The sequence below is a fragment of the Homo sapiens genome, chromosome 5 (genome assembly GCF_000001405.40).
Source record: "Homo sapiens chromosome 5, GRCh38.p14 Primary Assembly".
Lineage (NCBI taxonomy): Eukaryota > Metazoa > Chordata > Mammalia > Primates > Hominidae > Homo > Homo sapiens.
Window position 1 is genome coordinate 13,219,973 of NC_000005.10, and position 72,089 is coordinate 13,292,061.

General features: G+C 36.7%; 1 pseudogene; it reads right to left on the reverse strand.

Annotated features, from left to right (window-relative positions):
• RPS23P5 (ribosomal protein S23 pseudogene 5) lies at positions 30,263-30,690 on the reverse strand (annotated as a pseudogene).

The following is a 72,089-nucleotide window of genomic DNA, read 5'->3' on the forward strand; positions in this document are numbered from 1 at the left end:
TAACAATCAGAACAAACTAAGACAAGGGTCCCTGAAGATGTAATTAAGTTAGGGATCTTCCAGTGAGATAATTTTGGATTATCTGAGTAAGTCTTAATTCCAATAAAATGTCCCAGACACAGAAGAGAAGATACCTAGAAGTCACAGTAATAATTCTCCCCTAGAGCCCGTGGAGGAAATGTGGCCCTATCAATACCTTCCTTTCAGAATTGTGGCCTCCAGAACTGTGAAATAATACATTTCTCCTCTGACCCAGTTTGTGATCATTTGTTATGGCAGTCACAGGAAACTAATACAGGTATTATCTTTTCTATAAAAGCTATTTTCAGTCTTACAAGCAACCTTTTGACAGGGTTTTCTGTTTTGATATCACTCGAAACTCTATCAAAGTTTGTGACTCCGATGCTAGCTTTGACCTTTTCAGTTTGAGCAAATATGGTGACATGACCAGGCTTCCCAATGTCTGTTTTCCTTGGATTGTCAGCACATAGAGTATTTTACTTCCCTACCGGCATTAAGCAAAGCATGGCCCTTTGGTTAGGTCTGGTCAATTAAACAGAAACAGATGGGGGACACCAATGTGTGATTCTTTATGTTTTGTTTTGTTCTTTTCATTGCTCCAGATGACCAAAAGTGCCTTAGTCTGCTTGGACTGCTATAACAAAATACCATAGACTGCATAGCTTAAACAGTAGATATTAACTTCTCAGAGGTCTGAAGTCTGAGAACAGGGTGCTAGCATAGTCTGGTTCTTGGAGGGGGCCCTTGGAGAAGGCTCTCTTCCTGATTACAGATGGCCATCATGTAGCATTGTGTGGCAACATAACACAGAGAGAGAGCTCTGATGTCTCTTCCTCTTCTTGACACACTAATCTCATCATGGGGCCTCTCACTCATGACCTCATCTAAACTTAATTTATTCCCAAAGTCTCCACCTCCAAATACCTTCACTTTTAGAGTTAGTGCTTCAACAAATGAATTTGGGGGGAACATATTCAGTTCATAACATTAAAATTCAAATGGTAAAATGAAGGTGCCACTAAATCAGAGCAGCAGACATCTTCCCTTCCAGACCAATACAAGGCTTGTATGAACAAGGAATATATTTCTTCTCTGTTAAACTATATTGATTTTGTGATACTTGTTACTATAGCATAACTTAAGTTCCTCTAAAACAGCATATAAAGCTGGAATTAAAAGGGTGCTCTTTGGTTAAGAATTCTGCTTATAATCTAGAATGGTAACTCCAGATAAATTTCTTGGGTTACAACTGTGTGAACCCACAGATTAAAATTTCTCTAAGTATTAAAGAACTGGGTGAACACGCATTGTTATATGATCTGGACCATGATATACACAAATCTTATAAAGAAGCACATATAATAACCAATGTTTGATTTATAACATAAAAAAAATAAGACATTTGCTGGAAATTGAGCACTCCTAAGGTCATCATGTGTAAGTTTCAAATATCCAAATCCCAGATTTCTAGTAAGGAAAGCAGAAACATAAATCTAGACATCCTCTTATATGAGGGGTGCTCTGGGGGTGTCAGGTTTGACATTATTTTAGCTAGTCACATGGCCCCACAGTACTTAACAGGGCACAGAACTGGCAGAGAAGTTAACGTTTTCCACAAAGAGTGAAGGAATTAGTCCAACTATTCACTGTTTATTATTAGTAGCAATAGTAAGCAAAACAAGTTATGTTCATGCGAACATGAATGCTCTTCCAACTCACTGTCAAGCTGAAAGTTTATACAATGCAATAAAAAGCCATTCCGTGGCTTTAAAAAATCAACAATAATAAAAATAAAGAAAAATTTTAAATAAAAGCAAAAAATACTGACACTATCTGGGACCTGGACATTTAATATCATTAACGTTTTTATCAATTGGAATAACTTTTGTTCAATGTATTGTATTTTAGGGAAAACCTAAAAGAAAATATTTTCATGTCCTAACCCCTGCACCTGTAAATATTAATATGTTACTTTACCTGCAAAAAATACTTTGCAGATGTGATGAAGGATGCTGCAATGAGGAAGCAGCAGTTAGAGAGGAGAGAAAATGCCATGCTGCTCGCTTTGAAGTTGGAGGAAAGAGGCCACAAGCCATGTAATGAAGGAGGCCTCTAGAAGCTGGAAAAGGCCAGAAACTCCCTTCCCGCCCCAGAGCAGACAGAAGAAACACAGGTCTGTCTGCACTTGCATTTTAGCCCAGTGGAATTGATTTTGGACTTCTGCCCTCTAGAACTGTAAGACAACATGTGTTATTTTAATCTCTGAAGTTTGTGGAGATTTGTTAGAGCAACAATAGAAAACTAATACAGATTTTAGCTTTTTTAAAAATTTTTTTTACTCATGTTGCTTTCAGTTTTAAAAAGTTCTAAAGATTGCCAGTCTTCAGTAATTTGGTATTTCAACTTGCTCTGTGTAATTAAAATGTTTTAGGAACTTTCATTTCAAAATTCCTCAATCAGAAGGTGGGGAAAGTTGACAGAATAGAGGCCTATACTGTTCGTCCTCCCACAGAACATGAACTTTAACAACTATGGGTACATAGAAAAGCAGCCTCAGAAGAACCAAAAATCAGATGAACAATCACAGTACCTGGTTTTAACTTCATACCACTGAGAGAGGCATTGAAGAGGGTCTGCACTACAGACAAAATGTATCTAATAGATATTTATAGAACCCTTCATCCAATGGCTGCAGAATACTCATTTTTCTTTTCAGGACATGAATCATTCTTGAGGATAGATTTTATGTCAGTTCACAAAACAATTCTCAAAACATTAAAAAAATGAAGTACTATCACAGATCAATAATAATAATAATTTTGAAAACTATACAAACACATAGAAATTAAGCAATATGCTCTTAAATGACCAGCTGGTCAATGAAGTAATTAAGAAAATAAAAAAATAAATATTCAAATAAATGATGATGGAAACGCAACATATCAAAAGCTATAGGTTACAGCAAAAGTAGCACTAAAATGGAGATTTACAGCTATAAGTGCCTACATCAAATAAGAAAAACTTTAAATAATCTAATGATATATCTTAAAAAACTAGAAAAGAGACAATTGAAACCAGAATTAGAAGAAATAATAAACATCAAAGCAGAAATAAATGAAATTAAAGTGAAGAAACCAATATTAAAAATCAGTAAAACAAAAAAGTTGTTTTTTTGAAAAGATAAACAAAATTGACAAATCTTTAGCCAGACTAATGAAGAAATAAAGGGAGAAGATAAAATCAGAGATGAATAAATAAATAAAATAAGTAAAATCAGAGATATAAAACCAGACATTGGAACTAATACCACAGAAATTCAAATGATCATTACTGGCTACTATGGACAACTATATGCCAATACACTGGAAAATACAGAGAAAGTAGATAAATTCTTAGACATATACAACCAACCAAGATTGAACATTGAAGAAATCCAAAACCTAAACAGACCAATAGTAAGTAAAATATTAAAGCTGTAATAAAAAGTCTTTCAGTAAAGAAAAGCCAGGGACCCAATAACTTCACTGCTGAATTCTACTAAGCATTTAAAGAAGAATGAATACCAATCCTACTCAAACTATTCTAAAAAATAGAGAAGGAGGGAATACTTGTAAACTCATTCTGTGAAGCCAGTATTGTCCTGATACCAAAACCAAACAAAGACACTCAAGAAAAGAAAACTACAGGGAATATCTCTGATGAATATAGATGCAAAAAGCCCCAAAAAGGTCTTTCATCATGACCAAATGGGATTTATCCCAGAAAAGCAAGGATGTTTCAACATATACAAACCAATCAATGGGATATATAATATCAACAGAATGAAGAACAAAAATCATATGCTGATTTCAATTGATGCTGAAAAAGAATTTGATAGAATTCAACATAGCTTCATGATAAAAATCCTCAAACAACTGGGTAAAGAATGAACATAGCTCAACATAATAAAAGCCATATATGACAGACCCATGGCTAGCATCATACTGCATGGGGAAAAACTGAAAACGTTTCCTCTAAAATCTGGAACATGACAAGGATGGGCATCTTTACCACTGTTATTCAACATAACACTAGGAGTCTTAGCTACAGCCATGAAACTAGACAAAGAAATAAAGATCATCCGAGTTGAAAAGAAACAAGTCAAATTATTTTGTTTTGCAGATGATATGATCTTATATTTGGAAAAACCTAAAGACTCCATCAAATTCTACTATAACTGATAAACAAATTCACTAAAGTTGCAGGATACAAAAACAACGTACAAAAATCCACAGCATTTCTATATGACAACAGTGAACAATCTGAAAAAAAAATTGACCCCGTTTACAATAACCTCACATAAAAATTAAATAGACAGGAATTAACTTAACCAAAGAAGTGAAAGATCTCTACATAAAGACTACAAAAACATTGATGAAAGAAATTGAAGAGTACACCAAAAATGCAACGATAGCCCATGTTCATGGATTGGGAGAATCAATATTGTTAAAATGTCCATACTACGAAAAGCAAACTACAGGTTCAATGCAATCCCTATCAAAATTTCAAGGACATGCTTCACAGAAATAGAGAAAACAATTCTAAAATTTATATGAAAACACAAAAGACCCAGAATAGCCAAAGCTATCCTGAGCAAAATAAACACTAGAGGAATCACATTATCTGACTTCAAATTATACTATAGAGCTATAGTAAGCAAAACAGCATGATACTTGTATAAAAACAGACATATAGACCAATGGAACAGAATAGAGATTCTAGAAACAAATTCACACATCTACATTGAACTCATTTTCAACAAAGTTTTCAAGAACATACACTGGGAAAAAGACTATCTCTTCAATAAATGCTTCTGGGAAAACTGAATAGCCATATGAAGAAGGTAACTAGATCACCATATCTTGTCATATACAAAAATTAAATCAAAATGAATTAAAGTCTTAAATTTAAGACCTGAAACTATGAAATTACTACAAGAAAACATTGAGTAAACTCTCCAGCACATTTTTCTGGGCAAACATTTATTGAGTAATACCCCACAAGCACAGGCAACCAAAGCAAAAATGGACAGATGGGATCACATCAAGTTAAAAAGCTTCTGCACACCAAAGGATACAATGACAAAGGTGAAGAGACAACCCACAGAATGGGAGAAAATATTTGCAAACTACCCATCTGACAAGGGATTAATAACCAGAATATATATGAGGTTCAAAGAACTCTATAGGAAAAAAAATCTAATTAATTTAATCTAATCTAATCTGATTAATCTAATCCAACTAAAAACGGCAAAAGATTTGAATAGACATTTTTCAAAGGAACACATACAAATGGTAAACAGGCATTTGAAATGTGCTCAACACCACTGATCATCAGAGGAATGCACCCCTGTTAAAATGGCTTTATGCAAAAGACAAGCAATAACAAACGTTGGTGAGGATGTGGAGAAAAGGGAGACCTTGTACAGTTGGTGGGAATGGAAATTAACACAACCACTATGTAGAATATTTGGAGGTTCCTCAAAAAACTATAAATAGAGCTACCATAGAATCCAGCAATCCCACTGCTGGGTACCCAAAAGAAAATAAATCAGTTTATCAAAATGCTATCAGCACTCCCATGTTTTTTACAGCACTGTTACCAATAGCCAAGTTTTGGAAGCAGCCTAAGTGTTCATCAATAGATGAATGGTTAATGAAAATGTGGTACTTATATACAATGGAGTAGTATTGAGCCATACAAAAATGAGATCCTATCATTTGCAACTACATAGATGTAACTGAAGGTCATTATGTTAAGTGAAATAAGTCAAGCACAAAAACACAAACATCCCATGTTCTCACTTATTTATGGGAACTAAAATTCAAAATAATTAAACTCACAGAGATAGAATAGAGGGTTAGTTACCAGAAGCTGAGAAGAGTAATAGTGAGTGGCTGGAGGCAAGCAGGGCTGGTTTATGTATACAAAATAATAGTTAGAAAAAATGAATAAGACCTAGTACTTTATAGCACAACAGAGTGACTATAGTCAATAATTTATTTGTACATTTTAAAATAACTAAAACAATATAATTGGATTGTTTGTAACACAAAAGGTGAATGGTTGAGAGAATGCATACCTCATTTTTCATGATGTGATTATTATGCATTGCATGCCTGTACCAACGTATCTTATGTATTCCATAAATATATACACGTACAACATACCCACAAAAATTATGAATTAAAAATTTAAAAAATGGCTGGGCGTGGTGGCTTACACCTATAATCTCAGCACTTTGGGAGGCCAAGGTGGGCAGATCACAAGCTCAGGAGTTGGAGACCAGCCTGGCCAACATAGTGAAACTCCATCTCTACTGAAAATACAAAAATTAGCCCGGTGTGATGGTGGGCACCTGTAATCCCAGCTACTCAGGAGGCTGAGGCAGGAGAATTGCTTGAACCTGGGAGGCAGAGGTCGCAGTGAGCCGAGATCGCGCCACTGCACTGCAGCCTGGGTGACAGAGCAAGACTCCGTCTCAGAAAAAAATAAAAATAAAAAAACAATTCTCAGTCGACAACTTGTAATGTTTTGGGGGAACAGCAGATCTAAGGCGTTCTAAATTCTACATATGTTATGGTATGAAAAAAAATGGATTTCTGCTAATCTCAGGGAATTCCTTCTTATGCATATGTGTAAACTTCCTGTAATTTTGCCATTCAAAGCAGAAAAACAGAGCTAAATAGAGAAATGCTAGGCTACATTTCCATAGAAGGAATAAAGATAGTTTAATATTGCAGAATATATTCCACTGACAACACATACTTTATTTTAAACAACTTTCCCCATCTTCACAAGAAATACACGAACTAAAAAGAAATAGGTCTTCTTGTGGGTTTTGACGTTTGCTTATTATTTTTAAGAACTTCTGTTTGAAAAGATGCCCCCTGACAGAGACAAACCTCAATTCCTACCAAGTGTGATATATCCAGCCACTTTTAAAAATATTTGAACACAATGCTTTTTAAAACAGGCTGTATCTTTCAGCCTAGAAGCTACAGCAGACGTTTTTGCTACTTTTGCTACTAAAGGCAGTGCTGGTGGAACTGCAGGTGGCACAGCCTGAAGCCAGATTAAGTGTCCTCCTGCTCCTTCTGCCCTTTTCTGCTATTGCTGCAGACTGGCAGACACTTCTGGCAAGGCCGTCATGATCATGGAGTTTTCATATTTTTCCCTACAACTGAGAGAAGTCAATGAGTAACAAGCAACCTGCTGATAGTCAAAAGACACTAAATGTCTCCAAGGCCAAAATATCACTTTTTTTATGGACACATGAAAACTCTCTCTGAATTAAGTTGATACGTTTTCTCAACGCTTCATATTTACTTTGTTTTTAAATCAACTGTAAGATCAGTAGGATGGAATTGGACAAAGGTAATGATCCGTTGTTTTCATAAATTTTAAAGAATTTTTTAATTCATAAAGATTACATTGATCCTTTCAATTTTTCAAAATATAATATGGTTTTCAAAAGTTTGTGATAATGTTAGCATGCCAAATATCACTCAAGATTCATGGGCATTATTCAGTCATATAAAAAATCCTTAAAAGCACCACTTTCATCATCTGACAGTTATACTGACCAAAAAACTGATCTCTACTGAAGCAATGAGAAGTACATTAATCACCCTGACATGTCTATTAACTAGTCCCCACGTACCAGACCCACCAAGATGCTGTCAGCAGCTATTCCACTGGTGGTAATTCTGGCAGGCTCTGAGATATTACAAAATGCTTGCATAAATATCACTTCACTCTCTTGGACTCCCAAGATTCAGGCATTCTGACTTTGGAAGAGCATGGAGGATGTTATTGCATCATTATTTTAAATTTCAAAGTTAACTTCATTATTTTCTAATGCTTAAAGCATAGACTCTGAAAAAAACCAAGTTAATCAAAGGATGATTTTGAAACTATTCAATAGTGGCTTTTCATTGAATAAAACAGCATCACATTGAAAGATAAAAATTCACATATATTGTATATTTCTCAATCACGTGTATATTATGTTTTAGAACTTTTTTCATTATAATTGAAAATACATATTATTGCTAAGACATCCATTTTTAATTTCTCAGGTATCATTAATTTTTAAATTGACCTCCTCAAACCATAATAGATTATGAACATAAATCTTAATGATTAGACAAGTTCTAAACATACCTCATATGACTTCATAAATAGGAAAAAAAATCTATATAACAGAAATTATAAAACACACGGGATGTTCCAGAAGTCATTAAAATGGAAGTGTATGGTTAATGCTAAATAATTTCTTATTTTCTTTCTAAGATGGCAGAGTTCTACCCAATTTATAAATATGCTTAGCTTACCAATAAACTTCCTCAGAAAACGGGTGACTGCAGTATATCCTAATAAAAGTATATAATAGACAGATGTTAGGATCTTCCTTAATCCAGTTGTTTATTAAAACTATAATGGAATTGAAATTTCAAGGAAAAGTTACCGCATATAAAAAGTCAATATTTAAGCTTTCAAAGCAAATTGTGTATATACAATATATATGCATATATATGCATATAAATATATAAATATGTATGTATATATAATTTGCTTTATTAAAACAAAACTATCTACATTTTTGAACTAGAGAAGTAACAAGCAAAAGCAAAAATCAGTCCAATAAAGACTAGAATATATTTTTCTACTTATATTGCAATAAAAATAATAAATGACAGAAAATGCTTAATCTCTGCTCAGTCATAATAAAAGTTGCCTTTATCTCGCACTACTTTCGTAGCTTACTTTTTAACAATGAACACATTCTGTAAGCTATGTTTATTAGAAAACTCTTGCTCAATACATTTCTCATGATAGTGAATGTAAAATAACTAGATACTGATAGCCTGAGAGACTTTTCGCCATGGAATATTACATTGTATTGAGGAAAGAGGGGCACAGCACTTTGCTAGAAGGGCTCAATCAAGTGTGTACTCTAGAAAACAGGGGCTTTACTTGTGAAGGCATTTAAAAATATATTTTCCATTGCCAAAATCCACAAAGAACACTGATTCTGTGGAGGGACACAGCTCCCAAAAAGAATAAAAATGTAGTTCACCAATGTTACTAAAACAAAAAGTGACTGTGTCAGATAGTTGTTCAGGAGTTAACGAGAAGTGAAAACAGTCTGTGATTAGTAATAAGAGTCCTGTTGCAAGAACCAGACATCACAAAATAGAAATCTTGAGATAAGACAGTTTCAGACCAAGAATTCTGCCTAGCCAAGATGATTAAGCATCATTACAAGCTATTTAGAGAGAAGAACAAGAAAGTGAATTTGTAAAACCTGTACATTATATATAGCATTGTTCCTCAATATTTTATCTACCTTCTGTGTGATAAATTAAACATGTTAGCCCTCCTGTAACAATGTCTAGATATTCTTATAACGGAAATTCTCATTTGTGTCTCCAAATCAGACAATATTCTGTCAAGCTTTACTTCCTTTTTTGTATGTATTATATGTATGTATTATAAATAATATTTTAAGCGTTCTAAATATAAAATTATGTAATATGCTTTTAGAAATTTTAAATGTTCCTCTTCACCACTGACTGTCCGACAGACTTTGAACACTTTAGGCAGATCCAAATGTTGTACCTTCAGCCTATAGCACAATACCTGGTCCTCAAAAATGTTTGATCATAGGAGAAAGCATGAAGAATAGGAAGAACAAGTACAGCAATGAAAAAATGTGTACCCTAATAATTGTATGGAGATTAGCTGAGAATCTACAGAAATTAAAGAAAAATTTCTATTTCAACACAGCCAATTGGCTATACATACATATCATCTTACTCTAAAAACCCTTCTAGAATAATAGCAAAAAATTACAGGGCCAGGTGTCGTGGCTCATGCCTGTAATCCCAGCACTTTGGGAGGCTGAGGCAGGTGGATTGCTTGAGCTCAGGAGTTTGAGATCTGCCTGGGCAATATGGCAAAACCCTGTCTCTACAAAAAACACGAAAATCAGCCAGGCATTGTGGTGCATGTCTGTGGTCCCAGCTACTCAGGTGGCTCAGGCAAGAGGATCACTGGAGCTGAGAAGTCGAGGTTGCAGTGAGCTGTGATCATGCCACTGCACTCCAGCCTGGATGATAGAGCAAGACCCTGTCTCAAAAAAAAAAAAATTACAAAACATGAATTGTCAAAAACAAAAGTAGTATCAAAAATATCAGTGAACAAAGGACTTCAGCAAATATTTGGAAGATGGCAGCTGATAAATTAGTAAAGTTTTCAGAGACAAAAACCTGAAATGCCTTCAGAGGCCAGCACTTAATGAAATGTAAGCTGATAAGGCTTTTGGAAATATTCAGATCCAAGGCAAGCATGAATGACCTTGGAGACTGAAAATAAGGAAATTGATAGAAAATTTTCATATAGAGATATTAGACTCCTTGGGTCCCTTCTAGAAATTTGTGCTCCAAATTTGAAAAAAAAATAATAGAGATTAGGTCATTTAAGAATGCAAAGAAAATGTATTTTCCATGCATGCCATTTTACAAATCAATTGAATAGAGGCAAACCAAGAAAAATTGAAAATTGATAATCTAAGCAAACAAGGGATTTAGCAAAGAAGAGATCCAGAAAAACAACCTTAGAGCATTCCAAAGGTGAAATCAGTCTGCATGTGACTAGGAAAGTAGATTGTTCCAAGGAGAAGATCACCAAGGGGAAAAAATGGCTTTGCTAGCTTATCTGCTATGTTTGAGTGTATGGCCTGGGGAAAGCATAAGTAGGCATGTATTAGGGTTCTCCAGAGCAACACAACCAACAGGACACATAGAGATTAATAGAACTGGCTAACACAGTTATGGAGGGACAGAAATCTCATGAGAGGACTTCCGCAAGTTGGAGAAACAGGAAAGCTTGTAGTGTGACTCGGTCTACATTCAAATGCCTCACAATCAGGGAAGCTAATGGTATAACTCACATCCCTTCTCAGCCCAGTCCGAGGCAGAGGGCCCAAGAACCTGGGGTACTGCTGTTGCAAACTTGGAGTCCAAAACTGAAAAACCTGGAGTTCCGACGTTCAAGAGCAGGAAAACAGTGGCTGAGTCCAGAAGCATGCACGAAGGCATGCAAGACAGATAGAAAGAGAGGACTGTCTTTATCTTTTAGTTCTGTCTTGACCTCAGCCCACTAAACAGTGCCCATCCAGATTTGGTGAGGGCAGATCTCCCTTACACATTCCACCAAGTCACGCAGCAGTCTTGCAGAAACGCCCTCACAGACACACCCAGACATAGTGCCTTACCAGCCATCTGAATATCTTAATTCAGTCAAGTTGAAATCTAAAATTAACCATCCAAAGGTACATGACAGATTCTACATTAAATAAATAAAGCTAGGTACATAGAAAATTATGTAAGTTCAAAAAATAAATTTTACTGTCAAAAGAAAAAGTTGAACAAGTAAATAAAATCACAGTATATACTTTTCCCTGCATTGAATAACATAGATAATTTAAATATGAATTATTATTTAAATAAAAATTTACTAAAATATTTGAAAAGATACCCAAAATATTATAAAGAGAATTTACTTCTAGATGAAGATAGTGGAATAGATTTTGGAAAGAACCATTTTAAGGTACTCACATATTTTCTGTATACATATGTGAGGGTCTCAAATAGGATAACATTGTTTTCTGTGCAACAAACATTGAGGTAACAGCTAAAAAGTCTCAACCTGACACTATCAAATATTTTTGTTTGAATAATATATGCATAATTCTTAACAAATAAGTACATATGCTTCTTATCTTTCAGTTTATAATGAATTCAGTACTTGAATAGTGATACATAGATCCTGTAGTGTGGAAACATCAAAAAACAACTTTCCTAAACGCTGGCTTACAAGGATGCTACATATCCAAGTTTGGTGCTAGGGGCAGGAGGAAAATGGTGGATTCTTGCTAGACAGGTGTCTACTTTCTGTGTAAAGATGGATAAGGTAAAAGGATTTACATTCTTCCCCCTGGTCCATATGTGTCATAGAAAAGTATTAAAATGTGTATACACAAATAACTATATCATGAGGCAGACCTACTTCCTGATCAATAGGTCCAATCACATACTAATATAATGAACTAGAATAATTTAGAGAATGGGAATGCAACCAAGGCCCTTTCAGGCCAGATAGTGACAGAAGGTCACAGAGTTGGAATAGCTATGAGATAGGTCAGTAAATGGCTATGGAAATTGGAAGCCTGCTGTTGGTGGTGGTATTTACTAAAGGGTACACAGGGGAAAAAACAGTTCTCCAGATCAATAATTGCACACTGGGTAGCAAATACTATGTTGACTTGCTCTAGTCAAGAAAACCCAATGAATGCTACATTAGCAATTGGAGTTGCTACATGATACAGGTGATAATCCATTGTCAATCTCCATAGTCTATCTCCTTTTTGCATAGATGAGGGGGGTAATTAGAATAGGATATGGTAGAAATCACTACCCCTGCATTCTTCAATTCCTCGAAGGTAGCACTGATTTCTCTGGACCATTCAGGAATACATACTGCTTTGGGTTATCTAGTTTTGTAGGTGTAGGTAGATCTAGTGCTTTCAATTTAGCTGGTTCTACTGTAATGGATCTTATCTCACTAGTCAGATAATCAATATGAAAAATACTGCTCCTTGCTGAGTGTGTTTATTGTATACTATGGTTTCAGAAACTGAGAAAATAACCATTGGATGTGTTTGAGGACCAAATGATTCCGATGTAAAGTGAATCTCAGACCAAAGTCCATTTGTTACCTGGCCTTCATATACCCCTAACCCAACTGGCTGGCTGGACAATAGACTTTTCAGACACTAGAGTCAGTATAGAATTAAATTCAAGTAATTCTGTAGAATCTTGGAGAATCTCGGAAGAGGCAGCATGAATAAAACAGTACCAAGGATCTCTCTGGGTAACATCTAGTTATTAGAGTAACCACAGATTCCTTGTCTCTGAAAATTACATGCTTCAGTTTTAAGGCTCCATCATCCTCAGTGGATTTATGGAGTCCATTGTGGTGGCTAATAAGGATGATCAATTCTTCATATGTTCATGACCATTCCTGTGACTTCTTTTGTTACTCGTTCAAATGTTTTGTCCATTTACTAATTGGGTTGTCTTTTTAGTTTTGACTTGTAGATGTTCTTCACATACTCTGAATATGTTATTTTTCAGACATTTATGTCAAATATTTTCTCTTATTCTTTGGCTTGACTTTTCACTTTCTTGTGTCTCTTTAGAAGTAAAAATTTTTAATTTTTATGAAGCCCAAATAATTTTTTTTTTCATTTTCTATGTTGACTTATTTTTGAATGGTATCTAAGAAATCTTTCCCTACCTCAAGATCATGAAGATATTTTTTCAGCTTTCATTTATTAACTCTTACTTTTAGGTCAGTGGTTGACTAATATTTGTTGAGTTTTGTTTTGTTTAAGATTAAGATTAAGTTTTGTTTCTCCATGGAGTATCATTTTTCCTTTATTTTTCAATAGAAATTATTAGTTATTTCTGTCTTAATTGTTGATATGATTTTCTTTCTGCATGGAATTACCATGGTCAGTTTGTTACATATCAACTGACTATATGTGGGTCTATATTTGGGCTCTGTCTCCTCTACTAAGCTATTCATCTATTTTATGTGAATATCTGTCTTGCAACAACTGTCTATGTCACATTGTCTTGACCACTGTACCTTTGTACAACCTCTTAAAATTAGGTAGTGTAAATCCTCCCATTTTATTATGCTTTTCATGATTGTTTTGGATCTTCAAGAGCCTTCTAATTTCCAGAAAAAAAAATACAGATATTTTACCAAAAAAAAAAAAAAAAAAAAGAAAAGGCCTGCTGGAATTTTCATTCGTGATTACATTAACTATAAATCATTGTGGGGAGAACTGGAAGCTTAACCATATTGTGTCTTCTAATCCAGAAATATGGCATATGACTCCACCTATTTACATATTTTAAAACTTTCAGCAATGCTTTTTAGTATGTATTTCTATGTATTTTTCTTTTCCATTTCAAATGGGAAGTGGAGGATTAGAGAGATCTAGCAATTTACCTCAACACATGGGCAAAGCCATCTTTAACTCCAATGGATGCCCTTTCATAAAAATATTTAAGGAAATTAAAAATTACCTAATCCAACTCCCCTTCACTTATAGCTGCAGAAGTGAAGTCTCAAAAATTAGAGGTGCCTGGGATTATCAACTGCATTCATATAAAAACTGGCACCTACTTGCAGATATGATTCCCAAATTAGTTATTTTTCTGACGCATCCTGCTTGAAAATTTAAAAAGCATAAAAAGAGACTGAACTTTATAAAACACTATGAGTTTTTCCCTACTTCTTCATCCAGCATCAAGCTATTCAGTTCTTATCATGTTGTTTAATAAAAGTGTCTAGCAGGTTCTTAAAAAGCTCTACTGGAATTCATACCTTCTTATTATTAAATGACGGTATGAGGTAAAATTAAGTTAGAAGGGAAAAAAACACACCTATAACAAACACAGAAAAATGTAATATAAAGAACTATTAGCTCATAATAGGGGATTAACTAATACAGGGTACAGGCAATGCTAAAGAGCAGGCAAACCATACATACAGGGAGCAGCCACTACACCAGGTCAGGGCTGACCCAAAGAAAGCACAAGAGAAACAAAGGTGTGAGAGGATACACCTAGGTAAGGCTCAGGCCTTGTTGGAGAGGGTGTATCTGTGGCCCACTTCATGATGGAGTCAGCATGGTGCCACAGGCAAGGGTGGCAAGCAGAAATCCACCTACTGAGGCACCAGTGAAATTCCTGGGAAGCTGACTAAGGTACCAGTGAAATACCTGAACACTGGGATATGGGTAAGACCTGCTGGGAAGCCACCCTCAGGGGCTGCTGAAGCTCACTAGGAAGTCACTCACTGGGGTGCAGGGAAAGTTGTTGAAGGTCACCCCTGGATGTCTCACATGTCACCAGCAGCAGCATGCTACAGGAACAAGAGAGAAAAAGCACAGTGCAACAGAGAATAGAAGCTCCTTAAACTCCTTCCTCTGGCAGTGTCTTCTACTGTCCTATACCAGTCAGAAAAGAAGAAATGTTTATAGGGTCTGGGTCTACTATCACAAAGTAATATAAAGAAGGGCAGATTTTGAGTTGAGTAGCAATGCGCTGATAACCAGAACAGTGACTAGGTAACATACACTCCCTTCACTGACCAAAGGATGCAGTAGGAGCAAATCCAAGATCAAAATAACAATCTTTAAAAACTGTGATATTTATAAAGTCATGATAAAATTGAACAGTAAATACAATGATTTAAGTATTGAGTGGCTCTAGATTTATTAAATCATTCTATTCAAACGAAATTATTAAAGATCTACCATACAGAAGGCACTGTGTAAAGCATTATGGATTTAGAAATCATTGTGACCTAAGATCCCACTTGAACTCCTGTGATAGGACTCCATGCCCAATCCTAGCAGGATTGAATTTAGTTTCCATCCACGCTTATCTACTCAAAACCTTTGCTTCAGGAACCCTCATTCTCTTTTGCATTAATTTTTTACATTGTCTATAAAACATTTTGAAAGAACTATTTTGTTTCTAATGTCTTTTTCCCCCAATATCTTTTAAACCCATTCCAATAAGTTCTCTTTTCCATTGATCAATTAAATGTATCCACCAAAGTCTCCTATGATCCCCACATTTCTAAATCCAATGATCAATTATCAATCCTTATCTTCGATTACCCTCAACTGCAGGTGATTTAATTAAAGTGCCTCTCCTCTTTGAAATATGTTCTTCACTTAGCTTCCAGAATACCTCCGTCTCCACAGTCTCTTCTGTTGACTGTGACCACCCTTTGATGGTATCTCATTTCCTTGACTTTTATATCTGAATCACTCCAGGATTCTGTTCTTAGATCTCATTTTTATCAACTCTAACTCTCTTGGTGACTTAACAATGCCTCATGCCTTTCCTAAGTATTATATGTGATTGACTCACAAATATTTATCTCCAGCTCTATTATATCTCCTGATTTCTAGGCTTATATATCCAATAAAGTTCTTAATATCTCCCTTTGGATTTCTAATAGACATCTCAAACACACATTGCTCAAATTTAAGCACTTGATTTCCCCCACCTGAATGGCAATTTCGTTTTTCTAATTGCTCAGACCAAGAACATAGGTTATATTTGACTTTATCTTTTTCTCATGCCTCACAGGTAATCTGTCAGCAAATCCTGTAAGACCAACCTCCAAGATATATTCAGAATTTGGCCACCTCTTACCACTTTTGCTATTACATATTGCCACTGCAGTCCAAGACATCGGTTTTCCAGTTGGACTATATATGTACTCCTCACCAATCAATCTACTATTTAGACTACTCTGTTCAGGCTATTTCCATAAAAACAAGCAGTGTTTTATTTCAAAGCACAAGACAGATCACATTGTACCTCTTCTCAAATATTGCCAGAACTTTCCATCTCCTTTAGAGAAAAAGCAAAATTTCTTAATCCTCACAATGTCTTATAAAACCATCCATAATCTTGTGACATGTCTCTCAAACTACTTGTCATACTTTGGTCCTCATCATTTTTCATTTTAGGCAATGTATCAATTTCTTCTTGACACTGTAACAAATCACCACAAACTTAGTGGCTTAAAAAATATTTTCCTACAGGTCTGGAGATCAAAGTCTGAAATCAGTTTCACTTGGCTAAAGCCAAGGTGTCAGCAGAAATAGCTCTTTCTGAAAACCTTACAGAGAGAAGCAGTTTCCTTGCCTTTTGAGTTTTTTTATGGCCACATGTATGCCTTTTTTCTTATTTCTTCTTTCATCTTCAAAGTGTCCCACTACAACACCCGCTTCCATTATCACATCATCTTCTTTCCCGAGTCGTCCTGCATTCCCTTATAAAAACCCTCCTGAACACAACAGACTCACAAAGGATACTGAAGGATAACCTCCCCTCCTCAAGATCCCCAACCTAACCACATCTGTGAGATCTCTTTAACCATGTAAGGCAACATATTCACAGGTTCCAGGGATTAGGATGAGGAGATCTCTCGGGACCATTATTCAGCTGACGACACCCACTGATCATCAGAGATGCACACTGACCTCCCGGCTATTTCTCACATGTGACTGGCACCCATCTACCTCAGAAACTCTGCACTTACAATTCCATATATCTGGAATGTTCTTTCCCTAGAGAGCTACATAAATTCATTCCGAAAGTCTTTTCATGGCTACACTATAAAGCTTTACGCACATGCCCTGGCTCTTATTCTCTATACTTCACTTTTCTGCTGTGGTATTTATCACATCTAATGTAAAATATATTACATTTATCATGTTTAATGTCCATTCCTCCACTAGAATCTAAGTTCCAAGATAGAAATAATTATTTTCTGCTTCACTCAATTTTTAACTCAAGAGCCTACAACAGTGCCAGCCGTATAGGAGGTGTGCAGTAATAGTGAGTAAATGTTAAATAAAATGCTAAATTGCATGAAAAAACCATATCCAAAGTCCCTGCCATTATGGACCCCCATTGTGGAAACTCTGTTCTGAAAAAAATACCACCATGGGCTGTTAAGGTTTTGATGAAACACCAAAGGTGGAATCAATCTCAAGTAGTCTTCCATATTAACAATTCCAGCTTTAAAATGCCCACTGAATATAAACTGCTGAATGGCTGGTTAGAAAAACAAATTCATCATTTCGAAATACGAACTTCTTACTGAGCTTCCTATGTCCATGTGTGGGGACATTATAAAAGTCTCAGTGATTCAGTTTCAAAATCTAGGAGTATTGCCATCTCCTCTAAAATACAATTTCAACTTTCATTCCTGTCTTAATTCTGCTCCCTTAAGTATGAGGTTCTGAGCAGACAGGCTTGTATGAGCTGTACTGTGAAAGACTCTCGGGAGCACAGAAAGAAGAATTGGTCAGAAGCCATTAAAATATCATAAATTGCACATGAGAACTCAGTCAATCCTATAGTAGCTCTGGAGATAGAGAGGCCCTTCAGAGTTACGCCAAAATGTAACAAGGGTATTGGTCTTTGAACTCTTCCCCTCAAGCACATTACCCTGTTATTGAAGAGGATGTGTAATCTTGTATAAAGGAGCTCTCTTTGGCCAAGGGCTATTCCCAAATAATTCAGCAGCAGGTCACCAGCAGCCAACCATCTTGGGTGCTGGGGGAATGAGAGTCTCTGTCCAGAAGAGGCGTCTGCTATAGTCCATTTCTTCTGTCACATCATGTAGCAAACCCAACTCATCTGGGAAAAAAAAAACCTACAGCATTCTAGTTTTCCTTGTTTCTTGGAGAAACAAAAGAGAAAAAAATTTAATAGTACACACTATAGTCTCTATCACTGTAACCAGCCGGGAGTCCACTAGTGATTATCTTCTCACCCAGTCAAATATCCCACTCAGGGTTCCCCATAATCTTAGCTAGCACCATGCTTGGTCTGTGAGAATTATGTATTGGGGTAACCCAGCCCTCATTCCTGAGGGTTATAAGCCTCTTTCTCAAGGCTTGGGTGGCTGCATTTGTTTATTTATCAAGAAATTGAAGCTTGAAGAAATGTCCTAGAGCAGAGGTAATTACACTGGGTTCCACAGGCAAATCCTGTGACTTTGTAAATAAAGTTATATTAGAACATAATCATGAATCTTCTACAGCTATAGCTGTGACCCACAATGCATGGCCTATATATATTACATAGCTCTTTCTAGAAAAAAATTACCATCTTGTGCCTAGAGGATTTGTTCTCTCCTGTACCCAGTGCATAATAGCAGTTCTTGCACATCCTGATAATCAATACCAACTATCCTGCCATGTGGCCTTGGAAATGTCACAGTGGCAGCCACACCTTAGAGTTCAATTGTGTTCTCCCCAAGTCTTCTGGTTGAGCATTCCTCCCCTGGATCACAGAGCCTAGATTTTGGTAACAGAAAGCAGAAATTCCCCAAGTGGATGGCTGGGAGAGACAAGTTGTGAAAGTCCTAATTCTATACTTTGATGTTCAAACTGATAAATTTCACCTTTAATGGACACAGCTTGAGATAATAGCTTTTGTTATAGGATGCATACTTCATCTTGGAGGATAGCGCCCCATCCTTGCAGAGTAACCCCTCCAGTCTTTCACCTCAGCAATGCCTTCAAAATGGTATATTTCCAGTAGCTCTCAGACCTAGTAGTAAGGCCAGTAGATCCTGGAGGCCTGTGCCCATTGCCATACCTCCTTCAAAGTTTAGCGGTTCTCTCGCTATGAGACAATATTAAACAATACTGTGAAAATATCAGCTTGTGAACCCATGGACAGTGGTGCTAGCCGAAGCCCTGCAGATAGAAAAGGCAAAATGGTAGCTGGATATATGTTGATTCTAGTAAAGATTAATGGCTGCTGCTTCTGGGATGAACGAAGCCTGATGTAACAAATCTACCACCAAGTGGCTGCTTGGTCTCCTTCAGTGCCAGTGCAATACCAGGGTTTCAGCATGTCTGTTGCTGCCATGTTAGACAGGTTACTCAGCAGCAGTTGCTCCTGAGGTTCTCAGGGACCTAAGAAAGGTTTTGACAACAAAATGTATAATATGAGCTTCTCAATGTGTAATGTTAATAATCTTACATCTAGGCAGTGATGATTTATAACCAAATGAGTCAATATGCTGCAGAAGAGTATTCAGGGCTTCCAGGAACACTGTTTTGCCCCTTAGAAAAGAGGTTAATTAGTAAAAACACATACGGTATGTGTGCTGTAATGCTTACATCGGGCAGATGTGGTGCAGATTAACTCCCCATCTTTCTTCACCTTGGTTCCTGAAGATTGTCTATATCAACTACCTCAATGGTTCCTTTCCCATGTATTGCCTTTGGCTGTTTGGGTGCCAATAAAGGAATTTGGAGAAAGGAGGATGAGCTTGGCATATTGATTCTCATACTTCTCTAACTGTGGGACTCCGCAAAGGGCTTTCTCCTTTCAGGTTGCAGGAACCAGCCATTTTGATCCTTCAGTGTAGAATGACAACAGTCCCAGAATTTCTAATATTAATAATTTCTAATATTAAGTTATGTTATTAAGTCTACTTAAGGGCCACTCTAGCTCCTGGGCTACTACCACAAGATTGACTGTACTCTCACTTGCAATGTATGACATTTTAACTCCTTAATATAAGACTTACTATAAATCCCTTGTGGTTTACCTCATCCAAATCTATGTAATTGATCCACTTATTAAAGCCATCTTCAAAATATCCTATTTTTCATGTTCAATCATTTTCCTGTTGGGATCTTGACTGATATATTTTTAAAAATTGGGGTGGAGGCATTTAATAAAAATGAAAACCAAGAGATTATTTCTAAGTAACTAAGAAAATGAATAAAAATTTCTAATGAAAATGTTTTGTTGATAATGAAGTGAGAATCTGGGCAAGTGATAAATCCCAATGGATATAATTAGCTGATAATATGTAATCTCCTGCAAGAAAGGTTTTAAGATGGAAACTCCAGGAATACTAAATCAAAGTTAGATATAATCTGCTTTTACTGATGTTGTTGAACTACTAATTGTGTATATTAATACCAGAAGAGTGATCCAATTAATTTTTCAAGAATAAATCTATACCTTCCTCTACTGCACCCCAAGCAGGCAAATATTTTCACTACTACCCTCTTTGTAATCCCCATCTATCACATCCTGCATCACTTATCTATTGCCACAATAATAATACATAATCGATAAAATAAAACAACTCTGGCTTAAACAATAACTGCTTATTGCTCATGTGTACGGAGGCAGCTGTGACTACACCAAGTGGTTCTGCTGATCTTGGTTGGATTTGCACACATGCTGTCTGGCTGGATGCTGGGTAACTCAGCTATGCTCCACATGGTCTCTCCTCTAGCAGGCTAGCTCTGGCATGTTCTCATGGCAATGGAAGCACAAGATGGCTCATGAGGCCTTCACTTGGAAACCTGCTGTGTCCTCAACCATATGCTGCTCAGCAAAAACTTTACAGGGCCAACCCAGATTCAAGAGATGGGAAATTTCTCTACCCCTTAGGGAGAAGAAAAGCAAAGTTACATGGCAATGGAAGGGACAACATAGAGGCAAAAATATTGGGGTTCTTCACGCACTCAGTCCACCGTGCATGCCTTCTTTCAACCTCATCCTCTATCTCTGCGTCTTTTCCCACCACCCAAAACTCTTATCTTCAAAATAAGCATTTCCGTTTTACATGATTGTAACTGTAGTTCCTTCTCATTTGCAAAGAACAGAGACTGACACAAGGAACATTAAGAAGTTAGAATTTACATTAAAGAGACAGAAAATTGAGCATGAGCCTCAGGAAGAACAGGGCTATATACTAGGTACCAATATAAGGACTTTAAGTTTGGTGCTCAGGTTGTTAAATGCCCAATCCACTCTCCGACTCTTTGCTTCCTATTTAGATCCATGATTACTCTGTTCCTCTCTCCATGCCAAGATATACCATAGAATGCACTTTCCCTAAGTCTAAACTCCCCTCTCCCTTACCCCAGCCCTACTAAGTAAGCTTGACTAAGCAGAGAATAACCTTTGGAGCTTTCCGGAGCAGGATGGTAAGTGGCATTGTAAGTTAAACAGCAGTCAGATGTGGCAAGACTTCTGATAACATCTCTGGTTGTAATACAGATGGTTTTCTCATTATTACTATTATCATCATGAAGACTGCTTTTCCCTTTTTATGACTCAAAAATTGCTGCATGAAATGAGCCATACAAAGAGAAATTATAAATATCTGATGTGACTTTACACTGTGAGGAAATGTCCTCCCTCTACTAAATTGTTACTTACTATAACAATAACAGCCATAATGTTAATAGCATTTACATTCCCTCGTTGATTTACAATTTTTATAACACCGCCACATAACTTGTTTTATTTTTTATCACTGTTCCTAGCTGCAGCTCTTCTATTGCCTGGACACATAAACGTGGGCAAAGTTCTGTCCTGCTCTTGGCCCAGTTTCCAGCAGTGGCCATGTTCCCGACAGAGCCCCTGCAGGGTGGAAGTTTCCATGAGACTCAGATCCATGTCAGCATTTCAAAGGGGGAAAGTCCTGGAGTGGACTAGAGAGTCTGAATCAGAGACAGAGAATTACTACATTTTTTTCTATTCATTATTAATCTCAAACATTATTATCACAGTGCATCTGCTAAAACATGTATTTTATTTTGTATTATTTAAATGTATTAATAGATATGTTTGTATTATTTGAATATTTTTGTGAAAAATTAATGTTTGAAACTGGGCACAGTGGCTCACATCTTTCATTCTTGCACTTTTGGAAGCCAAGGTGGGTAGATTGCTGGAGCTCAGGAGTTTGATACCAGCCTGGGCAACATGGCGAAAAGCCATCTCTACAAAAAATACAAAAAATTAGCCAAGTGTGTTGACATGCACCTGTGTTCCCCACTACTCAGCAAGGTGAGGTGGGAGGATGGCTTGAGTCTGAGAGGTGGAGGCTACAGTGAGCCATGATTGTACCACTGCACTCCAGCCTACGTGACAGAGCCAGACCCTGCCTCAAATAATAATTAGTAATAAAATTTCCACATATTCTTCTCTCAGAGCCTGAGAGTAGAAGCCAGGAAATTTGAAGTTTAGTGAGTATCCTAGGTGATTCTGATGATTCTTTAGTTCTATCCTATTTGATTCATCAGCAGTATCTGTGCTAGTGAAGGTTGTCTTTTTCTCCAGGCCACTACATACTTGAAACTGTAACTGGCCACAAAGGCTAGGTCTCAGTAACTACATCAAAACATCTGAGACAAAAAAGGGCCTCTGCTCCCTTATTTTTCAAAACACACTAAATTTAATATTTATGAACAACAGAACCTACTAAAATATAAATAATTATATCTGTATTTAACTTTGCATACATTTGCCTACAACTTATTTTTCAGCTTCGTATTTACTTTCAGAGATGTTGGTGGGGGAAATCTACAAATTGACAGATTTAATGAGAATGCTTACTTCACGAAGTTCTTCTGAAGTGAAAGGAACTTTATATCCACTGGGCATCTGGTCCACAGGGGGTCATTTCAAAAACATTATCTCATATACAAGCTGCCTGAGTACAGTGGTCAGGAGGCTGGGCTCTGAAGTCATTAGCCTGAATTCATATCCTGTCTTTCCACTATCTGTGTGACTTGGGAAAGTTACTTAATTTCTCTACGTTAATATAATCTCTATAAATAAGGATAGTAAAGTGACTAACCTGATTAGTTTGAAGGGCTATATAAAAAGAATTCAGACAAACAAAACCTGGAGCGTTTTGACATAGTAAACACAAAATAAATACAAGCTACTTTAATTATTTTACAATTACAAACTCTATTCATTATTAATCAGAGGTCTATTTTGATGTATTTTTTTAAATCAAGCTGACTTGTCATCTGGCTTAATTTAAGATGACTCAGTTAAAAAATGCAGTACAGACGTACCTAAATTAAGGTGATTCAACTGATGTTCTGTCAACTTTACAATGGTGCGTACATAATTCAGATTCAGTAGAAACCTTATACATTCAACCCTTTTCACTTTCAATATAGTATTCAATAAATTACATAAGATATTCAATATTTTATTATAAAGCAGGCTCTGTGTAACATGTTTTTGCCCAATGACAGGCTGATTTAAGTGTTCTGAACATAAAGGTAAGCTAGGCTAAGCTATGAAGTTCAGTAGGTTAGGTGTATTAAGCACATTTTTTAACTTATAAAATTTATGATAGGTTTATCAGGACTTAACCCCATCATAAGTCAAAGAGCATCTGTATTAATATAGGGTAAATTTATTTAAGACTGTATTGTAAAATCATAGGCTTTATTACTATTGTCATTCTTTATCATTGATCCTTTGCCTGCATGAGAGGTGAGGCAGCAAGCTGCCATTGCCAGATCCCACCTCATACTTAGAGGCGACAGTGTGCTGGCAGCCCTCCCAGCCCTCGGCACCTCCTCGGCCTAGGCACCCACTCTGGCTGCGCTTGAGGAGCCCTTCAGCCCACCACTGCACTGTGGGAGCCCCTCTCCGGGCTGGCCGAGGCCGGAGTCAGCTCCCTCTGCTTGCAGGGAGATGTGGAGGGAGAGGCACGGGCAGGAAGCGGGGCTGGGCCAGCATGAGTTCCGAGTGGGCTGGGCTCAGTGGGCCGCGCACCTGGAGCGGCCGGCTGGCGCCACCAGCCCCAGGCAGTGAGGGACTTAGCACCCAGACCAGCAGCTGCGGAGGGTGTGCCTGGTCCCCCAGCAGTGCCGGCCTGCCACCGCTGCGCTCAAATTCTCACAGGGCCTCAGCTACCTCCCTGTGGGGCAGGGCTTAGGACCTGCAGCCCGCCATGCCCAAGCCTCCCCCAGCCATGGGCTCCTGCACAGCCCAAGCCTCCCCGACAAGCGCCACCCTCTGCTCTGAGGCGCCTGGTCCCATCAACCGCCCAAGGGCTGAGGAGTGCGGGCGCACGGCACAGGACTGGCAGGCAGCTCCGCCTGCAGCCCCAGCGTGGGATCCACTAGGTGAAGTGAGCTGGGCTCCGGAGTCTAGTGGGGACTTGGAGAACCTTTATGTCTAGCTAAGGGATTGTAAATACACCAATCAGCACTCTGTGTCTAGCTCAAGGTTTGTAAATGCACCAATCAGTGCTCTGTGTCTAGCTAATCTAGTGGCAACTTGGAGAACCTTTATGTCTAGCTAAGGGATTGCAAATACACCAATCAGCACTCTGCGTCTGGCTCAAGGTTTGTAAATGCACCAATCAGCACACTGTATCTAGCTAATCTGATGGGGACTTGGAGAACCTTTATGCCTAGCTAAGGGATTGTAAATACACCAATCAGCACTGTGTGTCTAGCTCAAGGTTTGTAAATGCACCAATCAGTGCTCTGTGTGGACTTGGAGAACTTTTGTGTCTAGCTCAGGGATTGTAAATACACCAATCAGCACTCTGTCTCTGGCTCAAGGTTTGTAAATGCACCAATCAGCACTCTGTACCTAGCTAATCTGGTGGGGACTTGGAAAACCTTTATGTCTAGCTAAGGGATTGTAAATACACCAATCAAAACTCTGTGTCTAGCTCAAGGTTTGTAAATGCACCAATCAGTGCTCTGTGCGGACTTGGAGAACTTTTGTGTCTAGCTCAGGGATTGTAAATGCGCCAACCAGCACCCTGTCAAAATAGACCAAACAGCTCTCTGTAAAACAGACCAATCAGCTCTCTGTAAAATAGACCAATCAGCAGGATGTGGGTGGGGCCAGATAAGGGAACAAAAGCAGGCTGCCTGAGCCAGCAGTGGCAACCTGCTCGGGTCCCCTTCCACAGTGTGGAAGCTTTGTTGTTTCACTCTTTGCAATAAATCTTGCTGCTGCTCACTCTTTGGGTCCCCACTGCCTTTATGAGCTGTAACAGTCACTGTGAAGGTCTGCAGCTTCACTCCTGAGGCCAGCGAGACCACGAACCCACTGGGAGGAATGAACAACTCCAGACGGGAGGAACGAACAACTCCAGATGTGCCACCTTAAGAGCTGTAACACTCACTGCTAAGGTCTGCAGCTTCACTCGTGAAGCCAGCAAGACCACGAACCCACCAGAAGGAAGAAACTTGGAACACATCCAAACATCAGAAGGAACAAACTCTGGACATACTGCCTTTAAGAACTGTCACACTCACTGCGAGGGTCCGCGGCTTCATTCTTGAAGTCAGTGAGACCAAGAACCCACCAATTCCGGACACAGTACTACTGATTCCTCAGAGAACAAGCCCTAAATCCCCAAAACTGTGCAATTTAGAATTCTATAACTGAATTATAGTACTCTTGATTAAAAAGAGAAAATATCTAACAATTTTTCTCTTGCCTTCTCCTGAAAATATTTTTTAATATTAACTTCTTCATGCTTTGATTTCCAGCATTTCACCATAGAATACCTCCAGGGTGAGAGCTATTTTGCATTTTTAGAGGCCTCCTTAACCTTTTCTCTGTGGCATTTGAGGAATTCTGACTGCAGTGATCACACAGGGCAAGCAGTAAGGGAAAGCAAGGGCAGTCCTGCCTTTGTCTCTTATTTGTTGCAGTCTTTAAGGATGAGAGGGAGAAAAGGGCTCTCTGATTAATTTCATGCCTTCAAGTTTCTGCAATCCCATGACATATTGGCGTTCTTTCCTTTTACGATTGCGACTTTGCTCTTGTACTTCTTTGCACACTCCTGCAATGGAAAGCTAACCTTTATGCTTTTACAGCCTGATGTGGCTCGGAGTCAAAGCGAAGTTGACAATCAAAGGCTAGGATGGCATTTGAAAGGAAGACCTTACCAATGGGGCTCACAGTAGGAGCTCTCTAAAGCCCGTAAGTGTACCTTTTGAAACCAGTCTTTTCTGCATATCATTTGTGACTAAAATACTAATACTGTTAGTGTTCAAATTTTATTCCAATTCTCTTTAGACTATGCACGCTGCCATTCTCCGTGTTCACAGACCTGATGTTCAGATCACTGGACAAAGTACTGGGCGTTTATTCTGATTTTATAACCGCTCAATTTCCTTTAGGGTTATTTTACTCATTGATGTGTATTACACAGCCACAAGGTGATTACCCATAATGCATTTTCCTGCTTAAACATACTGACAGTAAGACTAGAGATTATAATGTATTCTACTTCTCTGTGGAGATGACAATGCCAACCCTTAACCTCTGGGACTTTTAGATACGTGGCAGAGATTTGGTTTGTTTGTTTTGCAGTGCACTCATCTCCTCTCTATCTTCCTCTCACCATCAAGTGCACATGTTAGAATGAAGTCACAATATTCAACACTACTTTTATTGGCTTCATACACAGTAATACCAAATCTATTGTAAATCTTTTTGAGGGGGAGGAAAGATGGGCAGAAATAGGATGTAAGACAAACAGAAGTGTGGTTATAGGAGGGCACGATTTTCTCTTTCTTTCTTTATAAGAAAAGGTACTGTTGAGACAGAAAAAAAGGAGAGTTGGCTAGGCTTGGTGGCTCATGCCTGTAATCCCAGCACTTGGGGAGGCCAAGGCAGGAGGACTGCTTCAGCTCAGAATTTTGAAACCAGCCTGGGCAACATTTATGTAAAAAATTTAAAAAAAAATAGCCAGGTGTAATAGCATGTGCTATTACGTTCCCAGCTACTTGGGAGGCTGAGGTGGGAGAATCACTTGAGCCTGGGAGACCAAGGCTGCAGTGAGCTGTGATTGTGCCACTCTACTCCAGCCTTGGCTGGAGCAAGACTGTGTCTTAAAAAAAAAAAAGAGTTATTGCTAATTTAATATCATATTATCTTTATGCTACTGGAAGGGCCATCATTATCATTGCCTATGCTCCACAGTAAAAAATATATATATGATTAACCAAAAGATTTAAGCTTTAAGGAGGAATATTTTTCTCTAGTTTCTGCCTCTCTGAAGGAATTGTGGAGAGCCCAGACCTGCATGCTTTCTTAAGCCAGGAGCTGAGGGCAGAGGGTAAAGCAAAGTGGGAGAAAGTTATCTAGCAAATCCAACATGAGGAGATAAAACACTGACAAAAAAAAGGTATCACTATAGAAAATAACTCTGGTAGAAACAAATACAGAAACATTTTGTACCCTGAGTACTTGGTGTATGTGTGACTGATAGCAATACTCTTGGTCTAACATATTTCATCTCCATGCCTACAGTATACAATGGACCTAATAAAGGGGCAGTTATTTAGAAGCTCATGAGCATAGTGTAGTGGGACAGGCAGTGGTCTGTAGGTTAGAAGACAGGTTTTTTATTTTTTTCTAGGCTTCCACTTACAATTTTGTGAGTTTCAGTAGCTTGTGTCATGAAATTGTTATAATTAGATCCTTCCTGTGTTCTGCAAAGGAAAGATCTATTCAAAATGCTTCTAAAATTCTAACAGTCCTCCACAAGTGGAATCATCATTTGTAAATTAATCCTCACCTTTAACAGAGTGGCTTTTGCCACATACTGCTCTCTACTTAATTGTCATCAATCATTAATTTTAAATTAATCCAGCTCAATATTTTTCAAACTGTAACCATGCAACTTTAGTTCTAACTCTCAGAGCTACGGAAATAAAGCACCAGAAAGCAAATTTTGCCTTCACCGTTCTGCTGAAGACTTCCCTGAAAGAGGTCCCCTATTCAGACCTGCACAATACCACGACTTTAGGGAGATGTGACCTCACATTTAATTCCCTAGAATGGTCCCTTTATCTAATCTGGTCTTGGGCAAAATAATTATTGTACCTTATTGTGAAATGCAGAAAAGCAGAGTCAGTCAGATCCTTGCCTCTAACCAATCCAGGTTTGTTTCTCAGTTTTTCCTGGATATGATCCAAGTTGCCTTAGAGAACTTAAGACTAGATTAAAGAAAATGTGCTTGGCATGCGAGGTGTGTTCTGGAAACTGTGACATTTAAATAGAATCATGTTCAAACTTTCACACCTGGGAGTCCAATCTGGCTGAACTTCAGGGGAGCTGGAGCGGGGAGGAGTGGAATAAAGGTATTTAAGTAATTATTTAATTTTGCCAATGCTGACTGTGGGTACTTAGAGATGGCAATTTAAACACAAATTAAAAACAAATATTATTTTCATTGTTACCTGAAAGTCACTGCCTTCTCTTCCTCACATATATTCCCAGAGGCTGTCTCTACAATTATTTAAATGGATTATGAGACTTGAGAAATACAAAGTAACATAATGAAGTAAGGTCTACCATTTTATCCTAATAATTAAAAGTCTGACTTTTTTAAAGGTTACAATGATATTTGCTGTGAAAATACCCAGCATAACATTATGAAAACAGAGACTCAGAGGACCACTTGGTACTTTGTGGGATCACTTAAAATTAAGGTTTTATTCTACTCTCTGTACTGTTTTTAGGATGCAGATTTGAAGCTATCACCGTAGTCATTTCTTTTAAATGTATGTACTTTAAATTTTAAAAAGAAAATTAGTTCACTTTCAATGATGAATTATTCAGTTGCTTATGCTTAATAGTATTAAATCTTCTGGATTTTGACAAGGTTTTAAGACCATATTAATAATCAACCACTAACAGTTCCATTGCATTTGTACTCTGAATATAAATATTGTACACATTTCTATTTCTTTAAGCTTTTATTTAAAGTGTGTCTTTCTGGCCAAATAAAAAATAATAATTTTCTTATGAATTCAAAGCGAGTGGAATGCCTCTGACATTCATACAGCTCTGCAACTCAAATCAATTTTGTCCATGTACAAAAGCATCATCTAGAATCTTTGTACATTGCATCCTCATCAGCTAACTCAAATCTTCTTTGTACAAGAAGTAGCACTGACATAAACAATTTTCAAAATAAACATTAAAAGATATAGTAAATCTGCTGCATGACTACAAGAAGAGTACAACAGTAAGATATAGTTTTGAAATAAACATGAGATATTATCAGTCAGAATAGGCTAGGCATGCTGCATTAATAAACAACCCAAAATTTCAGTGGCTTAAGCATAACAAAGGATTCTTATTTTCTTGTACTTCATGGCTCTTGTGAGTCATTGATAACTGCTCAGGTCAGTCCCTCAGCATACCAGCTAATGAAGCGCCATCATTTTTTAGATCTCTGCAGAATTACTCCTAGAGTTTTATATAATGGAGAGAGTGCTCCTGGAAACTTGGATCAAAATTAAATGTGCAGGCCAGACATCATGCACAGCATCTCCAGTCTCAACTCATTGGTCAGAAATGGATTTGTTACTTTATGAATCACAAGAAGTCAGAAACTGGGCCAATCCTGTAGTCAACAACTGTGAGAGAAAAAACTGTGCATTTAAATAACCGTAAAGACCAGCATAGTCTACCTATCTGATCAACACATATTTGTTTCACTCTTCAATTCACCAGCAAAATACATTTACAGACTTCCTGAGTGAGACAACATAATTGTTCATCCAGTCATGTCATGGAGGGCAAAGGCTTAGATCTGTGAGTGATTCATGGTGGTGTCTATATCAGGGAGTACACTCATTATTAAACTATGATCTCTCAGCTTGATTCCCATCATTCTATATTCCAATTTATTTTAATTTTTGGCATATAAAAATGTATTACTACTGTGGTTTTACCACAAAAAATTATGATCTTGGTCTTTCCTTCTTGCTTTTGTATAGGACCAAGAGACATTGGCTACTCTGACAACATTAAAGCGGACTACAGGAATGTCAACAACAGTATGACCTTTTTGACAAATTCAGCAACCAGAAATTCATCTTTTCCTCAATAAAGTTCAAGCAACCATCGTTGGGTACAAAGACTATGATTTTCTTGCCATTCTCAATCAGCTGAACTATAGTACACTTCCTGATATTAGAATTTGGCCATTCGGCTTCAACTCCTATTTTTCCAACACAGTTCTCTTTGTATGGGAAACATTTCCAAAAGCGTTGGCCTTCAGGCTGTGCCTAAATGGGCTTTCTTGTACTGTTTGTCATTCCACTTATGTTCCTGTCAGTGAACAGGGAGATTCTTGGTACAAAGTACAAAGTCCACAACATTTGTTCATCCTGCCATTGCCAAAGGCCTGAGCAAAAGAGAAAACCAGCAGCCATACTTCCTTTTATGACACCAACATTCTGCAAACTATGTTTTAACAGCTGACTCCCTGCTAGATTTTGCTATTAGGGGGTTCTATAAGGAGACTGGAAGAAGAAAAATAAAATGCACAATGCTTGCTCTTTGATCCAAACTCACTCCAGTAATAACTCTTCAGTCCACTAGGGGCAGCTATTTGAGTAAGAGCAACTTACAACCTGTAGTTTTTCAACACTCCCAAAAGAGTCTCATTTTGCCCCTTCACAAACAGGAGCATCAGTTTCCTACATACCCCACAACTCCATCTCCAGAGAGCTCTTCCTCCGAATGTACCAGTCTGAAATCCACCAGTCTGAAATGTATCAGTCTGAAATTTACCAGGCTGAATCCCAGCTCTGAGATAATTCTAACTTTTCCTACAGTTTCCAAACTCTAGGAGTGGTATTAACTTTCTTTAGAAAAGAAAGCATCACATACTCTCTATGTGATGTTTCTGTGTTTTATTGCCTTTTCATTTCCCTAATACTACTAAATGATGTTTTATATTAAATTCTCAGTTAAAATAACTGGGGTGTTTTGCGATTATTTTTTTTTTCTTCTGACTAGACCCCGACTGAATTAGTCTATACTTCCAGTTTGGAATTAGTTCCTCTTGATGCAGAGGAGCTAATTGTACACTTGAAGACAAGGTATTTGTCCTCAATCCACCCTGTAAAAAAGCGTGGGTTTGAAACAGGCTATCTTCAATACATGTTTCTATTTAGAAAATAGAAAGAATATGAAATATTAAGCAGTTAACTTTCTGGGTCTGGACAGAAGTTTCTAAGGGAAAAGGAATATTCATTATTATACTCTAATCTTTCTCCTTAGGAGGAAACCTTCAGTCGATTGTTTGTAACCTCTGGAAGTCCTATACTTTCCATCATCCTTTTAGGTCATCTCTGAAGAGAGCATTGGAGAGCACTGGGGAGCATTCCCTCTGGATTGAGTCCTCTGATAAGCAGATGCTAGGAGAGTATTAAACATGAAATAAATTTCTTAGAAAGTAATGCCTGTGAGAAAAAAAAAATGGAAAAGGCACTCAGGGAGGCTGGGGAACCTTCAGATCATGACGCAGGTCTGACCCCAAGAGGAGGAGAGAGAAAAGGAAGCAAGGAAAGAGGGAAGGAAGGAAGGGAGGGCTGAAGTTTCTTAAAATGCAAAGCAAGGCTAAGACAATTTTGGCACAAACATCTGTGAGTTTTGGGGGTTAAGTCACCCAGAAAAGGGGTCTCTTGTCCCAGGAATGAGCCTGGCTTAGGATCCCTGGCATATTCAGGCACAACTGGGAGCAGCCTGTGGGATGGTGGCATCAGCACATACACAGCCACGATTTCAGAGGGCAGCGACTAAGCGCTTGGTCATAGGCTTCTGCAGGTGGCGATCTGAGTTGCACTTCCTCATGGCCGCCACATCTGTTTTGGGACTGAAAAGCTTCCTGAGATTGTCCTCTTCCAATATAAACATGAGGGTTCAAGATTGCATAATGTCCAAAGCAGTACGACTTAAATTAACTTCCTCTTTGCCAGCATAGCTTTCTCAAAAACTTAGTCTTATCTATGTTATTCTAATCAACAGCACATTCCAATAGCTATACACATAGATCTTTCCAAGACTTTAAACTCTCCTTCTCTGGACATAATTGCTGGTACCTGGAGCTTATCAGATATCCATGAGAGGCCATACTCTGGTGTATTTCCTCCTTTAAGTTATTTTGTCCAACTAAAAGGATTAATAGATCTGCACTTAAGCCATTAAAAAGATGAACAACGGATGTGAAAGCCATACTTTTGATTCTTGCCTCTAGGCAGAGGTTTAATCTGATTTTGGTACTCACATAATTTATTTGTCTTTTTCTATTTCGGATAAAACAACAACAACAACAACAAAGAAAAACAGTTACTTCTTCCAAACCTACAAGTATCTGAATATCTGTACCCTCTATTTTCTTTAGTCCTGATTTCAAACCAGTCAATTCTGTTATCTTGCTTTTAGTACTTTCTCAAATGGAGTGGCAAAAACAACTAATGGCATTCTGCTTCCCAAACTCTACCGCTGAAGCAACATGTTTATTACGCATATTATGTGACTTCCAAGTTTATTCAAGCAACAGTTTCACCATATAATTTGTCGCCCTGTAACAATGATTTTTTTTTTTTTCTGAATGACCATGCATTAGAGATTAAATTCTAGTTCTGGAAGGATATGTGTCACCAAAATTACTTACATAATCCCAATAAACCGCACAGGCACGGAAAGGTCATTCCCCACATGTATCTGGAGAAGGAAAGAGGGGAATAATTTAGCAAGCAGTAGGACTTCCATAAAGGTTGTGTTAAAAAAAAAAAAAAAAAAAGTAAAGTATCTGTACCAGGTACACTAAATCTTGCTCATTTCATTCAAATTTATTTTGCTATTAATATACATGTACCTAATTGGTTGAGCATAATTAAACTAGATTTCCAAGATTTAAATAGGATTGCTACTAATAAGCTAGAGATTGCCAGTGACAGCATGAGATATGATTTTCAGGGCATCTGCAGTCTGAGAATTGCCAATGCCATGGCATTTCCTTTAGTACCTCCCTGTTCTACTTGGAATCATGAAAACCTTCAGACATGTAAGGAAAAATCATCTTTTTGGAGCCCTTTAAATATAAGTTATGCCAATCATCTGTTCACCAAACCATTCACTGTTGATATTTCTCTACATGTTAGTGAAACATTTTGCTCCCCTTCTCCACAATCCCCCTCAAACCACAGAGAGGGAAATTTCTACCAATAATTCCATCCTATGTGGGGTATGTTGAGATGGAAGCTTCTGTCCCTCTTTTTGCCCCCTTTCTTTACACCTGCAGATACGTGGTCAAGTGACTAACCTGATGAGTGGAGTTAAGGAAAGCCTGATGTGTGAGCTATAAGCTAAGTAAGCAAATACCACAGTTTAATTGAGAGCATCCAGATTTCAATCTGTATCCTGACATAATTATTAATAGTGCACCCTTTCAGTTTAAAAAGTGTCTCAGTTTTCATAGAAAATTGTGTAGTACCTCTAGTTAAGTGACCCTAATGATACATGGCCTATTCCTTGCTTCCTGTTGGACCTGCCTATGTTCTTGAGGGGCAGATTTGGAGCTCCCACTCCCCATAATTCCTTCTGAGTGAGTTCTCTTGACTTTACAAAGGCCTGTGTGACGGTTAATTTTTATGTCAACTTCACTAAAGTGTGATGCCCAGTTGTTTGGTCAAACACTAGACTAGATGTTACTGTGAAGGTATTTCATAGATGTGGTGAACATCTACAATCTGAGAGATTCATTCTGAGGTGAAACAATGTTTTGTTTTTGTTGTTGTTTTTGGTTGAGATGGAGTCTCACTCTGTCACCCAGGCTGGAGTGCAATAGCACGATCTCAGCTCATGGCTCACAGCAAACTCCGCCTCCTGGGTTCAAGCAATTCTCCTGCCTCAGCTTCCCGAGTAGCTGGGATTACAGGCGCGTGCCACCACACCTAACTAGTTTTGAATTTTTAGTAGAGATGGGGTTTCACCATGTTGGCCAGGCTGGTCTCAAACTCCAAACCTCAGGTGATCCACCTGCCTCGGCTTCCCAAAGTGCTGGATTACAGGCGTGAACCACCGCACCCGGACTGAAACAATATTTTGATGGCAGAGTCAACCAGGTTTCGCATGGGCTAAGGTGACAATATCTTCAGGAAGCATAATCTTATACATTTATCTTTGATTTTATCCAGTTTAGAGTTTATCTATTAAATTTTACTTGGATATATTTTCCTATTTCAATATTCTTTATTGATCATTTTTATATTCACCTATCTTGTTTGTCTCTGCTTTATTTTGCCTTATATATTATTAATTTTTTTATGAATGTTGGGTTGAGATTTCTCTCTCTCATTCTCCTTTCCTCCCCTCGCCCCCACCTTTCTCTACTCCTCTGTGGCCCCAGTTCAGAACCATAACTATTTCAGATAACTGAGGTCTTTGGTGATGTAGGGTTATTGAACATACAGTCATTGTCACTACATCAGAGAGTAACCTCACTTACACTTATGCTATTTTGATACTTTCTTTCTCCCTCATGCCATAGACTATAAGTTGTAACCTTAGAACAATTCTTTTTGCGGAGCAAATAACTCTATTCCACTACTTCTTATGGGGAACTGTTATTCCCATTTTCCCAAGAAGGCTATGGGTGCCGCTGCTCATTTGCTGCTGTCATTCTAATCCCTGAAGCCTCAGAGGGTCCGTTTTGCACAATGTGTTTCATTTTTTGTTATACAAAGATGGCTGTATTAATTTTGTAGTATATACGTGTTCCTTAATGTTCTCCTTTAAATAACAGCCATCGTCATTATGCATTTGGAGCAGGAAGATTCAAAATATGAAGTTCCGTTGCCATCTTGGCTTGAATGCAGCAGGATATTCTCAACACATTCTCGCCTTACCTGTGGCTTCAGGCCATTTCCAATGTTGTTGCTTCCTTCTTTTTGCTTTTATATATTTTCTGACTTTCCTTCAATGACTGCATATTTCTTTTGACAAGAGAAAAGGATGGATTTAAGATCTCAACAAAAGGGAAGGATAATTTGTAAATGTTTAATTTATAGACATTTGATGGGTTTTCTAATATTTATTGGACTATTTCTGTCTAGAAAAAACAGAAAAAATTCTCAAGTAGATAAGAACATCACGCCAGAAGTGGGAACAAAAGGATATTAAGAGAAGGTAGTCAACTACATTTTCTTACTTCATGAAGTTTAAATATTTCCATATAATCAACAATTCTCACTTCTGAGCACAGTACAAGTTAACAGCCATTTTCCAAACAGCACACCTAACTTTAGGTACTGCTTGATAATTTGCTTGCAATCCCCAAGCTAAATACTGAGGTTTGAAAATATTTACTTCTTTGATACCAGTGTGTAGGTTTGGCTTAAATTGTTGATCAAAATCTCAACCAGACATATTTGCATAAAAGAATCCTACTAGAAAAAATGCACTATCAGAAAAAAATGTAATTTTTCTCACATGTTAAAAACAAAGACACTTCAGGGGATGCTTGTCAAATGTCTTAAAGGTAGTTCTATACATGCAACAGTGTATAAGATTTCAGTCTAGAATCTTTCCTTTCACCTCAAATAGGTTTCTGCCTTTAAGTTACAAAATAAAATTTAGTCCTTAATGTCTAAATAACCAACTGTGTCATAGTTTGTTTTGTGCTGCTATAATGGAATACCAGACTGGGTAATTTGTAAAGAACAGAAATTTATTTCTCACAGTTCTGCAGACTGAGAAGTCAAGATTAAGGCACCAGCAGGCTCAGTGTTTGATGAGGGCAGCTCTCTGCTTTCAAGATGGTGCCTTGAGTGTTGCATCCTCAAAAGGGGAGGAATGTAGTGTCCTTATATGACAGAAGTCAGAAGGGCAAAAAAGAGTAAACTCCTTCTATCAAGCCCTTTTATAAGGGCACCTAATCCCATTCATGAGTGAAGCTGTCATAACTGAATCACCTATCAATGTCCACACATCCAAAAACTGTTGCATGGGGGATTAAATTTTAACATGAATTTTAGAGTTGACAAAAGCATTCAAACCACAGCTAACTGTATATTTAAATATTTAAATGGCTGATGTTACCAGTTATAGTATTTTAAATAGCTGAAGGATGTAAGAGGATCAAAAAGTGACTATGTGTAGTAGAAATCATTAATCCCAAACCAAAAGAGATATTGGTATGGAAACCAGTGAATTGGTTTCTTCATATCAATTATCTACTGGGATTCTGAAAATATTTTATCCACTAGTTTTATAATCCTACAGCCATAGAACACCAGTGGAACCCATGCTGGGAAGCCCAATGATCACTGCTTAGTCCTCACCTTATTGGTCCTGTCTAAAGCAAAAATTGCACTAGGAAAAGTTAATCAAACAAGGAAGACTTTATTCAAGAATACTGCAATAGGGAAGAGATGCCAAAATTAAAATCTAAACTCAACTATGCTGAAACAAAATGCAGGGGAATTTTTAATTGTGGAGTGAGATAGTGGCAAAGTACTGGAGAACTTTTGGGGTAAGGATGATTAATAGGATGGGTTGAACACATTGAGTTATTCCTAAGTTTTCACGTGTTTTTTGTTTTGTTTTGTTTTCTTGTGATTAGACCATCTGCATCTTCTATTTGGCATTCCTCAAAGTTAGGATCCCACCCTCTCAAATAAACTGAGGAATAGGAGCTCTACCTTCCTTGATGATTACCTCTCAAAGAGATGGCTCCTAAGTCTTTGTACGAGACATTTCTAGGCTATAAAACTGGTAGAAAGCTTTAAAAAATATTTATATCCCAAGGGAACAAAGAATTTATAATTACACATATTCTAAAGGAAATGGTCTGTGGAGTTCAGGGGTCTTGAATTAGGAAGAAGTCTGTCTTAGCTTTAGTCCAGCTGGATGGCACTTCAAGGCCCTCTTGGTCAGTCCTCTCAGCAGCATTTGACACAATTGATCATTCTCTCCCCAAAACATTGCCTTTACTTAGCTTAAGGGACACGGCCCATGGCCAGTTTTCTCCGCCTCATTAGTGGCTGACTCTGGGCCACTCTTACTAGATTGAGGGCTCTCTTCTGGTATCCGTTTTTGAGGGCTGTCATAACAAAACACCACAGACTGAGTAGCTTTAACAACAGACACTGATTCCTCACAGTTCAGGAGGTAGGAAGTCCAAGATCAAGGTGCCGGCAGAGCTGATTTCTCCTGAAGCCTCTCTCTTTGTAGTGCAGGTGGCTGTCTTCTTGCTGTGTCCTTGCATGGTCTGTCTGCTGTTTGAGTGCTCATTCCTGATGTCTCCACCTCTTCTTCTTCTTTTTTTTTTTTTTTTTTTTTGTTTAGAGGGAGTTTTGCTTCTTGTCACCCAGGCTGGAGTGCAATGGCACAATCTTGGCTGACTGCAACCTCTGCCTACCCACTTCAAGAGATTCTCCTGCCTCAGCCTCCCGAGTAGCTAGGATTACAGTTCCCTGCCACCAGGCCTGGCTAACTTTTTTATTTTTAGTAGAGACTAGGTTTCACTATGTTGGCTAGGCTGGCCTAGAACTCCTGACCTCAGGTGATCCACCCGCCTCAACCTCCCAAAGGGCTGGGATTTCAGCGTGAGCCACCATGCCCGGCTTCACCTCTTCTTATAAGGACACCAGTGCTACTAGATTGGAGCTTCATCCTATGGCTTCATTTAGCCTAATGACCTCTTTTAATGAGGTCTTTAAAGGTTGTTTCTCCAAACACAGTCACACTAGAGGTTAGGGCTGCAACATATGAACTTGGGGGAGGGCACAATTTAGGCCATTGCACTTCATAACCTCTACAAGACAGAGTGCCACAGGCTCAGTTCTCTAGCCCCTTTTTTATTAGCATTTATTCCCTCTGTCACTTCCCAAAGTCTGCTGGATAGAAGTTATATTTTTAAGTTGATAACACACACATTTATATCCTCAGCCTAAACAATCCCTCAAATTCACAAGTCCTTTAACCAAATTCCTATGTAACATCTTCATTCCATATGTAATAGCACCTGAAATGTAATATGTGATATGTACTTTTTATTCCTTTTTAAGCTGCACCTTCTCCATTTTTCTCCAACTCAAGAAATAGTAACTACAGTTCTCAGCTGCTCCACCCAAATAATCTTCTCATCATCTTTTACCTTTCTCATTTTTTCCATCTCAATAAAGTTCATTGCCAATCCTCTCAGACCCACTTGAGAGAAATATATTTTAAATCTCACCTGGGCTGGGCACGGTGGCTCATGCCTGTAATCCCAGCACTTTGGCAGGCTGAGGTGGGTGGATCACGAGGTCAGGAATTCAAGATCAGCCTGGCCAAGGTGGTGAAACCCCATCTCTACTAAAAAAAAAAAAAAAAAAATAGCCAGGCATGGTGGCGGACGCCTTGTAATCCCAGCTACTCAGGAGGCTGAGGCAGGGAATTGCTTGAATCCGGGAGGTAGAGTTTGCAGTGAGCCAAGATCACACCACTGCATTCCAGCCTAGGTGACAGAGGGAGAGACTGTCTCAAACAAACAAAAAACAAACAACAACAACAACAACAAACTCGCCTGATGCCAAAGGGGAAAGGGCTTGACTCCAGGTCTGTGTTTATCAGTTGTGTAGACTTGGGTAATTCCATTAACCATTATGACTTAATTATCTCTTATCTAAAATGGATGTTAACAACATCTACTTCATAGGGTTGTTATAGCACACACAGTGTGGTGCACACAATTGTTTAATAAATGGCAAGCACAATTATATGGTGTACTTTAAGAATTTCTCCCTGTTGGGAAATAACATAAGGTTGATCTGCAGTGCAATAGCTCTATCCTTTTCCTTTTCCTCCCGGTTTCCCATAGGAAACCATGGTCAGCAGTTAGGTACACTCAAACCATATAATGTTTGAGCATAATTGGGTTTACTGTAGAATACTCCTGCACTCTCCACTGTCTTCTTGAAAGTGATACATGACTCATTTTAACTGAGGCAAGGAAACAGCCAAATTTAAATATATGTGCAGTAGCACACTTGAATCATGACGATAGAGCTTGTCTTCTGCCAAATTGAACACTCGGGAAATATCATCTTTAATGCATCAAATCCTTTTGCTTTCCCACCTTCTTCTAGAGTGTCCTTTTATACAGATCACATAGGGACAGTCAGGCTGTAAAAGAGGGCAATCTATGCCAGTCTCCCATGAAGGGCTAACATGCTCAGTTTTCATTCTTTTTTCTTTTGTGCATACTCCTGACAAGCTTTTCAAGGTTCCAAATTCATCAACAAATTTATATTTAGGGATTTTAATTAATAACAAGGTGTATGAAGTTCATAACAAATCCAAAGATATCTAATTGTGTGGTTGTGAAGATGGAGATGCTAAGAAATGAAATGTGAAAAATGCTTTATGAACCATTAGACTGATGAAATGTCAGACACCACTATCTTCAATGAGGTTAGTCTACTCCGATGAAGTTGATGACATTGACCTATTCCATGGTATGTTCTGCCTACGTTTTTTGGTGTCACTCTGGTTGGGTAGGTGTTCTTGTGACTCATTCATTCATTAAAGGAAATTCAACTTTTCACCAGATCATGTAAGAATGAAGGGTATGTAAATGTGTTATTAATTTCTCAAAAACACTCATCTTCTAACCGAGAGTGAGTTAGGGACACTAATAAGAGTGTTAACTGGTGAAAACAGTCCTTCCATTTGTGGATACAAACAGTGGCATCATTTGAGGTTAACTGGTTGAAGTGATTAATAGTCTCTCTCTCTCGGAAACTAAAATCTGAAAATAATTAACTCTTCACTGGGGAAAGGATAAGCAGAAGTAAGATCTTATTGACAGCTCCTTGAACACAGAGAGCCTCAGTTTTTCTCACTTTGTACCATTAACCTAGGGTGTCCCCATAGGCTTATCTCTTTATCTAAATTTCCCCAAGCTGTGCTCAAGTTTCTCATCCTCCCTGAGGCTTCCTGCGTCATCTCCATCCACAAGGTTCTCTCCTACCTCTGGAAGTCTGTAAGACCATGTTGCGCATTAACTTATTTTTATATACTACTTATGATGTAGGTTAATTGTTCACATGTGGAAGCTTTGTCGTTTATATTAGCTGGGGCATTAAGGGAGCAAGTGAAAGCAACTCATTGAAGATTATTTATATTTATATATTTATAATAAAATAGGAAAAAAAAATTCTAGAAAAGAAAAGATTCATGTAGTTCACATGATCAAAGAATGGTCTTCAGGAATCACATTATAGAGACCTTCTGCCACCAAGTGACCTCTCTCTCTTGAGAAGAGATCAGACCTTCAACCATTTGACTTAATGCTACAGATGAACACTCTATGTATGGGAAGGAAAGGAAGTGTCAGTTATATGACATTTCGAATCTCTACATTCAGAAGTCCAGCTGAAGAAATAACATCTTGATTTCAGGATGTGTCTGCTACCATTGGACCCACAGCTATTGCCAGGGAGTTGAGTTTGCCTTGTGCTAGATGCTTTTGTGTAATGTGATGAAGTTCAGTCTTGGAAATGGTAGATCCACCAGAGTCATAAGGTTCCACAAAGTAAAAGATATTGGGAAGAAAAAAAATACACATTTTAGATTTCTATTTCTAGAAATAGAAATCTCCCAAGAGAACAAAACCACTTATTCCAGGTTGTCTCACAGTGGACAGCATGCATCTTGGGAATGGTCAGGAAAGTTATGCAAAGCAGACGGTGTTTGTGAAGGGTCTGTAGGATCACATTTCACCCAATTTCTCTGGCTTCTTATTCTATTGTGTTTCCCATTTCCCTGACTTGAGTTCCACTAACTTTCACTGAGAAATGAGCATTGAAACCTTAAGATTATGGAATTCCCATGAATAATCTGACACCCAACCATTTTGGATGGTAGCCTGCAGACCTGAAAGGTCCTTTCATGTCAGAGTTTCATGTCATTTCTTGTATGCTTCCAAATGCAAGTCCCTTTCTTCAAGTTCTTGATAAAGATAAGTACGATGATAACACTCTAGCATCCTGATTTGTAGCCAAATCACTAAAGCTTCAAATTTGAAGGTTGTATTTTCCAAGTTGCAAGAATTAAGTAACAGTTTAACTCTGTTACCATTTAATAAACATTTCCAATAACCCCAACCACCCCATGACACCACTATTTATATATTTTTAATTTAAATTTATGGAGTACAAGTGTAATTTTTTTACACTGATATATTGTATAATGAAGTCAAGACGTTCACTGTATTCATCACTGGAGTAATATACAGTGTATACATTGGGCTCTGCATTTTAGCATACATCACTTATAACAGATTACTACCAGTATCCATATTTGAATTAAAACTATTTCATTTGCAAATACTTCATAGGAACCTAAAATATCTTAAGCTAAAAGGGAACTTTATTAGTTCATCTATTTGTGATGAACACTTCAAAGAACTAATGAAAACTTGGCATTAGGAACTGGAGGCTGAGTTCGACACCACTGAGACTCTCCTTCTGTTTTTTATTGCTTTTTAAGTTAATTCTAAATCTGTACTCTCTTCCAGGAGTAATACACATGCTTTATATAACCCTTTATTCACATTCTCCTATCTTAGCAGTCCTAGGTAGAGAAAGGTAGATTATCTCCTTATTTTCTTAACAAAGAAGGACTTAATTCACCTGACCTGAGTCATTTAACCACTATTTGTTTGATCACTGTTTCCACAAATATGAGATCCTATAACTAACGAGGATGGGTTCATATTCCCTTCCCTGTGCACTGATGATAGGTGGCCAGCTGTGAGGTGATGCCTCATTAAAATCATATCAAAGAAAGGGGAGAAGCAATCATTTCCAAATGAAGAAATATTAAACAAGTTTTCTGCTACTCCCCACTTGGATTTTCACATATTAAAATGCCTAACGAGAGGGAATTTATGGAGTCCTTTCTAAGTGCAGTCACAATGCTGACTATGAATTATCTTAATTTATTTGAGCAGTAACACTGTGAGGTAGGTACTATGATTATCACCATTTTACAGATGAGGAATGTAAATCATAGTAACGTAAAGTTATCTAAGGATCCAAGGCTAGGACATGATAGGGTCTACATGAACCCCAGGTTTCTCTGATCCTTCAGCATTGTGATGAAGCAACACTGGTGGCATAGCTTGGGGAGCAAAAGTTCATGCTTGGGCATCAAATGGACCTCAATTCACATCTCGGCTCCACCAGTTACTGGCTGTATGATATTTGGCTTAGCCCACTACACTGTACAGACGAACCACAGAAATGTTTATTTCATAAGGAACAGATTTAAGTATTATGATTTTCTATGTTGATACATGCTTATAAATTGAACTATAGCTTCCAAAGTCCCAAGAAAGAGTGAGCATAAAAGAATTAGGTGTCAATCTCTAAAGGCAACATGTGAAATGAAATCTTACCAATCAGGAGGATAGAAAGAAATTTTCTAATTTCTCTTATCTCTTCAGAATGGATATGCCACTTATATTTGTAATTTTTTAACTTCAAAGCTACTTCTCCTGTTATATCTTTTAAAGGTAAATATGTTTTTCATGTTGTTTTCTTTTTCTCACTTTTTTTCAACTTTTAAGTTCAGGGGTAGGTGTGCAGGATGTGCAGGTCTGTTACATAAGTCAACGTGTGCCATGGTGGTTTGCTGCACAGGTAATCCCATCACCCAGGTATGAAGCTCAGTATTCATTAGCTATTCTTCCTGATCTCCTCTCTCCTCCTACCCTCTGCCCTCTGACAGGCCCCAGTGTCTGTTGTTCCACCTCATGTGCCCCTATGTTCTCATCCCTTTAGCTCCCACTTATAAGTGAGAACATGCAGTATTTGGTTTTCCCTTCTTGTATTAGTTTGCTAAGGATAATGGCCTCCAGCTCCATCTATGTCCCTGCAAAGGACATGATCTCATTCCTTTTTATGGCTGCATAGTATTCCATGATGTTTATTTACCACATTTTCTTTATCCAGTCTATCATTGACAGGCATTTAGGTTGATACCACATTTTCTAGGAAGAAATCTCTTATCGATTTAATTATAACTTTGAATCAGGCTCTAGATAAGCTATCTGTCATGTCAATGTAGGGTTTCATTTTCAATTTGGACACAGTATTTTAGTACTAGTTGTGTGCTAATTTGGAATAGATGCAGAAAATTCAGAATGTAATTTAAGAACAAGCCATTTTAAAAATAAACTTGAGAAGATGAGTGAAAAATGACAGTCAGTTGTTTGAGTCCACTACTTGCACAACAGAATTGTGATTTCTTTAAAAGACCAATTTACTAAGTTGATCTATGTGTCATATATGCTAAGGTAGGAAAACAAAAACGAATGGTTAATAAACCCGATTCTTCAGCAGTCTTTTCACTTCCCATTCAGAAAATAAGTCAAGACAAACTAGAGAATCTGCGAAGAATGCCAAGGTGCCACTGCAGAGTCAGCAGATAAGTCATTTTGTTAATTGGATATAACTTTTGACATCTTACATACTTCTTTTCACATTCCTGTTATGTATCAAAGGCAAATGTGGCTAGTCCATCCTTGCCCAGTCACTCAGTTTGGGCTTTTTTATTAATTCCTAGAGCATTACACAATGATGACAAGCTAATTTTTGCCTAGTGATTTACTATTAACAGTACTTCCATGTACCACATTGTACTTGAGTCTCAAAATTACCTATTTTACAAAGAAGAACACAGATGTTTAAAACATGAGTTGTGCAAGGTCATAAGCACACTAGTGAGGAATTATAGAATACTATACCTACTCCATGAATATTGCAGTCATTATTTGGTCTGTCTTATCCTCTCTTCCTTTTTCTCCTCTGACCATCCCTTACTCTTTCTGCATATACAGATAAATGGATATAGAGATAGCAATAAAATTAAAGATATAGATGTCTGTGTGTGTTCTGTATGAGTGTATGCACTTTATTCAATTAAAATGAATAAAGTTGTATAAAAGTAAAAATATACTTTAGGTACTAGTTAAGTTCCATGAAAGGAATTTTTACAGTGTCATACCACTAAAAGTTGCATTTTCATACTATACTTCTGAACTTGAATACAAAAACACAGTATTTGTTACATAAGATATACACAGGTTGGACACAGTGGCTCATATGTATAATTCCAGCATTTTGGGAGGCCAAGGCAAGGGGATCACTTGAAGCCAGGAGTTCAAGACCAGCCTGAGCAGGCCAGGCTCAGTGGCTCACGCCTATAATCACCTGAGGTCAGGAGTTCGAAACTGGCTAACGTGGTGAAACCCTGTTTCTACTAAAAATACAAAAATTAGCCAGGCACGGTGGTGCAGGCCTGTAGTCCCAGCTACTAGGGAGGCTGAGACAGGAGGATCTCTCAAACTCTGGAAATGGAGGTTGGAGTGAGCCGAGATCATGCCACTGCACTCCAGCCTGGGCAACAAACCAAGACCTTGTCTCAATAAAATAATAATAATAAAAAGACCAGCCTGGGCAACAAAGCAAGACCCTAATTCAACAAAATAGAAATGAGGCTCTAATTCTACAAAATTAAAAAAAAATTAACCAGGTATAGTAGCAGGCATCTGTAATCATGGCTACTATAAAGAGGTTGAGGCAGGGGGATCACTTAAGCCCAGGAGTTTGAGGCTGCAGCAAGCTATGATAACACCACTGAACTCCAACCTGAGCTACAGAGCAAGAGTCCTCTCTAAATACACACACACACACACACACACACACACACACACGTATAAAATATATGTATTTATGTTATGCATATATACATATACTTATATATTATTTGAATCAGGCTCCAGATAGGTTTTCTGTCATACAGATGTAGGATTTCACTTTCAATTGGGACACAGTATTTTAGTACTAGTTGTGTGCTAACTTAGAACTGATGCAGAAAATGCAGAATATAATTCAAAGAACAAGTCATTTTTAAAATCGAACTGAGAAGGTAACCAAAAACTAAAGGTCAGTAAATTTACATCTAAGTATATATATATATACATATATATACACACACACACACACACACACACACTTACATTCATATATAAGTATACGTGTGTATTTATACATTTACATATATGTATATTTATATATGTATATGCATACATACATATATGAATGTAAATATACATGTATTGGTGAAAAAAATGATGGTGGTTTTTGCTGGCATCTTTAATGGCAAAAACAATTATTTTTACACCAACCTGATATATGCATATATTTACATATATAAATATTTACATATATTTGTGTAAGTATATTTATATATGCATATACACATATTCATATGTGTATATACACATATATTTGTATATGTATGAATATATGTATACCAATATAGGTATACATATTATATATTATGCAAATACATATCAATATATCATATATTTTATTTATGTATACATATAAATTTATAATATGTATTTATATGTATATTATTATGTATTTATATGTATATTACTGTGTAATATGTATACCTATATTGGTATTCATATATTTATATGTATACAAAAATATATGTGTATATGTACACATATATACATATATGAATATGTGTACATATTTACATACCTATATACATGTGTATATATACATACATACCTATATATACACATGTATACATAGGTATACATATTTATATACCTATATATGTATGTATACACACATATATACATATTTATATACCTATATATGTATGTATACACACATATATACATATTTATATACCTATATATGTATGTATACATACATATATACATATTTGTATACCTATATATAGGCATGTATATATATACACATTTGTATAGCTATATACACATGGGTATATATAGGTATATAAATATGTACACATATACAAGATATATGTATATCTATACATATATGGAATACATGTAAATATGTATACCTATACAGGTTTATACATATAAAAATATGTGTATATTTTATATATACATACATATACCTATATAGCTGTACATATTTATATGTATTCTATACATATATGTATGCATACAGATATATAATACATGTAAATATATTTATATTACAGATATATAATACATGTAAATATATTTATATTTGTGTGTATATTTGTATATGCACCCACATATATGTACAACACTCACATATATAGAGAGAGTGTGATTAATTGTGGAGAATAAATAACCATAACAAAATTCCTAAAGCCCCTATAGTAGACATAACCACAACTCCCACTTAAAAATTTTAAAAGCAATAACACTTTGGCAATGAAGACCAGGCTATGTGGCTTTCCTCTCTTTTGAAAATAGAGGCACATCATCCACCATGTGCATGTACACATCTGTGTATGTTTATTAGTTGGTTTTCACACTGCTATAAGGTCATACCTGTGACTGGGTAATTTATAAAGAAAAAATCTTTAATTGACTCACAGTTCCACGTGGCTGAGGCGGCCTTAGGAAACTTACAATCATGGTGTAAGGGGAGGCAGGCATGTCTTACATGGTGGCATGCAAGAGAGAGAGTGTGTAGGAAGAAAAGGGGGAAGATCCCTTATCAGATCTCATAACTCACTCACTATTAAGAGAACAGCATGGAGGAAACTGCCTTCATGATCCACTCATCTCCCACCAGATCCCTCCCTCAAGGCCTGGGGATTACAATTTGAGATGAGATTTGGGTGAGAACACACAGCCAAACCATACCATTCTGCCCCTGGCCCCTCCCAAATCTCATATCCTGACATTTTACGATCAATCATGCATTCCCAACTATCCCCCAAATTCTTAACTCATTTCAGCATTAATTTGAAAGTCAATAGTCCAAAGTCTCATCTGAGACAAGGCAAGTCTCTTTTGCCTACGAGCCTGTAAAATCAAAAGCAAGTTAGTTACTTCCTAAATACAATGGGGGTACAGGCATTGGGTAAATACTCCCAACCCAAACTGGAGAAATAGGCCAAAACAAAGGGGCTACAGGCCCCATGCAAGTCTGAAATCTTCCAGGACCGTCACTAAATCTTAAAGCTCTGAAATGATCTCCTTTATCTCCATGTTTCACATCCAGGTCATGCTGACGCAAGATGGGGGCTTCCATGGTCTTGGGCAGCTCTGCCCCTGTGGCTTTGCAGGGTACAGTCCCCCTCCCAGCTGCTTCCCCAGGCTGGTTTTGAGTGTCTGTGGCTCTTCCAGGAACATGGTTCAAGCTGTCAGTGGATCTACCATTCTGGCATCTAGAGGAAGGTGGTCCTCTTCTCACAGCTCCACTAGGCAGTGCCCCAGTGGGAACTCTGTGTGAGGGCTCCAACCACACTCCTTATACCAATTAACTGTATTTGTCTGTTTTCACACTGCTATAAAGAAATACCTGAGACTGGATAATTGATAAATAAAATACGTTTAATTGACTCACAGTTCTGCATGGCTGGAGAAGCCTCAGGGAACTTACAATCATGTCAGAAGGAGAAGAAGGCACACCTTACATGGTGGCAGGCAAGAGACAGCGTGTGTCAGAAGTGAAGGGGGAAGAGCCCCTTATAAAACCATCAGATCGCTTGAGAATTCAGTCACTATCACAAGAATGGCATGGAGGAAACCGCCCCCATGATCCAATCACCTCCTACCAGGTCTCTCCTTCAACACCTGGGAATTACAATTTGAGATGAGATTTGAGTAGGAACTCCAAATCAAACCATATCAGTTTATTCTCCATACAGTTCTTCAGTGCTTTATTTCAAGGGTTCTCAAGATCCTCCATTTTCCTTTAGGTATTTGTTATCTTCCCCTCCAGCATGATAAATTTGTTTTATTTATGTATTCCCCCAAATGGGTTTAGCATGGAAATAGAATTTGAAAGCTGACACTCTGCAAATTTGATTTTATAAAAAGTTTGATCTGTAATACCTCCCTCACCTAATGGTTTCATCATGATTCAATGGCCCTCAGTTCTTAGCAGTAAAAATGGGTTACATGGTTTGGTAGTCACTGGTGTTGCAAAATATGTCATCTCTCCCTGACCAGGTACATCGGAGCATTTCCAGCCCTGGCTCATTTTTTAATGGGCAGGGCTACATAACCAGTTCTGGCTAAGAAGTTGTGAGGGATGAAAAAAAAAATTATATAACTTTTGGGCTAAGCATTTTGTTGCTTGATGCATAACCTCCAAGCCTGAATTTTTCCGTGCTGCAGAATCTGGCAAAAGACCAGGTGGTAAAGTGTCCATCACGCAGGGCCCTAAGTGACAGTGTGGAGCACAGCTATCTGCTGACCCACAACGGACACACGGAGGGAATGAGAAGTAAAATGTGATTCTTTTAGGCCACTGAGATTTGAGGGCTGTATGCTATCACAGCACATTTTAGCCCAGCCTAATCAACACAGATGCTATGAATGATGAAAAATACTAATTTTATAAACTATGTGGATATCTCTCTTAGAGCACAAATAAAAATACATCTATTATCTCATCAATACAAAAGTATGTTTATAAAATGGGCTAGAGATGCCCTAATACTTTTCATTACTTTCTGCTTCTATGTTAATACCCAGGATATATCCTTGGTTATCAAAATTCTTTTTTCCCATATTCTCAAATATAAAATTTTCTCTTTGTCAAACATATTTCATATGGAGAAACACCATAACCTATATTTAGTGTGGGGTAAAATCTGTCCAATGTATACTAGCTTGAAAAATGTATGTCAAACCCAATAAACTTTGTAATTCCATTCATGAGGCAATGGTGCTTAATCTTTGCATAATTTGTAATTTTTTTAGTGATACTAAGTCATCCAGAAGGAAAAAAAATAGCCTACTAAATTATTCTGAAACTATACAGTAACTTTTACTTAAATATTTTATAATATTTTTCCTTATCTCAGTTATAGTAAAGAGCATTATGATAGGAAAAAAATATATATCTTGGTGTGGATCTCAATGAGAAATGTTAAAAATTCCTAAGTCATTGAGACAACATACATAATATACAAACAAATATTACTAGCTGCATGAGTTCAGAAGCACCTATTGTACAGTTATATAAATTATATAAGTATATATATTACGTAATTGATTTTATAAAATATATGTAATTGATTTTATAAAAAGTATAATCATACTGTATATTACATATTATATACAGGATATATCTGTATTTATATATTAATATTACATAGAATATACATTGTCGTTGTCATTGTTATTGAGAAGAATTTAAAAGCCATAATTCTTCTTGAAATCATTTAGGTTTCTGTGACGAGCTGGTGGTAAAACAAGAGCCCATTTTAACGCCCTCTGTTTAAATTGCTCTTCCTTTGTATAGCGGAAGCTATGAATTTCTTGTAGAATTTCTTAACAGAAAAAATGTCCCACAAGATGTGTATGTGTTTTCTGAGAAGCAGAAGGAGAATTTATCACCTATGTCAGACAGTAGATGTGAGTAGGTCTCTTGCGGGTAGCTGAGTCTGAGCAAGGGCCTCCCCAAGATGATACCAACCAGAACAGAAAACTTGGCTTTGATGTGGCCCATTGCCAAAGATTGTTCCTTATCCCTGTGAAGCATTCCCTTTTCTCTTCCCCACTCTGACTTTTAAGTAGCATGCTGTCCAGCCTTGATTTGGATCTACCACTTATTTTGCAGTATTTTTTTAAAATACAGAATCACAGAGTTCTGTGCTTTTAGATGCTCCACAAGCAAATCTGATGAAAGAGCACACAGGTTTGGAATAAGACCTTCAATCCAAACAACAATAACTATAATAATATTAATAACTCTCTAATGTGGGGATTTTACTACATTGCTGGCCAGAGAGAAAAATATTTTGGCATTTTTAAATATATGTATGTATATTTTACAGATATTTTGTGATCTTTTAAATAACACTTATGAATGTTCACCTGTCCCTCTGAGAGACCACACCAACCACATACAGAGTGTTATATGAGCATTGGTATTTGTACTAGTGTTAGTGATATTTATTCTGGAAGCAAGGACAGTCTACCTCATTCACTCAATGACATTTTTGTATTCCATAGAAAAATGGTTCTTAAACTTATATTCTTAAGTGTTACCTGTGAACTTTGTTAATATGCAGTGTCAAGGCCACAGCTTCTAGAAAAACTGATTCAGAAGTGTGCAACTAAGTAATTTGCACCTTTGATTACTCCTGAGAAGTTTCTGATCCAAGTGGACCATGACTCCCAATGTTACAGCCAGACACAAGTTCTGAAAAAAGCTATCTGCTATGGGGTGAATGTTCCCTCCAAAACTTGTTGAAATTTAATTGCCATTGTAACAGTATTAAGAGATGGCCTTTAAAGGATGATTAGGTCATGTGGATGAGCCTTCACGAATAGATTAATGCTATTACCACAGGAGTGCGTTAGTTATCTTGGAAGTAGGTTCCTAGTAAAAACATAAGTTCAGCCCCATTTCTCTATGCCTCGAATGGTTGCTTCTTCCTTCTGTCATGGGATAACCCTCACTAGATGCCAGCACCATGGTCTTTGACTTTTCAGCCTCCAGAACTGTGAGCCAAGTAGACATCTACTGTTTATAAATTACCCAGTGCTATTTTGTCATAGCAGCAAAAAATGGACTAGGACACTATCTGATGGTAGTGGTTCTCTCCTTTCAAAAAGAGATGGATCTAGGTGAAGAGTTGTATGAAGTCATATTTCTCTGTCATTATCTGGGCATCCTGGAGAATCTATAATATATGAAAGAGGATAAATAACCTCAATGCATTCAAAGAATAAAAACTCATAGAGTTTAGTGTCAAAGGGACCTAGGCTTATTCTAATTGTTGGAGCTGAAACAAGTTTTTTCACTTTCTGATATTTAGTTTCCTCATTTACAAGATGAAAAAAAATCCTTCAAGTCACAAGAAAACAAAGCTATCTCACAGATTTGTTATAACAATTCAATAAAATACTTTGGTAAGAGGGATGATAATAGTGCCTAGCATGTAGTAGGCATTTTAAAAGTTTCTTTAAATATCTCTCCACTTCTCCTGTCACCTCAACTTTTTCCATTTTAAACCTACACTATTGGTTTAATTCTGATAAAAATTGCTTTCCACTTAATTCTCTTCTGAAGCAGTTCTGAGAAGATTAAAGTTGACACTTTTCCTAGCTGCATGCAATTTTGACTGTCCAGTCAATTAACAGCCAGACTCAATAGTGTATAAATGCTGTTTGCAGTTACATGTTGAGATCTCTAACCCCAGAGGGTGAATGTAACTCTTCTTTTGAAATGCAACATGCGTTCTTTATGTGACGAGGTTCTGATGCTCTGGTTTTTTCCAATGAGCAGAACTGTGATTGCCCTTCATGGATGAAATGTTTTATAGAGTGATATTCTGCTTCCAGGGTATGGTCAGAAAACAAACTATTTAAACTTCCTTTGGAGTCAGGCCCCACGAGAGTTAAGAAAAGCTGACAATCATGGGTATACAGGATAGTGAGTGGCTCAGGGGAATAATTGGTAAGGGGAAACCAAGCCTCTTAGCTCCAGGTCACCAAGTCTCATATCTACCAGGCAAGCAGTGATCAAAGGTGTGAGGTATTTATGTGTTCTTTTTCTGGTTTCTGCTGGATAGAGGGTTTATGTCAGAAAAACATCTATACAAATGGCAGCCTCAGCACAGAAGCCACAATGTAATTGACCTGGAAGAACAGCCATCATTTCATCATTATAGGCTGCCAGCCACAATGAGGGTGAGGCAAATTTCATACAAGTCCCCCACCTGACAAGGACACCTGTTACTGAATGACCAGAGTGGCACTCAGTAAAAGGTCTCAAGTGTGCATAATCCAGCAAGTAGACAGTGAAGTTTGTCCACTTAACAAAGACATTGTTACCAAATGTTTGTACATTCTGCCTTACACGTTTGATCTTTAACACCCATAGTGAAATTGACCAAACATATTTCTGCAGTTGTTAATTATTTCAAGATTCTTAGGTAAAATTTATTCTACCCTCCATGCTCTCCAGTATCAGGCATTATTTAATTCTCCCCACCTAATTTTTTAAGGAATAGTGGTTGCCTGTTTCTCTTGTTATATATTCTCATAAAACAGGAGAATTTGTATAATTTTGGTATTCCTGTGATATTGATCTTAGATAATACACTTGATTACAATATGTCAAATAGAGCTTTCTCCAGTAGGAAAAATATTAATGCTAAGAGGTGGTCATTATGTCATAGAAAGGACATTAAAGACAGACAGGACTGGATTTGAATTTCTACTCAGTATTTACCATCTAATACATGTAGAAACGTATGCAAATTACCCTAACTTTTCTAAGTCTTAGTTTTCTTTGTCAAATGGTCATGAAAATATTCATCTTAAAGGGTCATTGTAAGAATCCAATAAAATAGTATTTAGAAAATGTTTTTGAAAAGATACGTCTCAGCTACTCTTGTCACATACACGCACACACACACAAATAACTATGTCAGATAATGAATGCATTAACTTGCTTCAGTATAGTAACCATTTTACAGTCTATATGTTACTATAGATATCCCATAACATCATGTTGAAAACCTCAAATATACACAATGAAATTTATTTCTTAAAAGGTATGGTTCATTAAAAACACTCAGTAAATATTCATTTCTTTTCTTCCAATATAGAAATAAGAAAATGTGTTTCTGCAGCTTGCTCATGTATTCATCTATTTAAATGTGGAAGGTGTTTTATCAGTGAGTCTTAGACTTCCCTCTTCAGGAGGAATGCAGACCTGTCCAGAAAAGATTTTATCAGTTGAAGGAGAACATTTTCTCATTCGAGGTCACAAAAAAGAAAAGTTGAATAAAGCCCAGTTAGGCACTAAGAAGTAGTTTGTTGAGTTAGCCAAGATCATTTTCTTAGGAATGAAAAGCTTATGACAAGCCCTTAAATTATACATTATTTGCATGTGCTAAATTGGTCATTTTGTCAGCAATCAAGTACATCAGAGGAAACAATTCAAGTAATTGTTGGTTAATTTTCTATGCACGGTGAGGAACAACTACCTTACAATAGCGGGCATCCTGTTATTACCATGTTGGTATCATGGTACCATACATAATGGTAGCCTATTGCATGGCTTCAATGGGCCATTTAAGCTATTTGTGACTAACATATCTGATTCAATAAATAATATTCAGAATCTTTCCATCTATGCTATCTGAATACTTGCTATTAAAAAGAAAGATATAATTCTGATTTTGCTTATTTCCTTGTTTCTATTATTGTAGCAGACTAAATGTTAATATATTTTATATCCTAAGCAGCAATTCAATCATGCAGAAGTAGTGTAATTGAGTTGTTTTATGTTGCATTATTTACTTCATTAATAATATTGCCTAATAATTTTCCATTTTAAAATTGCACACATGTACTAATAGTCACATAAGTAATAGAAAAACATAACTTGATCTGGGCCCAGTGGCTCATGCCTATAATCCCCACACTTTGGGAAGTTGAGGTGGGAAGATTAGCCCAGGAGTTCAAGATCAGCCTGGCCAACATAGTGAGACCCCATCTCAAGAAAAAGAAAAGAAAAAAAGCACAGCTTGATTTTCTAACACCAGCTTGATTTTATAGCACAGACAATACGATTTGATTGCTGCTCACCTGACAAGTAAACCCAATAAATTTGACAAGAAAGTCACTAAGAATAAATACATGCCCCCATATTTATTCTGTTCTTCTGTTCTGACTATAAATACATTTTAAGGAATATAGAACATTTCCCTTGACAACATCCTTGACATTTTAGCTACCAGTTTATAAATCACATAGGAATTTGATAGAGCTATAATATTAAAGTGCCTGTGTAGCATACAGAAATGGAACATTCAAACCAACCTTGAAACTACAGAAAGTTACAATTATATGAAATGGCATTATCATAATTTAGTGGATTTTTTTCCAACATGGGAAACTTCCAGAATCAATCAGTCAGGAACCAGTACTTGTTATCACTCAATGACTTAGATATATATTCTTCCCTTCCTTTCTGTTACATGGTGTGGGCATTTCAATTAATTGAGCACAGTTTTTTTTTTTTCCATAAGTAAGATGTATTGGCTAACACATTCGTTCACTAACCTGTGTTAAGCATCTATATGTAAAACTCTATACTAATCTCTTAAGCATTCTCAAATATAAATTAGACACAGTTCCTTGACTTGAAAAAATTTAGTGCCCAATATTGGCAAACACATACACTATTAATGAACTTTTAGATTCACTACATTTGACAAAAACACCATGCATTGGCCAGCCACCGGGCAGCCACACAAAAATACTTTTTAAAAAATATAATTTCAGAATGGGTAGAGCTACCATGATAAGAAAGAGTGCGTCCTGGTCCAAAGACCAGGTGATAAATTGATTGATCTAAATTCGCTGTGCAATCTCATTTTTGGTTGTCATTGATTAATCTAAAATTAAGCATGTGTTACTGTTCTGACTGATAAAAGAGAAAAATCTGCTGAAGAAACTTGTTCCTGTTAATTCAGAAAGTATGAAGAGTCTTAGACTTTGTCTACTTTCAAGTTAAGTTATCCTTCCACATTTTTGTGTATATTTTTTGACAGAAAAACACAAGACTACTGGGTCAGGGAAACATACCATTTAATGCTCATGTGAAAATGCAGCTGCAGCCTGAGAAGTACCTTGCACCAGTGCCCCATATTCCATTTCTCACAGGCCAATGTAATGAGGATCAGATATTTACATGCATATGAAATTGGCTGTACCACAGAAGAGGAACCCCAAAATTCTGAAACCCGGAGCTTATATAGGACAATTGGCAATCTGCCCATCCTCCAATCAGGAGAGAGAAAAAGAGACCTTATCTTTATTCTGGAATGTAAATACTTCTTCTCTGGAGAGGGGAGGGTGACACCTTTAGGTTAATAGCTCAGAATATAAGCAAATGTGTCCAGATGATGGAGAGAAGGAGGATGACATCTGAGAGGTTCTAGCTTTCAAGACCTTTGTTCTTCAAACACGCCTTTGCTCAGAAGATCCAATAATGCAAACCCAAAATAGTCATGGAGAATTTTTCTCCCAACAGCTTCCAATTCTGCCTAAAAAGATAAAGCCTTCCAAAATGAAGATATTTTAACATTTTTTCCTTTCTGTCTGCAAATTATACATAATGCTTTTAGATACAAATACCAATTGGGGACCATGAAGCAACAAGCATGTTGGCAAAAGTCAGCACGCTAAGGATAGAAGAGAAAGATAGAAGAGTTTTGGCACCTACTTGTGATGCTAAACATCTGAACTAATGATTAATTTCAGAAACTGCCTGCCTTTGGATTCAATGTTCTGTGAGTAAAACAAATGCTTACTTTGTTAAGATATGTTAATTTGGGTTTCCTGTTACTTGCAAATGAAAGCACTTCTAAATTATGTGCACTATATGAAGAGATGAACAGATTAACAAGCCCCTCATCTACCCTGAGCCAACCTGTGGTAAAGTATACAATAATAGTAACATAAGATATTTTCAAATACTTACAACATGATTAATATAAATCCTAGCATTTAATTCTCACATCCCTCTAACATATATAATTTCCCTGGTTCTACAATTGAGGCAATGGAAGCCTAGTAAAATTAGGTAACAGGACTCGGATAAAGATAAAACAGGTAAACATGTAAAGTCCATGGTTTTTCACTTTCTACTATGGACAGGAGCCTCCTGATTCCTTCCTCATAATTTACACATATATAAGTTCATCCTCCTCATGCAATAACCCATGCTCCACGCTTTGTCATAACATCCTCTCTTTAAAATACTCCTTTCTTTATGGTATTGCCTCTAGACTCGCTTCTTCTCTTTTGAATAGCATTTCAACTACTCTGATGTATAGGCCCTTTTGAATGTTTACCCCCTCCAGATAATATATCCAGTAAACACAGTCAACTGGAAGCAAATTACATGACCTAGATGGATGATACAAGTAGCTGGAATGTCGGCCTGGTGGTAGATAGATGTGTGAGTAAATTCACAGGGCTCAAGCAGTCATCCTCTGCCTTTGCACAGAGAAATCTGTTGGTTCTTGTGCACTCAGTGGAGCATTAAATAACCAAAAGGGTTAACCTGCCTCTGAATCATTTAATTTCCCACAGGCACAATCCTGTTACAACAAGCACCTAATCTCTATAGTGTACAAAAGCTTTCCAAATCCCACTAGGCCAATGGCTCACAAATTTCAAATTATTTTCAACACAACAAAATGTCACTGAAACAAGATAATTAATTCTATCAAGGTACACATTGATTAAGCAGATACAGAAGGAGTTAAGGAGATGCTGGAAAAGTTCTGTTTTGCTGAAATGTGTGATGATTGAGGTCATGCAAATAAATAATGGACTTAGAGACTTTAGAGAGGTTTACTGATGGCTGTCTTGGTTATGCAGCATACTGCCACAAATAAATTCTGTCTGGTATGTTCTACTTGAACAGTGTTTGTGTAAGGATCTTTCCTGCATGTTTGTTTTGTTTTGTTCTTAATTTCCATTGTGAACCAATAGTTTCATAAAATACAAAATATAATAAAAATGAATTACTATTAAAATAAAAAAACAGGCCGAGTGCGGTGGCTCACGCCTGTAATCCCAGCACTTTGGGAGGCCGAGGTGGGCGGATCATCTGAGGCCAGGAGTTTGAGACCAGCCTGGCCAACAGGGAGAAACCCCATCTCTACTAAAAATACAAAAGTAGCCGGACGTGGTGGCGCATGTCTGTAATCCCAGCTACTTGAGAGGCTAAGGCAGGAGAATCACTTAAACCCGGGAGGCAGAGGTTGTAGTGAGCTGAGATCGTGCCATTGCACTCCAGCCTGGGCAACAAAGAGCAAAACTTCATCAAAATAAATAAATAAATCAAAACAAAACATATAAATAAGCTCAAATTTTTAAATAGTTTCAATGGACATATTTCAACAAATTTTTCAGTTGAATATTTGAATATTTTGTTGAAATACTTTGTTCAAATATTTCAACAAAAGAAAACAACTTAAAAACCATAACCTTGTTTACTTAAGATGTGCACATGGGCAATTAATAGAACTGTTGTTACACACAAATTTCTGTTACAAAAAAATTGCTGTTACACATACCCGGAAGTTATAAGTGATGTACTAATTACCTGTATCAAATGCCTGGACATACCCTTTGAAGGAATACCAGGCATATCAATGTTTACAGTTTTCAACATAATAAAAAAGCTTGCTTCTTTATCTATATATTCTAAATTAAATTGATCACAAGGCTATTTCTGGGATAATGTATATCAACTCTTTTAACGGCTTTCTTTTAAAAACAAATAAAAACATTATTCATAGAGAATTTGGTTACATAGAGGCATATTGATGAGAAAAGATTTTAAAGCAATTTCTTGGTATAAATTTCAATAAATTAGTCTATAAGATTTGTTTTCAATTTAAATAATCTTTTGATGAAAACAAACCAATTCTGGGTTTCATATGTCAAATTCACTTGAAGATACCACACACAGTAACGAGCTCCTACTGCGTGTGACAACTACAGTTTATGCCATAAGTACCATATAAGAAAAGTTCGACCCACCTGAACCCATCTAGATCTATCTGTTCAAGGAAAAAAATACATTGAACATATGTTTGGATATATTAGTAATATCAAATTCCCTTAAGTTTCTGAAGTCTTACTCTTAAAGCATCTATTTATCTTATCAGTGGACAGCTGCCACTCCCCGAGAAGCACTGAACTAGAGAGTGCAATGGTCTGGCTAGAACGCATATTTCACAGAGACACAGAAGACTCTGGCTGTCACTTAAAGCACCAACAATCTATATTTTTGCACATTCTCCCCTTTTTTCATCAGGAGCTTCTCTCCTTTATTCTCATTTCAATTTGGCCTCATTTCCACTCTACTCCACTAAAACTATTCATTTGCTCTAGTATCTTAAAATGTAAACATTTAGTGTGAGTGAATGTATTTCTATAGGAAATTTGAACTAAAGAAATGGCTCTTATGGACCACTAGGGGCAGTAGACAGAATAGGCAAGATTTGAACGAGCTATTCTCTCCAATTGGGTGAAGCCATCTTGACTTTGACAGGGACTGCCAGGAAAAGGCACCTTTACGTCACCCTGGAGAGGATTTAATTTTCTCAATGGAAATAAGAAAACTACTTTTTTCATTGTTGTTTCTTTTTCTTAATCTGTTATTCTATCTTAAATTAATTCCCCCCTTCTAAATGCTCTAGGTGGAATTTGGGACTAACTTTGGCAGAATTTGAGACATTTACATCCTTTGACCTTTAAGATTAGCTGGGTAATTGAATTGGTGGAGGACTGCACAAAACTGGCTGTGCAAAATAAATAGGTACTTCTTTTATTTATAAGTGATGGAATAGCACTGCTCATAATACTTGCTGCATGGTATATACAACACTCTTAAGCATGTCTTTATTAACTACTAACAGTAGGTCTGAACTACTTGAGTAGCTTAACTCAAGGCAGGCAGTTGTACACCTTGGTTTAGGGTAGGTATGATTTTCAGTTCATTGTTCCTATTTACCTCTTTGAAGTGCACATTCAACAACTGCAGAGCTAAGGTGCGACGTGGAGAGTCTTGGCAGATGGAAAGAGCTGGGTTGTCATGCATGGCAGTCAGAAAACAAAGCCAAGTACCCTGGCAAAGTATGGTGTCTCCATGACCTCACTCTTACCAAAACAGACTGTATCCCTTTGGAATCTCTTCTCTGACCATTGTTTGTTTTCTTTGGAGGGGTTTGGGCTGTTCTGGAGATAATATGATTAATCCTAATTAGCATTGGCTTCAGAAATTAAGCTCATTGGAAGGGAAGACAAGCCTGGTTTACACTCTCCTATAATTATTCCTTCAGGATTCCTTATATTCTGCAACAGCTCTACAAGTCCACCTTTTGCTCCCTATTTATGTGTTATAAAAATTATCATAGTATTTAAAAGACATTCCCATTATCTGACAAAATGTACATTGCTAAAGCCAGCAGATTCTATGGCTCATGATAAGCCAAAGTGTTTTATTTCATTTGTTTCCAGGTTAAAATGCACTGTGAGAGAGATACTTGCCATTATTTTCATGAACAAATTCCCGGAATAAATTACTGCGTATCTATGAAGTGCAGATAGGTTTCCTGGCTTCAAAAGGTTCTTAGAATGCTTCTCTGGTAGCAAATAAATTTAACTTATTTTACATATTATTTCACACAGAGCATTGAATGAAAATATTAGTTACAAAAGTATTATAATTAATGTTCCTATATTTGTTGGGCAGATAATTTTAGTCTTCACAGGAGCAGTTAATAATTCTATCAAGTAAGAACTAATTCCTGCACTTTGTTTAAACTATTTAGTTTTAATCATAACAAGTTTCTTCCATGAAAGGCTATCAGTGTAAAATACTTGAGAGGACAAGTGTATAGTTACTCAATTATAGAAGTATGCGATGTTCTTAAATTAAGCGTTGAAAACACAGGATCCTCTTTCTTATGCTTTAACAAACCTACTAATTTAATGTCCATATTAAATGCTCTATTTACCCAGAATTTCCCATCTCTAAATTACTGAGCAATATTGAACATCAAGACATCTCTCTAATACTTAGAAATAAGTGATAACATGAAATATTGGTTCTCTTTAGAGTAGGACAGAGAAAGCAAAAGGGAATATACATTGATCTTCAATATTAGATATCTCCCAGGCTACAAATTTATACTTCAGCACTTCAAATAAAATGTTTTTACCCCTCTCCTTCTTTATCTTTCATCACTCTACCATTATTCTGCATTAGTCCAAGGGTTTTTTAAAATCAATTTTAATAGGATAAAAAAGAGGAATGGTATAACATAAACTTTTTATCCACAAAGTCAATAAGGTACTGTGGCCAAAGGAAGGAAGATAATTTCAGGTGTAGCAACATTAACAAAATGTGATGAAGTGAAATAGTATTTGGTAAAGGCAAACTCTTTAGGAGAGGATGCTAACACGTTCACATAACACATATCAATTCTCCATGCTGTGAAATGAGTAGAATTCACAAATAAATCAAAAATTTCCATTCACCAAATTGCTTATTTATAAATTTAAAAAATTCATCAAAGGGTTCATTAGTGAACCAATTAATAACTGAGTGATCTATTGATGAACTAGAAATAAAAAACACAGATCAAAATAAATGTGCGTTTATTTTGCAAGCACCTTAGGGAGAAAGAAAAGCTACTCAGGTTGGATGATAACTTTGTGAATATTAATCCAAGCAACATCATTATACAGACAGGGATACTCAGGATAATGATGGCTAAATTCCTAAGTATTAGCAAAGGCAGACCTAGATCACCAACCTATGACTCTTCTTCTGGTCTTTTTTCCTCTGCATTTTGTCTTCTCTTTAAATCTCTGTTCTCCATCAAAATTAAAATGACTAATTCATGGACTTCCCTCAATCATTATTGCTGCCTCTCAACCACGGTTTAACAAGAAAGAGGAGAAAAAATGGATAGTCATTAAACATTACAAGCAGATATTATAGTAGGCACCTTTTTACATACTTTATATCATAAAATTATTACACTGCCCTGTACATTATATATACCCACATTTTATTACTAGAGAAAATAATATGCAATAAAATTACAATGCATTGCCCAAGACCATAAGAGTGGTAAATATTGCATCTGATACTCAATTTGTGGTCTGATTGACTTCAAAATGAATCAGCATTCTACTAAAAAAAAAAAAAAAGAGCGGGCACTAACACATAGATCAGGCTTTGACAATTGATCTGGAATCTAAAAAACTACTTCATGGTACTTCCAAAGAAAAATGTTACTAGTTATAAAGTAGAGATAGAGTATACTGCAACCGGACTTCATCCCTAGTCCCCAGTCCACGGGACAAAAATGTCTAGGTGGGTGTGTCATTGGGTGGGGGAAAGATAGAAATTATTCGGCAAAAATCCCTAACCGAAATACATTCAAGACAATGCAAATGGTTACGTTTCTATTCTGTGTATTTGTCTAAACTGAGTCTCTAATGACTACATATCAATAGAGGACTTCTGGGATTTTTGTCACTTGCCTGCCACATTACCCAGGTCAGATTAAGCCATTATAGTAAAAGTGATTTTCATCAAGTGTTTAAAACAATAAAAAACATAATGGTGCTCAGGTCAATTAGAAAATTATCCATAGATATTTCCATTTTATGGTCTCTAACTATGCCTAGGGCAGACTACATAAAGGAACTATGCTGAGATCACCAACTATAGTCAACAAATATTTTTATTTTCTTTTTGACAGTCACTCGAGTCTTGGAAGGAATTGTGTGATTTTTAAGAAGCAAGTAGGTAAAAGTCTAAAAATCACATCTACAGGGCATAGGAATATCCTTTGAGTGGATTGAATAGCTGACATTATGCATAATTTACATGGTTTTATATTCTTAGTATATGGCACAGAATAATAAATTGACTATAAATAACTGGAGATAATAATATCTTAGCTTTTCCATGAGGTTGAAAGTGTCAAGATTGTTAGTGTTCTCTTTTATAATAATATATTTTATCTAGCAATATGAAAACTGAGAAGGATACAATTAAGCATTAAAAACTGTACTAAAAAAGGCAGGTGGAAAAATTTAACTTGAAAGCAACTTTAGTGTTTTAAGAAAGTAGAACAAGCAAAAGGAAATGCTATTGATAAAATTATTGATTTATTACATTTATTATTTTTTGTGGTAGTATGGGCTGAAAATATAAACATGTTCTAGAAATGTTGAAATAAATGTATGACTTATAGATAAATATAATTTTAAACAGAAAAAGAAAGATGTTTCAGGGCTATTCTCTTCAATTTTTGAGGCAAATTGGCTAGGTGCCGTGGCTCACGCCTGTAATCCCAGCACTTTGGGAGGCCGAGGCAGGTGGATCACCTGAGGTCAGGAGTTCGAGACCAGCCTGGCCAACATGGGGAAACCCCGTCTCTACTAAAAAAAAAAAAAAAAAAAAAAAAAAAAAATACAAAATAAGCTGAGCGCGGTGATGCATGCCTGTAATCCCAGCTACTCGAGAGGTTGCTCGAACCTGGGAGGCAGAGGTTGCAGTGAGCCAAGATCGTGCCACTGCACTCTAGCCTGGGAGACACAGCAAGACTCCATCTCAAAAAAAAAAAAAAAATTGATGCAAATAAAGAAATATTTGGCCAAATTGTGATCTTGATATTTCTTCCAAAGGGGATAGAATAGAAAATGAATCTGACCTTGGATAGCATTTTAAATACATCTATTAAAATACGCTGTTTATTAAAATGATAAAAGACATGTTTAAAGCAAATTCTAAAGTATAATAATGTAATTAGCTGGTGTAATACTTAAAATATTGTCTATAATTTGTTATTGCAGTTTTTTTCCTTAAAGATTTGTTTCAATGTCTTCTGAAGTCACAGAACTTAATCTCTACAGATGATCTCTTAGCTTGCTAATATTTATTTTAGTTATTTACTTTTCTATTTATACCAACTTCAAATTCACAAAGTTGGTAGAGATATGCAATTTGTGTCACAAGTGATTCATGAATATTAAAAACAATTGTTGCAAAAGAATGCCATTAAAATAGCCAAGAGGATAGCCCATTTGATAGAACATTATCTATGATAGAACATCCTCTAATTTTTTATATTACCACTACAATTGTTAGGACAACATTAATTCTCATAAGCATATTGTAGCATTATTAAATTGAAGTCAAATGTATTGGCTTTGCAATTTTAAATAGTATCTAAAATTAAGCTGGAAAAATATTATAAGAACAATTTTATGCAAACAGGCAAAATCTATTATGTGGCCTTCCATGCAATGGTAATTACACCCAAAGCAAGGGCTAACTCAGTGTGAGGAGCCTGAGTCTGTGTATATTGTTGTGAATCTCATCTTTTTTTTCCCCCAAAAGCCATATGTACATCCACATGGCCTGTAAATAATCATATACTAGGTTCTATGGTTTAGTCAGTTATTTTTTTTTAATTGAGGAAGAGAAAAAGATAGAACAGCAGTAGAAAAGAGATAAAAGATTGTGCTTCAAAATTATTGACAAATCAAAATAATCATAGTTGACTGTCAATACATGAATTTATTTCTGGGTTCTTGCTTCTGTTCCATTTGTATATACAAATACCATGGTGTTCTGGTTACTTTAGCTTAGTAGTAAATTTTGAAGTAGTAACTTTTTACTGTTGGCTTAGGATTGCCTTAGATATTTGGAGTCTTTTGTGGTACCATACAAATTTTAGGCATTTTTTTTTCTATTTCTGTGAAGGATACCACTGGTATTTTGATAGGGGTTGCATTGGTCTGCAGATCACTTTGACTATTATGGTCACTTTGACAATATTAATTATTCTAATTCTTGAACTTCAGTTTTTTGAGTCTTCAATTTCTTTCATCAGTGTTTTGTGGTTTTAATTATAGAAGTCTTTTACATCCTTGGTTAAATTAAGTACCAGGTATTTTAATTTTTATAGCTATTGTAAATATCCTGCTTTCTTAATGTCCCTTCAGCTAATTTGTTATTGGTATATAGAAATGCTACTGATTTTTGTATGTTCGTTTTTATCTTGCAACTTTACTGAATTTATCGGTTCCAAAAGACTTGGTGGAGTCTCTAGGTTTTTCTATATATAAGAAAATGTCAGCTGTAACGAAAGACTATATGACCTTCCAATTGTTAATTTGGATGTCCTTTATTTATTCATACTGCCTAATTACTCTGGTTAGGACTTCCAGTACTGTGCTGAATAAGAGTGGTGAAAGTGGGCTTTCTTATCTTTTTCCAGTTCTTAGAGGGAATACTTTCATCTTTTCCCTATTCAGTATGATGTTTACTGTGGGGCTTGTCATGAAGAAGTCATGTTTCCTTGCTTTTTCATGTTTCTTATGTGCCTATGTTAACATCTGTACATCTAATGGAACAGTCATTTAACCCAGTTTTATGGAGTAGCTTTCAGAGGGAAAGACTTTTTCCCCATATAGATTGTCTGTCCTATAGTGTTGGTGGGGTAAAGTGCTTTAACTTTGGTTCTGGCTAGGAACAGTAGTGTAACGTCTATATAAGTTTTTCAGCTTTTTCAACATTAGCAGTCTCTGCAAATAACCCAGTGGTATAGGCAGTTAGTTCTTGTTTGTGGAAGCTGTGGTGTGGCTGTGCTGGAGGCGATGATGCTGGGGAAACTAGTTTCCGGGTCCCTGTGTGGTTGGTGTATGAGGGTGCATGGTGGTTCTACTACAAAGGCAATGGAGTCATGAGTGGTGGCAGCATCAGGCTGTCAGGCTAGTTTTCTTCCCTTGCCCATTTTTTAATAAATTTATTTGTAGTAGTTTTTACATTCTAGTTTTTAATATTTCTGAATATTAACCATTATCAGACATGTGGTTTGTATTTTTTTTTTCTATTCTGTAGGTTACCCTTTCACTGTGCTCTTTATTTTGCTGCATGGAAGTTTAATGTTTTTAGTTTGATACAGTCCCATATATCTATTTGCTTTTGTTACCTGTGCTTTTGGTGTTATTTACAAGAAATGTTTTTTACAAATCCAGTGTCATGAAGGTTTTCTCTACATTTTTTAAGAATTGTTTTTATATCTTGATGTTTTACATAAAGATCTTTAATACATTTTGATTTAATATTTGTATATAGTGGTAGGTAGGGGTCCAATTTTATTCTTTTGCATGTGGATATCGAGTTTTCTGAACCCCATTTGTTTGAAAAGACTATTAGTTCGCTGCTTGGTATTCTTGGCACCCTTATATAAGGTAATATACTGGAGGGCTTATTTCTGGACACTGTCTTTGGTTCCATTGGTCAGTATGTCTTTCTTTATGCCACTATGAGGCTGCTTTGACTTACTGTAGTTTTATAATATGTTTTATAATTAGGACATGTGAGGCTTTCAATTTTGTTTTTCATTCTTGAGATTGCTTTCATATTCAGTGGCCTTTGAGATTCCATGTGAGTTTTAGGATTTTTTTATATTTCTGTAAAACATAGCATTGGGATTTTGTTAGACACTGCATTGAATCTGTAGATGTTATTAAGTAGTATGGCCATTTTAACAATAGTAAGTCTTCCAATATATAACCATGGGATGTCTTTCCATTTATTTGTGACTTCTTTAATTACTTTTAGCAATATTTTGTAGTTTTAAGTGTATGACTCCTTCACCTCATTGGTTAAGTTTATTTCTCAGTATTGTATTCTTTTTGGTGCCATTATAATGTGTTTTCTTAATTTCCAGATTGTTCATTGTGTGTGTATATAAATGCAACTGACTTTTATGTGTTGATTTAACATCCTGCAAATTTGCTAAAGTTATTTTCTGGTTCTAACTTTTTTTAATCTTTAGGATTTTCAACATATAAAATTATGTCATCTGTTAAGAGATAATTTTACTATATCCTTTCCAATTTGGATGAATTTGATTTATTTTTTCTTGCCTGATTGCTTTGGTTATTCAAGTACTATGTTTAATTACCATGGGAATTACATAAAAGATCTTACCATTATAACACCATATGTTAAGCTAAAAACAACTTAAATAGCATACAAAAGCTCTCTATTTATCCCCCTGCTCCACTTAGTTATTAATATCACAAGTTACATCTATTTATATTGTGTACTAATTAACATAGTTTTATTGTAATACTTATTTTTATGCTTTTATATTTACATTCTATCCTAGGATTAAAAGTGATTTGTCTACCATCATTACAGTATCACAGGGTTTTTGATTTGTCTATATATTTACCTTTACCAGACAGCTTTCTGTTTTTATATGCTTTTAGTTGCTACCTGGTGTTCTTCCATTTCAATGTAAAGAACTCCCTTTAGGATTTCTTGTAAGATGTGTCTAGAGCAAATGAATTTTCTTGGCATTTGTTTTTTGGGAAAATCTGTATTTCTTCTCCATTTTTAAATGACAGTTTTGATGGATGTAGTCTTCTTGGTTGGCAGGATGATATGCTTTGACTTTGTCTCCACCCAAATCTCATCTTGAATTGTACCTCCCATAATTACCACGTGTCATGGGAAGGACCTGGTGGGAAGTAATCGAATCATGGGGGTGGTGGGGGGGGTCTTTCCCATGCTGTTCTTGTAATAGTGAATAAGTCTCATGAGATCTGATGGTTTTACAAAGGGGAGTTCCCCTACACAAGCTCTCTTGACTGTTGTCATGTAAGGCTTGACTTTGCTCCTCATTTGCCTTCCGCAATGACTGTGAGGCCTCCCTAGCTATGTTGATCTGTGAGTCAATTAAACCTCTTTCCTTTATAAATTATCCAGTCTTAGGTATGTCTTTATTAGCAGCATGAGAACAGACTAATACACAGAGTTGTTTAAATTTTGTTTTTTGAGTTCTTTTATTTTTGTCCTTTTAGCCTTTAGAATATATTGCCTCATTGTCTTCTGGCCTCTAAGATTTCCATTGAGAAATCCATTGATAATATTAGAGGAACTCCCTTGTAGTTGATGAGTTGCTCTTCTCTTGATGCTTTCAAGATCCTCTTTTTGACTTTTTGACTGTTTGCTAATAACTCAATAAGGGCATTTTTTTTGTTTTATAGTTCGAGTTCATTGTGTCTCTTTTATATGAAAAAAAGAGAATGAGAACAAGAGCAAGACTGAGATCAAGAAAGCAAGAGTGAGAGAGAGAGCAAGAGTGAGAGAGAGACAGCAAGAGTGAGAGAGAGAGCAAGAGTGAGAGAGAGAAGAGCACCATGGCATGAAGGCCAGAAAGCAAAATAAATAAATAAATAAATAAAAACCCCACGTAATTTTAAGTGGTAGGTTTGGAAAATTCATAAAAGAGCTTCAGGCATATTGATATGATGATAATGAAATTGATAAGTAGTAGGCAGTTAAGGTTTGAGAATCATATCCTCCAAAGTATCACCAGCTTAGACCAAAATATACCGTAACTTTCAAGACATAAAATGAATCTTGGGTCCTCATGGCTTATAGACAAGAAGTAAGCTGAAAAAGATTCTCAGATTCCTTGGAGACATTTTCACTTATGCCTTATCACATGAGTCCAGGGGAAATCTGGAGGAAGAGAGGACTTCCTGGAACCATGGAGAACAAGCAAATGGGGAGCTGCTCTCAGTGAAAATAGAACCAGGGCCCATTCAAGGGGAACCTCCCATTGTCATAGTAGGGAATACTCATCACATCTGTGAAGGGGATTTCTGAATTTCTATGGGCCTGTGACTTCTGTGGGGGTCACACTTTTTCCTTCTCTGAATATGAGTGCAATCTTACACTTATTCCCTCATGGTTTAATTCAACTAACTTTCCTTTTGAGACCATAAGTCACTAGATTAAGAAGGGCCACATGCTTATCTGATGTGAGACATTTGCAGATTACTCTGTAATAAAGAGACCTCTGCACATTGTCCAAAGATCCTGTACTTTGAGATTGCTAGCATGACCCGATCAAAATTTTGGATTGTCTTCATTGAAGTGGGAATGAGTGTATCTCTGTGAATGGAAAGGAGAGTAAACAACATGGACAACAGAAGGTAGCCTGCCATTATTCCATTCACCAAATGAAACTGTTCCATTCACCAAATATTTCCACCTTTCATTCTGGGAAAAAAGATAGAATGGCATGTCACAGTTATTTTGGTGTCAGATGTGCCCAGAAGACTAGCAATGTCCCAATAATGTGTGAGCAGATGTACCAGATACTATTTATAGGTGGAAACTCTAAGAGCCAGTGGGGATTTCTTGTACTCTATTCTTCCCTATGATAATAATGTTACAGATGGCAGCTGCTCCCTCATCTGGTGCCCAAAGTAGACCCAAGTGGAGAGGGACCAAGCTGACTATCCTGTAAATCTAGCTGGAATGGAAAAATACATATTTTTTTCTTTTAAGCTAATGAAATGTGTAGGCTGATGTTTCATCAGCATCAGCTAGCTTATCTTTATGAATATATAAAGTTAATTTTAATTTAAAAACTTGTAATTTTTATTTTTTGTTTCTTTCTTTTTTTTTTTTTTTTTTTTTTTTTTTTTACCAACTTTAAGTTTAGGGGTATGTGTGCAGGATGTACAGGTTTGTTACATAGGTAAACGTGTGACATGGCGGTTTGCTGCACAGATTATCCCATCACCTAGATATTAAGCTCAGCATGCATTAGCTATTCTTCCTGATGTTCTCCCTACTCTTTTTCTCCCATCCCTCACTCTCCAACAGGTTCCAGTGTGTGTTGTTCCCCTCGATGTGCCCATGTGTTCTCATCATTCAGCTCCCACTTATAAGTTAGAACATGCAGTATTTGGTTTTCCCTTCCTGCATTTGTTTGCTGAGGCTAACGGCCCCCAGCTCCATCCATGCCTCTGCAAAGGACATGATCTCATTCCTTTTTATAGCTGCATAGTATTTCATGGTGTATATGTACCACATTTTCTTTAAGCAGTCTCATTGCTGGGCTTTTAGGTTGGTTCCATATCTTTGCTATTGTGAAAAGTGCTGCAATGAACATATGGGTGCACGTATCTTTATAATAGAATAATTTGTATTCCCTTGGGTATATACCCAGTAATGGAATTGCTGGATTAAATAGTATTTCTACATCTAGGTCTTTGAGGAATTGCCACATTGTCTTCCACAATGGTTGAACTAATTCACACTCCCACCAACAGTGAAAAAGCATTCCTTTTTCTCCACAATCTTGCCAGCATCTGTTTTATTTTGACTTTTTAATAATAGCCATTCTGACTGGTGTGAGATGGTATCACAAAATACATCATTGTGGTTTTGATTTGCATTTCTCTAATGATCAGTGATGTTGAGCTTTTTTTCATGTTTGTTAGCCACATGCAAAAGCAGGCAAAGGACATAAACAGACACTAATAAACTTTAGTTTTTGAAGCAGTTTTAGGTCTACAGAAAAATTGAGCAGAAAGTAGAGTTGCTAGAAACCCTCTCACTACTTGGTTTTCCCTATTACTAATATCTTGTGTTAGTGTGGTACATTTGATACAATTGATAAGGTAATATTTATACCTTAAAATTAACTGAATTCCATAGTTTACAATAGGGTTCAGGATTTGTGTTGCATATTGTATGCGTGAATGTATGACGTATGACAAATGTATGGCATGTATCTGCTATTTCTTACAGAATAGTTTAGCTGTTCTGAAAATTCCCAGCACTCCACATATTCATCACTTTCTCACCCCTGCCTCCAACCCCTTGGAAACCACTGCTCTTTTTTACAGTCTCCGTAATTTTCCCTTTTCAACATTTAGTGAAAATCATACAGTATGTTGTCATTTCAACTTAGATTTTTCACCTTACATATGCATTTAATGAATACTTTTTATTAAAGTAGAGCCATCCATAATTACCCGACCAAAAAGAAACAAATGGTTTTTAAGATTACCTAGAAATTGTTTGTTTTTTCTTACATAACCAGATTAACAGTTATGAATATTTTCTAATTTCTTAAATCAAAGGAGAGATAGATAGATAGATAGACAGACAGACAGACAACTGTTTTTATCCATTCATTGATCAATGCACACTTAGGTTGGTTCCATATATTTGTAATTGTAAATTGTGCTGCAATAAGTATATGCATGCAGGTGTATTTTTTATATAATGACTTATTTTCCTTTGGGTTTATACCCAGTAATTGGGTTACTGTATCAAATGGTAGAGCTACTTTCAGTTCTTTAAGAAAACTCCATACTGTTTTCCATAGAGTTTGTACTAATCTGCGTTCCCACCAGCAGTGTATAAGCGTTTTCTTTTCACCACATCCATGCCAACATCTGTTGTTTTTTGAGTTTTTAATAGTGGCTATTCTTGCAGTAGTAAGTAGGTATTTTATTGTGATTTTAATTTGTATTTCTCTGATGATTAGTGATGTTGAGAATTTTTTCATATGTCTGTCGGCCATTTTTTTATCTTCTTTTGAGAAATATCTGTTCATGTTACCTGTCCACTTTTTGATGGGATTGTTTTTTTCTTATTGAGTTGCTTGTAGATTCTAGATATTAGTCCTTTTTTGGATGTATAATTTGCAATTATTTTCTCCCATTCTGTGGGCTGTCTGTTTGCCCTGATGATTATTTCTTTTTTTCACTTTTATTTTAAGTTCAGGGGTACAAGTGCAGCTTTGTTACATACATAAACTTTCTTCATGGGGGTTTGTTGAATAGATTATTTCATCACTCAGATATTAAACCTAGTACCCATTAGTTATTTTTCCTGATCCTCTTTCTTCTCTCACCCTCCACCCTCTGAAGGGGACCAGTGAGTGTGTGTTGCTCCCCTCAGTATGTTCATGTGTTCTCATCATTTAGCTCCTACTTATAAGTGAGGACATATGTATTTGTTTTTCTGTTCCTGTGTTACTTTGATAAGGGTAATGGCCTCTAGCTCCATTAAATGCCCCCAAAACAGACACATAGACCAATGGAAGAGAACATAGAACTCAGAAATAAGACTAAACACCTACAACTTTGATCTTCCACAAAGCTGACAAAAACAAGCAATGAGGGAAAGGATTGCTTATTTAATAAATGTTTCTGGGATAACGGGCTAGCCACATGCAGAAGATTAAAACTGGACCCCTTCCTTACACCATATGCAAAAAGCAACTCAAGATGGATTAAACACTTAAATGGAAAACTCAAAACTATAAAAACCCTGGAAGACAACCTAGGCAACACCATTCAGGACATAGGCACGGGCAAAGATTTCATGATGAAGATGCCAAAAGCAATTCCCACAAAAGCAAAAACTGACAAATGGGATCTAGTTAAACTAAAAAGCTTCTGGTTATTATTTCTTTTGCTGTAACGAAGTTTTAATTAGGTACCTTTTATTAATTTTTGTTTTTGGGGGTCTTGGTCATGGTTTCTTTGCCTAGACCAATGGCCAGAAGAGTTTCTACTAGGTTATTTTCAAGAATTTTTACAGTTTCAGGTCTCAGATTTAAGTCTTTGATTTATTTTGAATTGAGTTTTCTATAAGGTGAGAGATACGGATCCAGTTTTAATCTTCTGCATGTGACTAGCCAATTTTCCCAGCTCCATTTATTAAATAGGGTGTCCTTTCCCCAATGTATGTTGTATGCTTTGCCAAAGACTAGTTGATTGTATTTTTGCTCTTTATAAATTACCGACTCTAAGATACTTTGTTATAACAGCTCAAATATATGCTAAAAATGCCTAAAGCATGGATTCACACATACTCGCTATTTATTAAATAAATATAATCATACATCTACAACACAGGTCAACACACAACAGAAGCCCCTATGAGATACTATCACTGGCCTAAATTTTGTATTAATCATTTCCTTTAAAAAATCCCATGGTTATTAATCTCTAAATTATAATGCCCAGTAGTGCATTTTTGCATTTTATATGAATGTAAGTATAATGCTTGTTCTTCAGCAACTTGCTTCTAAACTTGCTTCAATAGTATATTTGTGAAATTCATTCATGTAATTGAATTTAGCTATATATTATTTGTTTTCATTGTTAGGTGATATTTTCTGACTATGTAACTGACATCTTTTAATGCATGTTAAATGCCATTTAGTAGACATTGTCATAAACAGACAAAAAATTCTAAAAAGAAATCTGGACCTGGGAATTACTGACATACAAGCAGTCAATAAAAGCCATGAGTACAGAAAAAATTGCTTGGAAAG